This window comes from Mauremys reevesii, linkage group 12 (genome assembly GCF_016161935.1).
Source record: "Mauremys reevesii isolate NIE-2019 linkage group 12, ASM1616193v1, whole genome shotgun sequence".
NCBI classification, from domain to species: domain Eukaryota; kingdom Metazoa; phylum Chordata; order Testudines; family Geoemydidae; genus Mauremys; species Mauremys reevesii.
The window spans coordinates 23,668,021-23,735,650 of record NC_052634.1 but is presented as its reverse complement, the minus strand read 5'-3'; the positions used below and the strand labels follow the sequence as shown (position 1 = coordinate 23,735,650).

At 54.7% G+C, this 67,630-nt stretch overlaps 20 non-coding genes and 1 pseudogene across 20 annotated transcripts; 11 read left to right on the top strand and 10 right to left on the bottom strand.

The window, feature by feature from the left end:
• Positions 1-353: 353 nt before the first annotated feature.
• On the bottom strand, positions 354-519 carry LOC120376238. The gene has a single exon (XR_005587142.1). It is a non-coding gene; the product is annotated as a U1 spliceosomal RNA (small nuclear RNA).
• Positions 520-2,708: 2,189 nt separating this feature from the next.
• TRNAS-AGA lies at positions 2,709-2,790 on the top strand. Its single transcript has one exon. It is a non-coding gene; the product is annotated as a tRNA-Ser (tRNA).
• Positions 2,791-4,608: 1,818 nt separating this feature from the next.
• Positions 4,609-4,702, bottom strand: TRNAI-UAU. Its single transcript has 2 exons — positions 4,665-4,702; positions 4,609-4,644 (listed from the first exon to the last, which is right to left on the bottom strand). It is a non-coding gene; the product is annotated as a tRNA-Ile (tRNA).
• Positions 4,703-5,500: 798 nt separating this feature from the next.
• Positions 5,501-5,572, bottom strand: TRNAQ-CUG. The gene has a single exon. It is a non-coding gene; the product is annotated as a tRNA-Gln (tRNA).
• An 881-nt stretch (positions 5,573-6,453) lies between these two features.
• TRNAQ-UUG lies at positions 6,454-6,525 on the top strand. Its single transcript has one exon. It is a non-coding gene; the product is annotated as a tRNA-Gln (tRNA).
• Positions 6,526-7,778: 1,253 nt separating this feature from the next.
• On the top strand, positions 7,779-7,851 carry TRNAK-CUU. The gene has a single exon. It is a non-coding gene; the product is annotated as a tRNA-Lys (tRNA).
• A 5,250-nt stretch (positions 7,852-13,101) lies between these two features.
• Positions 13,102-13,175, top strand: TRNAT-AGU. The gene has a single exon. It is a non-coding gene; the product is annotated as a tRNA-Thr (tRNA).
• A 13,701-nt stretch (positions 13,176-26,876) lies between these two features.
• On the bottom strand, positions 26,877-27,061 carry LOC120376409. Its single transcript, XR_005587289.1, has one exon. It is a non-coding gene; the product is annotated as a U2 spliceosomal RNA (small nuclear RNA).
• A 6,453-nt stretch (positions 27,062-33,514) lies between these two features.
• On the bottom strand, positions 33,515-33,666 carry LOC120376515 (annotated as a pseudogene).
• Positions 33,667-34,446: 780 nt separating this feature from the next.
• Positions 34,447-34,640, bottom strand: LOC120376517. The gene has a single exon (XR_005587378.1). It is a non-coding gene; the product is annotated as a U2 spliceosomal RNA (small nuclear RNA).
• A 2,474-nt stretch (positions 34,641-37,114) lies between these two features.
• LOC120376463 lies at positions 37,115-37,300 on the bottom strand. Its single transcript, XR_005587341.1, has one exon. It is a non-coding gene; the product is annotated as a U2 spliceosomal RNA (small nuclear RNA).
• A 652-nt stretch (positions 37,301-37,952) lies between these two features.
• LOC120376163 lies at positions 37,953-38,116 on the top strand. The gene has a single exon (XR_005587071.1). It is a non-coding gene; the product is annotated as a U1 spliceosomal RNA (small nuclear RNA).
• A 1,923-nt stretch (positions 38,117-40,039) lies between these two features.
• On the bottom strand, positions 40,040-40,155 carry LOC120376050. The gene has a single exon (XR_005586974.1). It is a non-coding gene; the product is annotated as a U5 spliceosomal RNA (small nuclear RNA).
• A 3,698-nt stretch (positions 40,156-43,853) lies between these two features.
• LOC120376206 lies at positions 43,854-44,017 on the top strand. Its single transcript, XR_005587111.1, has one exon. It is a non-coding gene; the product is annotated as a U1 spliceosomal RNA (small nuclear RNA).
• A 1,930-nt stretch (positions 44,018-45,947) lies between these two features.
• On the bottom strand, positions 45,948-46,063 carry LOC120376051. Its single transcript, XR_005586975.1, has one exon. It is a non-coding gene; the product is annotated as a U5 spliceosomal RNA (small nuclear RNA).
• Positions 46,064-49,731: 3,668 nt separating this feature from the next.
• Positions 49,732-49,895, top strand: LOC120376203. Its single transcript, XR_005587109.1, has one exon. It is a non-coding gene; the product is annotated as a U1 spliceosomal RNA (small nuclear RNA).
• A 1,696-nt stretch (positions 49,896-51,591) lies between these two features.
• Positions 51,592-51,707, bottom strand: LOC120376034. The gene has a single exon (XR_005586959.1). It is a non-coding gene; the product is annotated as a U5 spliceosomal RNA (small nuclear RNA).
• A 1,521-nt stretch (positions 51,708-53,228) lies between these two features.
• TRNAC-GCA lies at positions 53,229-53,300 on the top strand. Its single transcript has one exon. It is a non-coding gene; the product is annotated as a tRNA-Cys (tRNA).
• Positions 53,301-61,287: 7,987 nt separating this feature from the next.
• On the top strand, positions 61,288-61,368 carry TRNAS-UGA. The gene has a single exon. It is a non-coding gene; the product is annotated as a tRNA-Ser (tRNA).
• A 2,741-nt stretch (positions 61,369-64,109) lies between these two features.
• TRNAK-CUU lies at positions 64,110-64,182 on the top strand. Its single transcript has one exon. It is a non-coding gene; the product is annotated as a tRNA-Lys (tRNA).
• Positions 64,183-67,138: 2,956 nt separating this feature from the next.
• Positions 67,139-67,232, top strand: TRNAI-UAU. Its single transcript has 2 exons — positions 67,139-67,176; positions 67,197-67,232. It is a non-coding gene; the product is annotated as a tRNA-Ile (tRNA).
• Positions 67,233-67,630: the final 398 nt, after the last annotated feature.

The following is a 67,630-nucleotide window of genomic DNA, read 5'->3' as shown; positions in this document are numbered from 1 at the left end:
GGGCCGGGCAAGAAGCTACAAGCAGACAAAGAAGCAGAGCAGGCAGGCAGCTCCCCTTAGAGCCAAAGAAGGCACCGGTCCAAGCCCGCCCCAAAAGCAGACTAGAGAGCAGACCAGCTGCAAAAGACCAGGGAAAGCCAAGAACACAAAGAGCCTTATAAGGCCCCAGTAAAGTTTCAGAGCTGAGCTTTGCTTACGAGGAATAACAATGAAGGTGCCCAAAAGTACAGGGCCTGTGGAAAAAGAGTACTCCCAAAGGTACAGAAAAATAACCTGCTTTCCTTAGAGTCTGCTTTGCAGTGCACTAAGCCTAAGCAGCCCACTTTTGGTTGTCTGTTGTTCCAACCAATTGCCAGGGGAGAGCGCGAACGCAGTCCCCAACTACCACAAATTATGCAGTCGAGTTTCCCGCATTTGGGGAAATCGCAGGGGTCAGCACACCTGCAGTACAATGGATAAAAGCCTCACCCTAGAAAAACCACCTTCGTGATCATGGTATCTCCCCTGCCAGGTAAGTATGAGTTCCTGCTGCCCGGCCGCCGCCCGCCCTCGCTCGCCCCACACTTATAACAAACGGGGTGGACCGACCGCCGGCCTCGCCCACACCGGCCCCCACTGCCAACAGCTGCCCCGACGCATCCCCCGGAGCCCCTCCCTTCTCCACACCGAGCTCCCGGCGCCAAAGTCGGGCCCTGCCTGGCAGCCTGCATCCGCTCCCACAATGCTGTGCTCGCACACAGATCTGCATACCCGCTCATGCGGCTCCGCCCCTCCGCTCGGGCCCCTCCCCCTGCCCGCCCGGGCCGCCGCTCTTGCCTGCCCTGTAGTGGTAGCCGGGTCCCGTCCCGGGAAGCCAGGCCATCAGAGAGACCACGTGGCCCACCTGCTGCTGGGGAAAGAGCGCAGCTTGCATTTCGCTTCTCTCTCTTGCTCTCTCTCTCACCCCACCGGAAGTTGGTCCAATACAAGAATGACCTCCCCTGCCTTGTCTCACGTCAGTTTCTCCTCAGGGCAGAAGGTCGGGCGTTGTCAGCCACTCTCCAGAAACTGGACGGCCACTCGATCCCTTTTGTTACCTGCCAAGTGAGGCTGAGTGCACTGGCAGGCAGCGCCGTTTGAAGAAGTGGAAGATTGGACAAATGACCAGGGAGGAGTATAAAAATATTGCTCAGGCACGCAGGAGTGAAATCAGGAAGGGCAACTCATGCTTGGAGTTGCAGCTAGCAAGAGATGTGAAGAGTAACAACAAGAAGGGTTTCTTCAGGGATGTTAGCAACAAGAAGAAAGTCAAGGAAAGTGTGGGCCCCTTACAGAATGAGGGAGGCGACCTAGTGACAGAGGATGTGGAAAAAGCTAATGTACTCAATGCTTCCCCCCCTCCCCCTTCCCCGTCTTCATGAACAAAATCAGCTCCCAGACTGCTGCACTGGGCAGCACAGCATGGGGAGGAGGTGACCAGCCCTCTGTGGAGAAAGAAGTGCTTCGGGACTATTTAGAAAGCTGGATGAGCACAAATCCATGGGGCCGGATGCGCTGCATCCGAGGGTGCTAAAGGAGTTGGCAGTGCTGCAGGCTCCTTTGGTCAGTTCCCATGCAACTGTGTTGGGGGAAGGGCAGTGACAGCCTGAATTGTTCCTTATCCCGGCAGAGCCAGAGGACTGAAAGCAGCAACATCAAACCCCTGTGTAGCTCACAGGAATGGACATAAACGCTCCCTGGTGTCTGAGGAGATGTTCAGCTTTGCCCTTGGTCAACTACAAGGCTAAAGGGAAAGGAGGTGGCGCCAGGTATAAAGAGTGAAACACGACACATCATAGTTATGCCCATGGTGGCTGCAAAATCTTTTGACGTACTTCTTCTTATCAGCAGTGTATTGTTTTCTCCAGAGCCTAGGCCTTGACCAAGAAATTTGTACTTTGCTAAAATAATCGACTGCCCCTCATGAAGACAATGGACTTGACACCCACTGGGGTGTCCCTACACAGGTACAAGTACTAACAACAGTGGCTGCCTTTTAGCCATAGATTTTAATTAGGGCAATAAATTGATACAAACTCCTGTTAAATCATTTCTCAGCCCGAGTCCTTCACCCACATTCCATAGAGCATTGGGCCACCATGTGGACGTTTCATTTCTGACCTCAGTTTCACACAGAGACAAAATTTCCTTTGCACAGATCCATGAACAGCAAAACCTCCCTGTGTCTCTGGTTTGAGACAGGGCATTCGATGCCAGTGAACCTTTTTCTCCTGCAATGGCGATGGTCAGACAGAGGGTCATGGCACCTGCATCCCTGCCAGGAGATATTGGCTCCGCTCTTTCTGCTGCTGTTGTTAGTCCATGAAACATCAAGGGTGGAATGCAAGGCTGAGTTCATGCGCCAGCCCTCTGAAAAATTTCAGTGCCCCAGAGAAATCCTGCCCCCTGCTATTGGAACGATGTGCTGGAGATTTGACTAGGAAAGGGACTGTCTGAATTGTCAGAGTGGGGAATGAACAACAATCTACAGCAATGTCGTTCACACAAACACACTCTCATGCTGCTCCAGCCGGAAGGGAAATGGGCAGGAATTCTCACTGTTCACCCAAGGACACACTTACACTGATGCGCAGCCGTGAGTGTGCTGGGGAAGCTGGTCTGAGCAAACAATTTGAAGTGACAATTCAGTGAGAACAATATCATCATGCAGTAAAATGGACATATGTCAAGTAGTTGTGGCCGAGTGGTTAAGGCGATGGACTAGAAATCCATTGGGGTCTCCCTGTGCAGGTTTGAATCCTGCCAACTACGCAAGTGCTGTGCTGCTGTTGTTGTTATTATTGTAGTCTTAGTGCCTGAGCATCCATAGTGCAAACTGGAGATAAATCTACTTTCACTCTGTCTACACTTAAAACGCTGCTGTGGCGCTGCTATAGCACTTTGGAGTAGACAGTGACTGGAGGGATTTTCCCATCCCTGTAATAGCTGCATGGACAGAACAATTCTTCCTTTTCTTTAGCACTATCTAACCCGGGCTTAGGTCACCTTAACTATATGGGTTTGTGGGGGGGGGTCACACCCTGTGAGACATCGCTTTGCCAGTTCAGTGCCCAGCGTACATCAGCCCTTAGGTCCCTCTGGGTATTTCAATGCAGGCACTGACCTGTGAGAGGAAAACATCAGCTCACAAACACAGAGACTGAATTTCCCACATTTAATCTAGCTGCACTTTCCAGAAAGTCACAAAATTCAATTCATTCTTGCTAGGACAGAGAAAAAATAAGTGATACTAAGTTTTTGGCTTGATTAAATAAAATTAAGTGTTTAATTGATATAGTAAAAATCTGTACTGATTCCTCTAACTAACACCATAGCGTGAAATAGGAACAGAGACAAATCTTGTCAGTGACGACTAATTTCACAAATGATCTTCCCATTATTAATTTCCACATTGCCCCTATTGGAGGTCTGGGCATTGCCAGTGTCATTGCTCTGCGTTCACCAGAATTGTTCTCGGACATTCGACTTCCTCTGCGGCATGGGGCTCGGGTCACTTGCTGGAGGATTCCCTGCACCTTGAGGTCTTTAAGCCACAATTTGAGGACGTCAATAACTCAGACATAGGTTAGGGGTTTGTTACAGGAGTGGGTGAGTGAGATTCTGTGGCCTGTATTGTGCAGGAGGTCAGACTAGATGATCATAATGGTCCCTTCTGACCTTAAGTCTATGAATCTATGAATCTAGTCCCAAATTTGGAAAACTGTGCAGTTCAGAATGTGAATAGTGACCCCGTCTCCTTCCTGCACCTGCTCTACATTGCTCCACAGCAGCTTCTCTACCTGCAGTCACCCCAGCACTGCAGTGCAGCCCAGGGTTCAGCAGGGGCCCCTGGCAAGGACAGTGGGTGCAGCTAACAGCCCAGTGTGCCTGGCCCTGAGGCAGCTGTAAAAAAACAACACTCCCCCCAGAAGTACAGAGACTGAATTCCTTAACTTTAACATCATGACCCCCTGTACAAAGCCACACGTGTCAATTGTATTTTCACAGGGAGATGCAAAAATCAAGTGACCAATTTTTAAGTTGAGTAAATAAAGTTGAGGAGATAGTTATTAACCTCACAAAAATATACTAAAGATCCCTCAACATAACACCTGAAGGTGAAATATGAACAGAGACAAACCTTGTCAGCAAAGGCTCATTTCCCAAACGATCCTCAAAATGTTACTAATTCCCACCCCTCCTCCACAGGAGCTCTGTGCAGTGTAACTGTTCTGCAGGCAGCTTCCCATTCAATGCTGTTGTGGGACATTCCCAGGCCTGGAAATGTACCAAGGACAGAATTTGAAGAGCAAACCTGGCTCCCCGCACCAGGCGGGATTTGAGTGTTTTGTCCCTGTCACTTAGTCTGTGTCAATAGTACAGACGCCAGGGGCAGGACTCCAGGCTCTGCTTGAGGGATCCTGGCACAGGGGCTGTGGGGGAGAAAGGATTGTAGATTCTGACCTGGAGAGGAGGTAATAAGTGAAGGGGGCATTTTTTATTAGCCCCCTCCTCAGGGTCCCCAGGGCTTGAATTCTACATTCCACAGGCCAAATGAGGGGGTGACACTACTTGGTTAACAAAAACCAGTGCTCCAGGTGAGGTTTGAACTCACAACCTCAGCATAGCTCCTCTCAGCACTGCCCTATAAGTACTGTGCGCTAACCAATTGCGCCACTGGAGCACCTGTTAATTAAGATTTTCTGAGACCCCTAGGCTGATAAAGCCAAGGAGTGACCCCCCCAAAACATTCTCAGTGGGGCTGAGAGCAGGTAGCAACAAGTGTTGTACTCGGTGGGGTGGATTCTTCTTAAGGCGTCCAGGCCCCATTTGACCCTTTTGTTCTTCCCTGTGTAATAACAGAGCTGGTTAAGACTCAATGGAGAGTCTTGCTGCAGACCAACAGATCTGAAATCACTGATAACCAGCTCTAAGCATTAGTCCTGCTTTGGGACAGTGTCTCTCATGCAAGAAACTGCCCAGTCTGTGCTAGCAGTGAGGCTCCCTCACTAACAGCTGAAATCAGGGAGAGCTGTATGAAGTGCAGGGACCCAGGAGGGCCTGAACAGGGGGGAACAACACCCCAGGTGCCCAGAGGAGGAGAGGTGTGTTGGGCTCCCGCCTGGGACTCTGCCTCCCTCCTGCCTTTCCCTGACTGTGAAGCCTGGCCCCGGCCCTCCTTCCTTTAAGTGCCATGTGGGCAAGAGGAAGAGTGTGACAGCTGCAGGGACCAAAGTTGTGGGCATCAGGTGAAGCAGCGAGAAACAACCATCCTGTCAACCCGCAGGACTCTATAGCCAAACTGTTAAGTTGTGGGACCCCAACCTAGAGCCGCCCATTGAACCAGCCAGACCAGAGACCTATCTCCAGTGGGCATCAGTCACCCAGCAGAAGAGAAAAACCTCACTCTAGTTGACCCTGAAAGAAGGTAGCCAAACACATTGAGCTCCAGGGCTTTGCAGCAAAGCAATGTATCGCCACGAGGTCCCACTGAGATTTGAACTCAGATTCCAGGATTCAGAGTCCTGAGTGCTGCCCATTACACCATGGGACCTGCTGCTGTTTCATTTTCTAGACCCCTGTGACTCTTGGCTGGTTTGCACTCTGCACTTATTGCTTCCCACCATCAGCTTCCTCTCGCGGGTCTCTCTCTCCTCCTCCAGTGACTGTGGGCCTGCACTACCGGATCCGTGGGTCCTGCCCTGAGTCCCTGCATCCCCCTGCTTTGTCTCCGTTCCATGCAGGCTGCAAAAATGTCAGGGGAGGCCGCCCCTCCCTTCCCTCGGTGCTCCCGCTCATATCAGCCAACTGCAGCCTCATCATCTGGAACAGTGAATGAAGCTGCAAAATAAATGATGTTTAAATGACCTCACTCTATTTTTTACAATTCGGTATTAAGAGGTAATAGATACATATGGACACGAGGCAGGGTCGTTTGGAGGATGAAGCCTTTATGCTTCCATCCCCCCACCACTGTCAAGTTTTAGCCAATTAGGACAAGTCAGCAAATAAGAACAACCTCAGGTCTCAGTAACTGCTGCAGGTAGCAAAGTCCTACAGGGAGCAGTTTCTGGCACTACACCTGCACAGCTCTGCTCCCCGGCTCTTCTTGGGCTCCTGCTCTCTCCTTAGCTCTGCCCCACTCTGGCCCAGGCAGTTCCAGCTCCCACGGAGGATGGGATCCCCTGGCCTGGTGACTCCCTCATTACACTGCCTGGCCTGTCAGTGCGGCTAACTTGGAGCTTTGGCCTCTCCCCATTGCCCCTGGGGACTGTCAGTCTCAGGGGCCTGATTTCCCATTGGCCCTTTCCCCTTCTACTGGGACTGGGAACTAGCCAACCAAAACCCCCACTAAGTTTTAGTAAGGGGCCAACAGGCCTTAACACAAGCCAGCCCCAAGAGAGTCACAAATGTGCAGAGAAGGCAACATGAGCTGGTCCCATGGTGTAATGGGCAGCACTCAGGACTTTGAATCCTGCAATCTGAGTTCAAATCTCAGTGGGACCTTGTGTTAGCTTGTGGTAAAGCCCTGGAGCTCCCAGTGCTCAACTTCCCTGTCTCTTGCTGTGCAAGAACAAGTCTTTCTCCTCCTGTTGGGTGACTCAGCCCTCTGGGTGGGACGGCTGCAGTGGGTTAGGGCTCTAGAACTGGCTACTGACACCTGAGGTTTGGGATTCTCAGGGCTTCACCTGCTGCTCGCAAGTTTGGCACTTGCCTCTGTGCTTTTCCTCTTGCCCACCTGGCACTTGAAGGAAGGAGGGCCAGGGCCAGACTTCATAGTCAGGGCTGGGCAGGATGGAGGAAGAGTCCCAGGCGGGAGCCCAGCACCTCTCCTCCTCCGGGCACCTGGAGCAGAGGCACCTGGTGCTGACAGCTCCAAGGGAAGGTTTAAAAGCCACAGAGCAATGGAAGGTGGGGCAAGAGGAGGGCAGGACCATACCTATGCGTGGCCAGCAGACGGCCACAAAAACACCTGGCCAGGCTGCTCCTGCCATGCCGAACACCCACTGAAGGCCACCCTCAGGCCAGCTGCTGATGCTCTGTGGCCAACATCAGAAGAAGGTAGGAAAGCAGGGCCAGGCCCCCTGATGGGGCGTCTGACCGTTCCCACTCAAGGTGCTCACTTTGGAAGTAGAGCTGCCCATTTTTTTGGCAAATCAGGAATGGCAAAGCCAAGACTGGAAGCACCTGGGACTCATGCCCCAGCCTTTGTGACACCCACCCCACAACTCTTTCCTGGGGCTCTAGCTGAAGCCAGAGCATTGGCCTGAGTGACCAAGAAGAGGTTCCAGACCTGAAGGGAGCAGGACTTGCAGCACAAAGTGAGCACAACCATGAGGGGACTCAAATCCTGAATCATCTGATCCACTGGGAGATGCCTTATCCTTTAGGCCACATGATGAGGGGGGTCTAAGCTCTTCTTTGGAAAAGCCGGACACTGTGTTTCTCAGGTCATCTACTGAGGGGGCTGAGACGCTCTGGGCACAAGAATCCGAGTTCCCAGCGACACGTGAGACTTAATTCTCTGGAGCCAGGTGCAGGGCTTTGGCAGGGAGGCTCAGGCATGGGGGATTGAGGTGCAGCAGATGGACCGGCTGTCTAGGTGCGGAGATTTAGTCGCACTGAGGCACAGGAGGGAGGAGGAGGAGGAATCCTGCTGACAGGCAGTGGCTGTGCAGAAAAAGAGGAGGGACTTTTTTTGCCTCTCTTTTGCCTGCCTGCTCACTCTTGTGGTGAGCAATGAACATGTTTTCCAACAAGCCCAGGTAGCTCAGTTGGTAGAGCATCAGGCTCTTAATCTGAGGGTCCAGGGTTCAAGCCCCTGTCTGGGTGCTCAGCTTTTAAGTTGCCTTGTGTGCCAGGAGCCAAATTCTGTTCACAGCCACATGCGGATTCCCAGAAGCTGTGGCCATTTCCTGGAAAGGTTCCTTTCCTTAGCAATCAGGAGAGAGGCCACATCCACAGGAGCAGGCCTAGAACACACAGTCTCTGGCTGGCAGGAAGCGCTGTGGGGCCAGGTGCTGAGAAAGCCCAGAGGGGGAGCAGCAGAGATGAGGGGAAGAGAGACAGAGAAGCAATGAGGACAGAGCACAAGTGTACAGGGGGCATCTGGTCTGGCTATTGTGGGGAACTTGCCTGGTTTATACATGACCCTGGTGGAATTGGCCAGGGGAAGGATCTGAGTCCCCACCCCCTTACCCAGAGGCTGCCTGACCTCGAGGACTGTTAGGATACAGATATTCAGGCCTGTCTGCAGAGGCCTGTACTTTATGAATTTAGGTGTATTTTTATCACTTAGCTAGTTATAAAGATATAAAAGTAAGAATAAAAAATCACTGTCTGTCTGTGTAATGGCCTTCTCTTACTGTGACAGTCTGAGGCCTGGTTCTTCGGCTAAGCAGCAAAGGCAGCCATAAGGTGGGAGGTGTATGGTCACATCCTCACATTCCCAACTAGTCACACTGAAATAAGGTGCGATTGGGCTGTTAGGAATACAATCCTGCCCTGATATTCCTATCACCTCCAGAGAAAGGGAAACGTAGTTTGGTAGCATCCTGTCTGGAAAGAACTCACTTATCAATAGACACAGCTGGAAAACCCTTATGTCTGTATAGATGTAGTTGTGAAATCCTCCCTTCTGTATTGTTTTGTATGTTTATTTGCATGGTCTCTGTCTGGGTCTGTGATTGTTTCTGTCTGCTGTATAATTAATTTTGTTGGGTGTAACCAGTGAAGGTGGTGGAATATAACCATGTTACAGTATATCAGGACTGGTTAGTCTAGAGAAGGAGTGAGGGTACCAGGCGGCGCGGCAGTCGGGGCCGCGTGGTGAGTGCCCCGCTGAAGCGCTGGCCGCCCCCCTTCTCTCTCCCCCCCGCTCCCTCCCCTTCCCCCTGCCCCCACTAGACCGGGCGCGCACTCTGCAGCACAGGGAGTCCACTGGCTCCGGCCACCCTGTGGATTTTTTTTGTTTGTTTTTCCCCTGCTTTGCCGGCCGTGCCGTTGTCTTTCCCCCATCCCCCTGCTTTGCTGCTCCAGCCCCACCGTTTTTGTGTTGTCCCCCACCCCCCACTTTGCTGCTCCAGCCACGTCGTGTCCCTCCCCTCAGCTGTGCTGCTCCAGCCCCACCGTTTTTGTGTTGTCCCCCGCCCCCCACTTTGCTGCTCCAGCTGTGCCGTGTCCCTGCCCCCCAGCTTTGCTGCTCCAGCCCCACCGTTTTTGTGTTGTCCCCCGCCCCCCACTTTGCTGCTCCAGCTGTGCCGTGTCCCTGCCCCCCAGCTTTGCTGCTCCAGCCCCACTGGTTTGTGTTGTCCTCCGCCCCTTTGCCCCTCCCGCCCCGTCGTGTCCCCGCTTTGCCGCTTCAGCCGCACCGTATCCCCCCACACACACCCGCTTTGCCGCTCCACCCGTGCCGTTTTTCCCACCCTGTTTTGTTGCTCTGGTGGCCCCACCCCATTTTTTTTTGCTTGGGGCGGCAAAAAAGCCAGAGCCGGCCCTGCCCACACCTGACTCCCTGCCATCTTTACAGGGGCCTGACAAGTTTTACTTGTGTTTGGATTCTGCAAAGCAGAGGAGCAGGTGAGGTTTTCCTTGCAAGCTGTGTGTGAGTCAATCTTTGGCCAGGTCTGCACTACAAAGTTGTTTCAGCAGAATTATATTGCTCAGGTGTGTGAAAAACACACAACGCTCCCTCGGTCGGCAGCTTGTGGCTGGCGCACACACTGCAATGCCACGTCTGGCAACAAAACTGCCCTGTTTTGGTGACAAAATAAAACGACTTTGATGAGAGGTCTAGAGCTTTTTTCAGCAAACTTAAAGTGACAGAGTAGACGCTGCTGTTCATTATATCACCATAACTGGCCTTCTCCAGTATCCCACAATGCCTGCCGTGAACTCGCCTGCCCTGCATTCCTGCTACAGAGCCATGGGAAGTTCTCACAGCTGAACCTGCTGCTGTGCTCCAGCAGCCAGGAGCAAATCACTGCCGTGGATGCTGCTCTCTCCCACCCTGCCAACACAGAGCAAGATGGCGGGAACTTCCTTACATTGTGGGAGGCACTGGCATCCGAACTGTGACGCCCCCATGACACCCCTTCCCTCGAGGAGGCTCTTACCTTCTAAACAGGGACGGCTGTTTTCTAGTAAAATCACTAAAAGGGAAGAAGAAAACTCGAAAGAGGTTCCTCCTGGCACTCACGTACGTGAACCCGAATACTCTCTCAGTCCTCAAAGAGAGACCTCGAGAAGCAAAGCCACGGGGGTCTCTGAGGTTTCCCTGGCCTCTCGCCCCTGTCCTGCCTGGCTGATGTCAGCATCTCTCTGTGAGGTCACCACCTCCCCACCACCTTTGACCAATAGTCTGAGGTCCTGCAAAAGGCCTTTGTGATGTCACTGCCACACCCCTCCCTTGCTGTGCCAATGTCCTGCCCCTGGCCAGGCACTGTGGAGGTTTGAGCTACTCCCTGTGGATCACCCCACTCAAGGAGCGTTCGTTCTAGGCAGAAAGCCGGCTAGACAGGAAAACATCAGATGCTGCTCCCAATGCCACACTCAGTTTTTCAGAAATTAGTTGACTTTATGGCCAGAAGAGACCATTAGAGCATCTAATCTGACCCCCTGCATATCACAGGCCTCCTGTATGACACAATAGCTACTTTTGGGGCAAACACATTCCAGAAAGGCAGCTAGTCTTCATTAAATGACATCAAGAGATGGAGAATCCACCACTTTCCTTGGTAGCTTGTTCCTGTGGTGAATCATCCTCGCTGTTGAATATTTGTGCCTTAGTTGTAATATGAATTTGTCTCTTTTCACCTTCCAGCCATTGGGTCTTGTTATGCCTTTCTCTACGAGATTAAAGAGCCCTTTCATGACAATCTTTTCTCTCCATTAAGGCCCTTCAACACTTCAATGAAGTCACTTTTCATTCATGAAGGACCCCCTGCCGCCGAATTGCCGCCGAAGACCCAGAGTGGAAGAATCTCTGGAGGCCCGGACCCCACGAGAGTTTTCCAGAGCTCCCGGAGTTAGTGAAGGGACCCCGCTCCAAGAGCCCCAAAAAACTCTTGTGGGGGCCCCTGCGGGGACCAGGGCAAATTGCCCCACTTACTCCACCATCTGGGCGGCCCTGATGGGACCTGGAGCTACTGTTATTTCAGGACTCCTGTGAGACCCTCAGCTGGTTGGTTTGCACTCTGCTCTTGGGACTCTCTCTCCTCCTCCCTCTCTGCTGCTCTCCTCCCCTAGACATTGAACCCAGCCCTTGCTGCTGCCAACACCAACTGGCAGAAGGGCCTATAAGTCCCCTGCCTGAGGGGAGGCCAATGCATGTGGTCGGCCATAAGCAATATGATATTTTCTGTCTTATTCTCTATCCCTTTCTTAATGATTCCCAAGATTCTCTTTGCTTTTTTGCCCGTCATTGCACACTGAGTGGATGTTTTCAGAGAACTATCCGCAGTGACTCCAAAATCCCTCACTTGAGTGGCAACAACTATTTTTGGCCTCGTCATTTTATATGTATAGTTGGGATTATGTTTTCCAATGTGCATCAGTTTGCATTTATCAACAAATCTGTCATTTTGTTGCCCTTTCACCCAGTTTTGTGAGATCTTTTTGTAACTCTTTGCGGACTGCTTTGGACTTAACTTTCCTGAGTAGTTTTGGATCATCTGCAAATTTAGCCACCTCGCTGTTTACCCCTTTTTCCAGATCATTTATGAATATGTTGAATAGCACTTATCCCAGACCCCCTGGGGGACACCACTATTGACCTCTCTGCATTTTGAAAACTGACCATTTATTCCTACCTTGTAACCAGTTATTTACCCATGAGAGGACCTTCCCTCTCATCCCATGAGAGTGTAATAGAGCAGAATAGGGCTTCCGTGGGAGGGGGAGTGAAATGAGAATATATCAGGGGGTTGTGCACATTTATTGTCCTGGTGAAAAAGTGTGTCTGATACTCAGCCTTTGCTGCTCCTGTCAGCTGTGACTGCTGAGGACATTTTCCTTCTCTGCTCCAGGGTCTCTCTCCTGCCAGATTCTCAAAAAGTCAGGCCCCCTGCAGACTATGGCAGAGCAGTTTGGTAATAGGCTGCAGGACTCAGCATGTAAGAATGTAGCTGCTGTAGCACCTTGACTGTCCATGGGCCAAATCCTGCAGCCCTGGATAACCTCCCACTGATGGTGATGGGAATTGAGCCTTTGTAACTAGCTGCTGGTACCTGAGGTCTCAGTTACGGATTAAACTGGTGGCAAACACAGCTTCAGCCAAAGAAGTGAAGGATGTAAGTGAAAGAGCAAAGCTGGCCATCTGGGGAGCTGCTGCAGTCCCGTCACCACAGCTGGAAGGGAGAAGAGGAAAAACTCCCTAAAGTGCTGGGAGCAGCCCCGAGAAAAGGAAATTTGTCAGTGAGATCAGTAGCAATAACTATGAAATGAAGGAGTGTTTTCTCCTCTGTGCCGACATGGTTGAATTGTGTTACTTTACTGTGAGATAAAGCTTTAAAATATCCTGCTCTAATTTCAGGATGGGTCTGTAACCATAACTGGACTCTGTGGGAAGTGGCCTCTGGATAGTGATCTTTGGGAAGAGCTGGATGAAGAGCCTTCCTACTCACCAGGATATCCTGGCTTGGCCAGCCAGTTCTTCCTTGCTGAACCTGGCTTGTCTGTCAGGCTCCTTTCTTTTATTTTATTTCTTCTCATGAAAAGAAAAGACCTCACTGCACAATCCCTGTAAGTGCTTGTTCAAGACACAGAGACCCTTCCTTGCAGCTAAGTCTTGGAAGGTGTTAAGTTGTAAATCTGGAGCTGATGGAAAGGTTACCATGACTCAGACTTGAGGTGAAGTTGCTGTGACTGGAACACAGAGCACTAATCAGTATCTGATCACAGCAGCTTGTGGGAGAAGCACATGTTAGAAGCCCTTTGTCAGCTCAGCTGTGGCTTTCTGTGCACTGAGCCAGCCTGCTCAAGGTCGGCAAGTCTTGATGGAAATGAGCAACATTTTTACTTTGGAATTTGAAGGTTTAGTCTTGGACCATCAAGTGGAGTGGTTGCAAATGTCTTCTTGGGGAAGGCACTATGGCTTAGTAGGCTAAAGCACCTGTCTAGTAAACAGGAGAGCCTGGGTTCAACTCCCAGTGGTGCCTTATTCTATAGCTTTTGTCTCCTCTGCTCACATTTTCCTGTGTCTTCCTAGGAAACAGAAGAGACCTCCCTTGACAATCCAAGTAATTGCTTGTGAAGGAAAAGGCTTCTTTCCAGCAGAGCATTGGAGAGAATCAAATCCTCAGTCTGGTGTTGATGAAAAGGCTATTGGCATTGGCAAGGAGGTTGCTTCCGCTGCAATTTGCTGTGACAGGAGACCCTGTGTTGTGCGGCCATGCGATTCGCTGGGGATATCTGTGCACAGAGCCCCTTCTAGAGGGTTCTCTGCAGGGCTTGCAGGAAATGGAGAATTACTGTCCTTTCACTTTTCATGTTATTGTTGATGAAAAATGGAGCAGTTAGGGCAGAGCTTGCCAAGAGAGCTGCTGGATAAAGAGCAGATTCAGGATCCAGCATCCAGTGCTGCCTTGCTGAACGTGCCTCCTCTTGTCCCCTTTTGGTCAATCTTTTTTGTTAATGGAGAAGCTCGACTCTGGCTAGCCATACAAATGCTTGCAAAAGAAATGGGTCTTTTTGCTGACAACTTTCAAAAGGAGGCTTTGGATAAACATGGAAACAAGGTCAAGGTCACTGTAAATCATCTTGCATGTGCAGCTGTTGAAGCTACAAGGCAGAGCACTAAGCACAGTATTACCACGGCTGGTCACAGCAGGATCTCTGTGTGGTGGGATCCACGGGGTACAATCCCAAACTGTGGAACTGCTCTGTCCTCTTATCTCTCCAGCCTGGGCTGTGTCTTACAATACTGCACTAGTGACAAGCAACAAAACCCCCTCCATGTGCTGTGATCACTCAGCCAACAACATGCAGCAATGCACCCAACTAAGTTGCATGAATGCTCTATAAGCCACTCCTCAATTATACATAGAGAGACACCAGCATATCTCCCCAGCCCTCAGTCTTGCACCTCAGAAATGTACTGTCTTACACTGCTCAAAACCTCTTGAAAAGTGCAAGCTCATTAATTAATTCGCCACTTCCTCAAAAAGAAAGTGAACATGCACCAGCCTTTTTAATCTGAGCAGCTTTCCCAAGCACTTTGGACAATTTCACAAGTCAGTGTAAAACATTAAAATAAGTTTATTAACTACAGAAAGATAGATTGTAAGTGATTATAAGTGTTAGGCAGAGAGGTCAACAACTGCTTCTCTGTATGTCACAGCCCCCATACCGTCGACCCCGGTGGTGATTTCCCCATGTTACAAAAGCTGGCTGGCCTGACACTTAACCCCTCTGTGAAGTGTGGCGGGGGCTGCAGCTCACCCACTGTGGGGCAGGAGGGCCCAGGTGTGGGGCACTGGGCTCCGATGCACCTGGAGAGCAGCTCAGGTGAGGCAGGGCAGGGCGTGTGGTGTCTGTTCTGTGTTGCCTGGTGCTGGGCCACTGCACAATCCCCAGCCACGCCGCACAGCGTGCCCCGAGAGTGCAGAGTGCAGGGGGAGTGCAGAGCAGGGGTGACACCCCAAAAACCTGCAGCAAAGGGATGGACAGGTGGGGTGGGTGGATAGAAGAGGCAGCAGGACTAAAATCTAAAAGGGGAGTGTGGGGTCTGGTGGTCAGAACGGGGGAGGGGAGTTGGTGGTCAGAATTCCTGGGTTCTATCTCCAGCCCTGGGAGGGGAGTGGGGTCCAGTGGTTAGAGTGTGTGTCAGGGGGGGGAGCCAGGACTCCTGGGTTCTCTCCCTGGCTCTGACTCTCTCTTGTGCAATCCCTCGGCAGTTACCCAACTCGCCAGTTTGTGGGAGCGAGGGGCTGGGGCCGGGTTGTGACACAGGCCAGAGTCCCGTACTGCCCCTTTGTTACCCAACCGGGGCAGGGTGGGGGAGGGCCTGGGAGACCCGCTAAGAAAGGCGCTTCTGGTGGGTCTGTGTGTGGGTCACGCTGCCCCCGGCTGGATAGACCCCTCTAGGTCAGAACCAGTCTCAGCCCGGGTCAGACCCTGGGAGCCCAGCCATCTCTGTCGCCATGGCCATGTCTATTGGTCTCCTGGAAAGGTCCATTCTCATGGGTAGCTGTCCAGTGGCAGTGAGTTCCTCAGGCCTCGGCACAGGCTGTGTGGGGCAGGAGGCCTTGTGTTGGGAGCAGTGGGAGTGAACTGTGTGCGGTCGTCTCTGAGCACAATTGCGAATATTCTGGTGTGTGTGTGTGTGATTGTGAGTGTGGCTGGGGGTGTGATTGTTTCTCTCTTTGGGGGTTGGGCTAGCATGCCCCTCTGGGTGTGTTGTGTGTGAGTGTTCTTGGGACTGAGAGTCCCTTTGTGCATCAATGTGTGTGTGTGTGTCACTTGCTGCAGGATACAAAATCCTGCAAAGCCACCACACACACACACACACACACACACACACTCACACGCAGAGCGGGGCTCAGCCACACCAGCAGGGGGCAGCAGGGACACACACGTCTCTCCTGGGCCAGCTTGAACAATTTCCCATCACGACCCGGCACAGTGCTGGTGCCCCCACACGGGGGTGGGCAGTGACAGGGCCGGGCAGGGGGGGCAGATGTGCTGGATTCAGAAGGAAGCACTTTGGGAAAATCAGTCACGGCCCTTAGCAGAGCTGGGACACAGACCCAGTGACCCCTGCACCACCCTGGGAGGGGAGTGGGGTCGAGTGGTCAGAGCAGGAGGGGGCTGGGCACCAGGACCCCTGGGTTCTCTCCTTGGCTCTGGGAGTGGAGGGGGTCTAGAGCAGGAGGACTGGGAGCCAGGACTCCTGGGTTCCATAGGGGAGACTGTTTTTTCCTGTGCTCCCCTCCCTAGAGATCCCAGCCCAGCCCCCTAGTGGAGAGTGAGTGGGAACAGGGGAAGTTGCTCTCCCACTTCAGAAACATGATTCAACCTCCCCTCCACCATGGGCTGTGACATCATGGACCTCCCCCAGACAGACAGTAGAAGCCCCGCCCACCAGAGAAGGGAGGGGGGGTCTAGTTGCACTCACAACAATCCCACTCATGGTTGCAAAGAACCCCCCCCACCCCCACAAACCACTGCTAGGACAGGATCTGCTGCTTTCCTTATCACCATGAGCTGCTCCCCGCCAGGCACCACACCCCATTCACACGCCTTTGGTCACTATGTAGCTCAGTGGCAATCACTGCCCCGAAGTGACTCCGGCGCAGGCACCCACAGCACGAACTCCGCACACCGGATTCTGGCCACACGCAGAGAATTCTCTCCGCCGGGCTCCTTCGGTTCCTCTCGCTGCTCCCCGTCCTGCCGCCAGACACTGCTCATCTGCATAGCCCCGCCCATGGACACGTGACACCTTCTGTCGTTTTGGTCTCAAGTGAATGAGTCGCCTGCAGAGAGTGAACACGTCAGCGTACGTCACAGCCGCCGGGCGGGGATTGTCTGTGAGCCCCGCGCTGGGGGCGGGGCTTCAGGGAGAGACCCAGCCCCATAGACAGCCTGGGGCAGGGAGCTATTGGGGGAAGGGATGAGGGGATGGGGGGAGAAGGGGGGAGGGAGAGACCCAGCCCCATAGACCCCTAGAGGCAGCGGGATATGGGGGGGCAGGAGAGGGGATGGCAGAGGAAAGGCCCATCTCCATAGACCCCACCAGAGGCAGGAAATGAGGGGAGAAGGGGGGAGGGAGAGACCCAGCCCCATAGACCCGTAGGGGCAGGGGATATTGGGGTCAGGAGGGGAGAAGGGGGATTAGCAGAGACCCAGCCTGGGGTGCAGGAGAACTGGGGTGGGGTGGAGGGAGACATGTCGGGTGGGGGTCGGGGGTGTGAAATGGTGGTCCAGGGAAACTGAGTCACTCCCAGGACATCATGTGCAGGGGGGAGCACAGGGGCAGGGAGAGAGCCCCAGCCCCACAGAGGCCCAGAGGGATATTGGGGGCAGGGGAGGGGATGGAGGGGAGAGAGACCCAGCCCCGTAGACCCCCTAGAGGCAGCGGGATATGGGGGGGTAGGAGAGGGGATGGCAGAGGAGACACCCATCTCCATAGACCCCCAGGGGCAGGAAATGAGGGGAGAAGGGGGGAGGGAGGGATCCCGCCCCATAGACCTGTAGGGGCAGGGAGATATTGGGGGCAGGAGGGGAGAAGGGGGGTTAGCAGAGACCCAGCCCGGGGTGCAGGGGAAATGGGGTGGTTTGGAGGGAACTGGGGAGGAGAAGAGACACAGGGCAGGACACATGTTGGGACAGGGAAACTGACTCACTCTGAATACATGTGGAGCAGGGCAGGGCAGAGGCAGATCATGCTGGTCCCAGGGTAATTTCGGGGGGTTCTGATTCCCCACTCAGCCGGGGGGCTCCCCTCTGGGCTGAGGAGCCCTGGGGTGGGGCGGGTGCAGGCAGTGGTGAGCTGCAGCCGGTTCGCACCGGATCGCGTGAACCGGTTGTTAAATTTAGAAGCCCCCTTTAGAACCGGTTGTTCCCTGTGGGACAAACTGGTTCTAAAAGGGCATTTAAATTTAACAAGCGCTCCGTCCCTGCTGCCCGGCCCCAGCTCACCTCAGCTCTGCCTCCACCTCCTGCCATGAAGCTCCTGCGTGCTTCTCCTCCCCCAGGGCTTCCCGCGAATCAGCTGTTCGCGCGGGAAGCCTGGGAGGGCTGAGAAGCAAGCAGGCTTCCCTGGCCCAGGAAGACGACGCTGAGGTAGGAAACTAGGGGGGGCCGTGTGCCCCGTCCGGTCCCCGGCCGCGGCCCGTCCCCGCCTCCCCAGCCGCGACCCTCCCTGGCCACCCGGCGCCGCGGCCCCCACCCCCCGGCCGCACCCCCTCCCGCGCCCCCGCCCGACCCTCCCGGCCACGGCCGCGTCCCAACCCCGCATTCCCGGCCACGACCCTGCCTGGCCACCCGGCCCCGCCCCACCCCATCCCCGGGTCCCCGCCCGGCCCCGACCCTCCCGGCCCCGGCCGCATCCCAACCCCGCATTCCCGGCCACGACCCTGCCTGGCCACCCGGCCCCGCCCCCCCCCCAGCCCCGGGTCCCCGCCCGGCCCCGACCCTCCCCGGCCCCGGCCGCGTCCCCCCCCCCGCCCCCGCCTTCCCGGCCGCGACCCTGCCTGGCCACCCCGTCCCGGTCCCTGCCCGTCCCGGCCCCGCAACGACCCTCCCGGCCCGGCTGCGTCCCGCCCCGCGTTCGGCCGCCACCCTGCCCGGCCACCCGGCCCCGTCCACGGGTCCCCGCCCGACCCTCACCGGCCACGGCAAGGCCCCGCGTCCCCGTCCCGGCCGCGACCCTCCCGACCCCGGCTGCCCGGCTCGGCCGCACCCCCGGCCCTGCCGTGCCCCCACCTACCGGGATGCCCGGCTCTGACACGGCCCCCACCTCCGGCCCGGCCTGGCTCTGTGGCTCCAGCCGCCCCTGCTGTTTTGCCAGGGGCCGGGCCCGGCAGCGCGGGTCTGGCGTGGCGGCGGCGGCCCCGGCTGCCCGGCTCCAGCTCTGGCCGCAGCCCTCCTGGCTCCACCCGGCCAGCCACCTGGCTCCGGTCGCCGGGCTCCCCCCGCATCCTCCGGCGCCGGCCGCGCGACTCCGGTCCCGGCCCAGCCAGGTCCAGGCAGCGCGGGAAGGGGCAGGGAGGGGTGTTGGGGAGAGGGTAGGGAGTTTGGGAGTGGGGGGGTCAGAGGGCAGGGAACAGGGGGATTGAACGGGGGCCAGGGTCCTGGGGGGCAGTCAGAAAGGAGCAGGGGTTGGATGGGGCGGTGGGAGGCAGTCAGGGGCAAGGGTTCCAGGGGCAGTCAGGGGACAGAGAGAAGGGGGGGTTGGATGGGGCAGGGGTCCTGGGGGTCCATCAGGAATGAGAGGAGGGGTTGGATGGGGCAGCAGAGGGTACTCAGGGTACAGGGAAGGGGGGTGGATGGGGCAGGGGTCCCTGGGGGCATCAAGGAACGGGGGTTGGTTGGGGCAGGAGTGGGCGGGGGGGCATGATTCCTCCTGGGGTGAGGAGGGAACCGGTTGTTATGACTTTGGTAGCTCATCACTGGGTGCAGGGGCTGGGTGTGTGTGTCAGGCTGGGGGAGCTGCCTGGGCAGAGGGGCTGGAACCAGGGGTGGCTCCAGGCACCAGCACACCCAGCGCGTGGGTGGGGGGCAAGCTGCAGGGGGGGGGGGCTCTGCTGGTAACCAAGGGGGCAGCAGGCAGCCCAGCCCCTCCCCCACTCTACCCTCTAGTCCCACTCCCCTCCCAGAGCTGGGGGAGAACCCAGGAGTCCTGGCTCCCAGCCCTGCCCCTCCCCCTATTTCCACATGGCTCCATCCAACAGCCCCCGTCCCCGGGGGGGAGAGACGAGGCCAAGGGAGACGCCGGCGGGGGGGGGGGCGCTGGGGGCGCTGCGCTGCGGGGGGGGAGGGGCAGGCCCGGGCCAAGACCCCGGGACACGCGAGTCGCCTCAGGAGCCGGAGGGGGGCGGGGCTCCCTGGGGGCGGGGCGGGGCGGGGATGAGGAGTTGCCTTGGCGGGAGGTGTCAGGTTGACCCAGGGACCCGCCCTCACCTGGGCTGGAGAGGACGGAGGCGCCCCGGGGCAGGCTGGGAGTTGTAGTTCCTGGCTCGTCCCAGAGCGGAAGTGACGAGCCGGTTGCTCAGACAACGCGCCCCCTCCCGGTGCACTCTGGGAAGCGTAGTTCTCTCTCTCTCTCACACGTGGCCTCTATTGGAGGAGGGGCCGTAGCTCGTCACTTCGCAGCGCCCCTCCCCGCTCCCTGATTGGCGGAGAGAGCGCGGGACAGAGACTCGGCGCGTGGGGGGAGGCCCCGGTTCCCTCGCCCCGAGGCTGCGCTGCCCCCCCCCCACCCCGGGCGCCGCTGCGGCCGTTGGGATTCGAATCCCGCGTGAGCCCCCCTGGCTCCAGGCAGGGACGTCCCGTTACCTGGGTGTGGGTTTCTGGACTAGCTGTGGCTTCAAGGGAGATGATGTTGCCATTTGCGGGGGCTGATCATCTCTCTGGCCAGGAGTGGTGTGTGCTCCCTAGCAGAAGGTTGGATCCATGAGGGTGACACCCTGTTCTGAGTTTCTTTCTTCCTCTGAGGTTTCTCTCTCTGTGTTGGCCAACTTACACTCAAACTCTCTCTCTCTCCTTTCATGGACACCTGTCATGTTCAGTTGCCTGCATCCTCTTCCTCTGCTCCTCCTCCCCCAGTCTCCTGTGGGCTCAGCTGGGTCTATCTGCCCACGGGCAAGGTCTCTGCCATACTGGGAAGGATGTGTCCTGCCTGCCAGGATAAGGGGGTTGCTCCTCCCACCCCCTATCTTCAGGGAGACCTCATTGCTGTCACTGGGTCACAGCGTGAGTGGCCAGTCATGTCTTTGGGGCTGTGGGGTCTGAGACTGAGAGGGGTGGGCTCGCAGTCATGGCTTTGGGCACAGGATTAGAGATGCCCAGAACCCCCCTTATCACCCGCTAGCTCCATTACTGCATCACCCAAAAGCCTCGCTCAGGGCCCACTATGCCTCCTTGTGCTGGGCACTGCAGGGCCAATCAGAGGGACAGCAGGATGCATGAGGAAATAGATGAGTGTGTGAGGCAGATGGTGAAGGGGGGTGTGTGGCATACATTGGGGACGGATGGGGGGTTGAGGGTTGGACGGACAGCGGGACAGATGGAGAGCTGCAGGGACGGATGGTGACGTCACAGGCTGGACTTGTGATGGGTTCAGCTCATGGCCGCTGGCCCTGTCATCTCCTGCCCCCATCTGCCCGTCTGACTCTGCCCCTGTCTTTCGCAGGCAGCACTCAGCAGAGTCTGGCCCTGTCGTTACCCTGGTGCCTACATCCAGTGCACACCTGTGTGTTATGTGCTCCTGGAGAGCTCAGGCAGGGACAAGCGTGCGGCTCACGGCTGCTGAACCAGCAACTCCAAAGCCTGCCACAGATCTCCCCCTCCTTGGGCAGCAAGACCCTGGCCGGGGGGTTCCCTGTCCCTCCTCGCTGCCTGCTCAGCACAGAGACCGAGGTCACCTGACTTTGCCCAGCCTCTAGCTGGAGCTGCCCCAGCCCCGAATTGCTGGTATCCAGCCTGGCCGGAGCTGGTGCGATGTCCTAGCGGAGTCCGTTCTTTCTCCCCTGTAGATGATGATTTTCCCCACTGCAGTTAGTTGCTCTTTCTCTGCTTCCCCATAGCCCCTCCCCAGTGATAGTGACCCCTGCTGGCCAGGCACGGGAGTGTCCTGTAGGTGCCTTCTTGTAGGAGCAATGACTCCTGGTGGCGAGGGGCAGCAATGCCTGGCACGTATCCCCCCAGCATTGCTGCAGCGACCCCTGGTGGCCACTGAGGGCAGTTGCATATGTGACCCCCACCATTGCCATTGCGCCTGTGAGCGCTGGTGGGTGGGTGAGGCAGGGCCCTGTATGTATATCAGCCATTGGGGCAGTGCCCTCTGCGTATCCCACTCTCATCTCGGTGACTCATGTTGCCCAGGTGGGGCAGTCCCCTATGTGTATTTACTCCCCCCAACCCCTGCATTGGGCCAGTGAGCACTGGTAGCCAGAGGAGTCAGTGCCTGAGGTGTGTTCTTCACCTCCCCCAAGGTGGCAGGGTGCCTGGGTGGCCGTGTCAGGCAGTGCCCTGGGTATCTTCCAACCCCTTTGTGGCAGTGATCCCTGCTCCTGGTGTGTGTCACTCCCCCACTAGGGATGTGCACTGGTGGCCAAGTATGGCAGTGCCCTGTGTGTAGCCGCCTCCCTCTCCCCCCCCCCAGGGTGACCAGATAGAAAGTGTGAAGAATCGGGACAGGGTGGAGGGTAATAGGCACCTACATAAGAAAAAGCCCCGAATATTGGGACTGTCCCTATAAAATCAGGACATCTGGTCACTCTATCCCCTCTACCCCTGTGCCAGGTATGGCAGACACTGATCCCTGGCATCCCCATGGGGCAATACCCTCTGTATATCCCCCAATTGGGGCAGTGACCCCTGCTGGTCAGGTGGGGCAGTGCCCTGTGTGTGTGTCCCCTATTTAGGTAGTGACCCTTGGTGGCTAAGTGAGGCAGTGGCCTTTGATTTCCTCTTCTCTCCCCAGCCCCCTCTCTCTCTGGGGTAGGGCCCCCAGTTGGGGCACTACCTGATGTGTATCTCTACTAATTGGAGCAGTGACCTCCTCGTGGTGCCCTGGTGTGGCAGTGCCCTATTGGTATCTCCCTCCCCCTCTCCCCACACCATTGTGGTAGTGGCCAGTTTATCATCCCCCCACACCACCACCACCACCACCACCACCATTGCAGCAGTGCCCCCTGGTGGCCATGTGCAGCAGTTCCCTGCATGTATCCCCCCCAACCATTGCTGCAGTGACCCCAGGTGCCCAGTTTGAGTAGTAGCCTGTGTGTACCTCACCTCTTGGGGCAGTAACGTGTGGGGCCAGCTAAGACAGTGCACAGTCTGTGACGTCTGGGGGCCACGTAGGGCAGTGGCCTGTATGTACCATCTCCTCTGGAGCAGTGACCACTGGTGTCTTGGTGCTAAGATGCAGCCACCTCTGGGTACATGGTGGGGCTGTTTACAGGACAATGGGGACAGGCCCCCTCTTCCAGGAAGTAGGGGAATGTCTGGTGTTCGGGGCAGAGCGTTCCACCTTCTATTGAACTGTGATGCTCTGAGCACCTTTCCCCTGCATGAAGAAGACCTTTTGTGGCTCCAAAGCTGGTCCAGTAACAGGTATCACCTCCCCTGCCTTGTCTCCCTGGTATTCTGGCCAGTGTCCAACTTCCCCTTCGCTGTTGGTCCTCAAACCTCCTCCAAGCAACCCCCCCCCAGTCCCTTAAGCTGCCAAACTTCCCCTGGAGCCCAACCCGTGGGGGGAGGGCACCCCACCTGAAAATCCTACGGCACCATGGGAGTGGTCGTGTCTCCTGCTTCCATTTCCTGACAGCCGCTGCCAGGCCCGGCCCAGACTTCCCATTTCTGGTGCGAGTCCGGAAGCAGATGCTGCCATGAGGCGGTGCTGGGAAGGGTGGTGCTGGTGTCAGGAGAAAGCAGGAGGAGCAGGTGGGGTCTGTGCTCCTGCGGGGAGGTGCTGCCCTTGCTGTGAAAAGGCCCCACCCTTAGGGGAGATGTCATCTCCCTGCCCTGCCACGCTCTCCACCAGCCCCTGCTTGTCACGGGAGCAGGGCTGGCACTAGTGTAGCAAGCAGGCGCTTGGAGCAGCCAATTCAAAGGGGCGGCCCGTCCAGTATCGGGGCAGCACGGCTGGGTCTTTGGTTTGGCGGCGGGTCCCTCATTCCCTGTCTTAGTCTTTGAGCTGCCGCCGAGTTGCTGCCAAAGAGGAAGGGGGGGGAGGACTTGCCGCCGAACTGCCACAGAAGCAGCAGTGTGGTTGAGCTGCCGCCGAAGAGCCACAGCTTGTCCTTTTCCCCCCTCCTGCTTGGGGCGGCAGAAAAGCTGGAGCTGGCCCTGCACAGGAGGAGCAGGCTCCAGTCTGCGGAGCTGCAGCAGGGAACCCCGCAGCCCAACACCTGTCAGGCACCCCCGTTCTCCATGCCCCTAATCCCTGCTGCCCCCCCCCACCCATCAGTTATAGAACAGGAGGCAACTTAACTTCTGCTCACTGTTCCTGGTGGGGCTCTAACAGAGCGCAAACCGGAGCCACTTAACTTCCACTCGCTGTTCCCTTTATAGACGCACAGTCAGAGCTCTCACAGGCTGGGCAGCAAGGAGCTGATGCCGTTTCTCACCCCAGTGGATATTGCAGCCCTTAGTATAGAGGTTTGTTCTTTAAACATGGGGTCAGTCTCCTGTGGGGTTGGGCCACAGGAGAGCCCCATGCCCCTTCCTGTGCTTCTCACCCTGCACTGTTCACCCTGCGTCCTCCCCCAAACCCCTAACCCTGTGCACCCCTCTGGCACCCCTAACCTCTGCACCCCTAACCCTGTGCTCCCCCCTGCACTCCTAACCCCTACATCCCCAACCTCTGGCACCCAAACCTCTGCACCGCTAACCCTGTGCTCCCCCTGCACTCCCTCCAGCACCCCTAACCCCTACATCCCCAACCTCTGGTGCCCCTAACCCTGCACCTCCTCCAGAACCCTTACATCCCTCACCCCTAACCCTGTGCCCCCCTCAAACCCGAAACCTGTGACCTCTGGCACCCCCACAACCCCCTCCTGCACCCCCCTCCTGCACCCGTCACCCTGCCTCCTAACCTCTGCACCCCTAACCCCTGTGCCCCCTCCTGTCCCCCTAACCCCTGCGCTCCCCCTCTGGCACCCAACCACTGAACCCCTAACACTGCACCCCCTCTGGTGCCCACAACCCCTGCACCCCTAACCCCTGCCTTCTCCTGCAGCTGTAATCCCTGCACTGTGCCCCCTATTCCCCTAACCCCCTGCACCCCCTCCTGTGCCCACTTGGGGAAACTGACCTGGATGCACGGAGTAGCTGGCATTGCTGTTCCTATGCCGGGAGGGAGCAGGGAGAAATCTGGGCACCACCCCAAGCAGCACTCCCCTGCCAGCCGGGAGCAGTTTCTGACTTTACACCTGCAGCACACACCTCTCTGCTACCGTACAGCACCGCCCTTGACCATGGTACCCCTGGGCAATGCCCTGGTGGCACCCACCCCTAAGGCTGGTCCTGGCTATGGGCTTCAGAGGGAGTGAGCAGACCAGGTGGCCATGGAGAGCTCCAGCCCCTGTTCTCCCCTCCCAGCTTCTAGCAATCAGAGGCCAGGGACATGCTTCCATGCTGATGACAGGTACTGCTCAGTAATGAGCCAAAGTACATTCATATTCCTCATCTGAGTCAGATGCCACCCACCGAAGATTGATTTTCCTGTCTAGTGGTTGAGGTTCTTCAGTGTCTGCATCAGAGTGTTGCTCTTTGAGGACTTCTGACAACATGTTTCACACCTCGTCCCTCTTGGATTTTGGAAGGCTCTTCAGATTCTTAAACCTTGGCTCGAGCGCTGTAGCTATCTCTAGAAATCTCACATTATACCTTCTTTGTGTTTTGTCAAATTTGCAGTGAAAGTGTTCTTAAAGTGAACATGTGCTGGGTCATCACCCAAGACTGCCATAAAACGAAATATATGGCAGAATGCGGATAGAACCATGGAGTAGGAGACATACAGTTCTTCATCAAGGTCTTCAGTCACAAATTAATGCATTATTTTTTTAACGAGCGTTTTCAGCATGGAGCATGTCCTCTGGAATGGTGGTTGAAGTATGAAGGCATATGGATGTTAGCATATCTGGCATGTTAATACCTTGCAATGCTGGCTGCAAAAGTGCCACGAGAGAGCCTGTTCTCACTTTTAGGTGACGTATACAAGACATGGGCAGCATTATTCTAGTAAATGTAAACAAACCTGTTTGTCTCAGCAATTGGCTGAACAAGAAGTAGGACTGACTGGACTTGAAGTTTTACATTGTTTTCTTTTTGAGTGCACTTATGCAACAACAAAAAATCTACCTATGCAAGTTGCACTTTAATGATAAAGAGATTGCACTACAGCACTTTATATTTTACAGTGTAAATATTTGTAATAAAACTATATATAGTGAGCACTGTACACTTCGTATTCTGTGTTGTAATTGAAATCAATATATTTGAAAATGTAGAAAATCAAAAAATATAATAAATTTAAATTGATATTCCATTGTTTAACGGTGTGATTAAAACTGAGATTAATCATGATATTTTTAAAGTTAACTGTGTAAGTTAACTGCGATTAATTGACAGCCCTACATTTGAATTTTTCTGTCCCATGCAGGACAAGCTGGAATATCTGTGTGCAGGGAAAGAGCCTGGGGGGAATTGTGCTGGGAAATTATTTCCTGTTCTGACATGTCCCCAATTGCCCTTTTTGCCCTAACAGGCTGCAGCGCAACATCCATGTTTTGCTCCAGCTCATTCCGTCCTCCCAGGGGCCGGGGAAGGGAAATGGCTGCAGTGGAGCCAGTTGAGGGAGGGATTAGCAGGGAGTTGCTGGCAGGTTCCCTTTGCGGGGAGAAAGGGCAGTAAATACATAGGGGGTGGGAACTTCCAGGGAGGTTGGTCTGGGTGGGAGAGGGCAGGAAATCCCCAGGGTGGGGGACAGGGTGTGACAAACCTGCTGGGATTTGTTTACTTTGAGGCTCCAGCATTTCTCAAATGTGGCCACCAGGGGCTTTTATTGTGGCCACAGCCTCCTGGGCTGTAATTGAGGGGGAGTCGGGGGCAGCAAAGCAGCGGCTCTTCCCCCGGGCTGCCTGCAGGGGCTGGTCCCTACCCCCTTCCGGAGTCATAAACACTGCAGGAGCAGGCAACCAGCGGGAGTTCCCCACCTTCCCACGTGCGGTGGGGCTCAGGCTTCAGGCTTCTGCTCTGGGATGGTGGGCGACAGGCTCAGTCAAGATACATGGAACGTAGGCTGGGTGGGGAGAAGTCTGTGTAACTCATCCAGTTAGTGATATACATGTGACCTCAAATATTACCAATCTGTGTCCCTCCCCCACCCGTCCCCAACCAACCATCTCCCAAACAGACCCTCAGTCTGGAAAGCATTCATCCCTCATGTTGTTGAAAAAACTCACAGCAAACAGAAGAATCCCAGCTTTTAAAACAATTTTCCAGCAAGACAAAAACTCACAGCTGTAGACTCAGAAAACACTCCCAAGGAATTTTAACAATATGTTCTTACGAAGAACCTAAGTGCTAAAGAGACCTGATTATCCAACTATTTAAAAAAAAATCTTCTCAAATCAGCATCTTTAGAGTGAATCTTATTCTGCTTTTTTAACCACACAATTCTCCCCAGAAGGAGAGGCACTGGTCCTGGAGACACTGCAATACCAGGTCAATGCATGGGGTGGTCAGAGCAAGCTCCTATTCCATCCCCTTGTTTCAAAAATCAATTTAACATACAGTCCTTAAATAAAGGACTTATCAGATATTAAACTGATAAGAACAGATTTAAATTTTATTAGAGAATATTTAAAATAAACGATACAAAGTGTTTGAAGCGTCAGTTATTGTGTCATTGGGGGTAACATACAGGTTGTGGGGGGATGTTAACATTTTGGTGTTAGGCAGCATATACATATACACAGTCTGTCATGTCCCCAATGCGGGGTATACGGTGGGAGAGTTCAAGGTACAGCCAGCAAGCAGTGAGGGCACATCACTCATACAAACAGGTTACGGATAGTCGTGGGCGTGAGTAAATGAGCGGACTGGGTAATGATGATAGGATGACCCTCACAGGGCAGAGTTCAGTTTGGTTGGTTCAGGGCTCAGGGGATAAAGTCCAACAGAGGAAGATTACAGGTCTCTTCCCCCTTGCGGGTGCGTGGAGTCACGCCGGCTCACTCTTGGTATTGACGGTGGCCGGTGACGTGCTCTGTGTAAATGTCTCTGGACCACCGAATAGCGTCCGAGACCATTAGGCATCTCATGAGCCGCGCGTAGCGACGGCTCACCCCACAGGTCCGCAGCACGCGCTCGTTAAGGGGGTCCCAGGCGCCCAAGGCCCCAACGATCAGAGCGTCGGTGTAGACCTCGTAGCCCTTTGCTCGCAGGGTGTCGGCCAGGGGAGCGTACTTTTCGAGTTTGCGGGCTCGGGCTTGGCGGAAGGCCGTGGTCCTATTCTCGAACGGGATCATCACGTCGACGAGGATGATCTTTTTCCGGTCCTCATCCGTGATGAGGATGTCCGGGCGCAGCAGGCTGTCGGTGCCGGGGATGGCGCGATTGACAGCGATCTCTCCCAGGTGCGGGGCAATGGCCTTCACCAAGCGGTCCTGGACGGCGTTGTGGCGCAGCTGCCAGGCTCTGCCGTGGGGTCTTCAGCTGCACAGGACGTGGGGCAAGGTCTCCATGGCGTACCCGCACCTCCGGCAGCGTTTGTCCGGGTTCCCGTGGCGGATGGCTCCGTTGAGGGGGACACAGTTCAGCCGGGCGCGGTGTATGAACCGCCAGTCGGCGAAACGGATGAAGCTGCCTGAGGGGAGGAAGTGGTTGCTGGAGTCCCACTTGCTGGTGACCTCGAAAACCTTGCCCTGGTCCGGCTTTTTCTTCAGGGTGTCCACGTAGAGCGCGTGGACGGCGGCCTTCAGGGTCTTCTCTAGCATGCCTCTGGCTCCAGGGCTGACGATGGTGTTGTCTTCCGTCCCGATCCGTGGTACCAGGACTCCTGGCTCTCGCCGATCTTCGCTCCATACCCAGCGGCAGCCCAGTCGCTTTCCCAGTCGGCGGGTGGCATTGCGGGCGTGGGTCCACAGCGAGGCGACGTCGTCCCTGAACCGGCCGAATTCTCCATCCAGGGAGCCGTTCAGGAAGGCGGCCACGTCTTGGTCGGAGGGGGATCCGCCGATTCGCTTCGCGGTGGCGGAGCGCAGGGCGGCCGTCGCGATGTTCTTGACCGTGGCGTCCGGGCACGTCAGGAGGCGAAAGGTGTGCGTGACGACCGCGATGTCGCAGAGGTCTCCCATGCGGGGGACGTTGGCGCCCCCGTGACGGTGAGCAATGTATACGAGCTCGTTGCTGGCGTTCCGGGGTAGGGACAGCCACTTCTTCACCAGCTGCCGGATGGTGTTGTCCGCCTTGTTGAGGGGCACCTTCGCCACGGTGGATCCTCTCAGGACGAAGGCGATGCGGGGGATCAGGAAGGTGTTGAGGGCATTGATTTTCTGCCACGGCGCCAGCAGGGATGCGTCGATCTTGGCGGCGTCCTGCAGGATCTCCCGGATGGTGTCCTCGGGGGTCTGCCGGACGCAGAAGCCCGTCGGCGTGCCAAGGTGCTGGTATACCTGCCCCTCCGCCAGGGGAACGACGGACTCATTCTGGATAAGGAACTCCGTCGTCAGCACTGAGTCCCTCTTGTTCCCATCGACGTGGAGGGACGCGCACTTCTTGGCGTTGAAGCGGAGTCCCGTCCAGTCTGCGGCTCTCCCAATGGTGTCGAGCATGCCCTGGAGTCTCTCGGGGTCGTCCGCGATCAGGACCAGGTCGTCCGCGTAGGCCAAGACGCTCACTCTCTCGCCATGTAGGTCGAAGCCGTCAGTGCCGTCGGAGATCGCCCGCAGGAGCGGCTCCATGGCGAGGTTGAAGACGATGGGGCTGAGGGGGCAGCCCTGCTTCACGCCGCTGCGTATAGGAATCTCAGCGGTCTCTCCTTCAACCGAGCGGATGGTGGTGCTGCAGCCCTCATAGAGTTCCCGGATCAGGCGAAGGAAGGTCTCCGGCATCCCGAACTCCCGTAGCGTGCTGAAGATGTGGTGGTGGGGGATGGACCCGAAGGCGTTGGCCAGGTCGAGCCACGCTACCGTGCACTGCTTCCGCTCCCTCCTGGTCAACTGGAGGACGGTCTGGAGCAGGAAGTTGTGCTCGTAGCACCCCTCCGACGGCATGAAGCCCTTCTGGGCCGGGCTGATGGCTCCCCCGGTCGTCGCCCACTCCGTGATCCTGGCTGCCAAGCAGCTGGCGTACAGTTTGTACATCGTGGAGCAGAGGGAGATGGGTCTCCAGTTGCTGGGGTCGTCTCGCTTGCCCTTTTTGTGGATCAGGACGGTCATGGCCTTCTTCCAGGAGGTGGGCGACCGGCCGAAGCGCCGACACAGGTTAAAGATGCCAGAGAGCACGAGGCAGCCGGGGTCTCGCTTCTTGAGGAGGCCGTAGGGGATGCCATCTTTTCCGGGCGCGGTGTTTTTGGTTCTGGAGAGCCGCGCCGACACCTCTTTGGGCGTGAAGTCGGCCTCTAGACCGTCTGCATTGGTGACGCGGGGCAGCGGACGGAGGCACTCCGGGCGCTGCGCGTCGTTCCTGGGCGTGCCGCCGAATACTCCGAGGAAGTAGCGGTAGAGGCGCTCGGGCGGGATCGTGCAGTATGACGGGGGACCATCGAGGACCTCTCTTACGGCCTTGAGGAGGTTTGATCTGTACAGCTTCTGGATCCTTGAAGCTGCTGCCGGGTCGTAGCGGTGGCTGGCATTCCTTCTTCCGGTTCCTCTGGAGGAGGTGGCGCGACTCGGGGCGGGTCGTCTGAAAGCAGGCCGGGTGGTCTCCTGGTTAGGCGTCCTCTTGGGGGCAGTCTCTGCCGCCAGCTCCTGGGTGAGCCTGTTGACGAGCAGATCGAATTCCTCAAAGGAGGCTGCTGCCTGGAGCTTCTCGATCCAGGTGGTCTGCCAGGGTGTGGCTGGCCTAGTCGTCGACCGCCGGTCCTCGTGTTCCTCGGCCTGTGTGGGTAGTGTGTCTGCAGTTTGGTTGATAAGTGGCCTCGTTTGTGGCTCGGGGGACCTCTCGGTTGGCCCCTGAGGTGTAGACGCCGGTGGGGTAGTAGCATTGCTGGTTGACGGTGTGACTTGGTTCGGATCGGTGCGAGTAGGGGCGGTGCCCGGGCTTCCGCGTGCGGCCATCGTCCGAGGGGTTGTTGTGGGGGCGTGCGACCGTCTGGTGGTCGGGGTTGGCCTGGCGTCTCTTGGGGCCGTGCCGGTCTGACTGGCGATGGGGGTCTGGTGCTGTGGTCTGGTCGTAGCGGCGGGGCCTCCAGTGGTAGCAGTGTGTGGGGCGGTCTGAGGAGTGGTCCCCACTCCTCCGGTGGGTGAGGTTCGCAGGGCAGGCTGGGGAGTTGCGTTGGTGACCCTTGTGGCTGGTGCCTGCAGGGTGTGCCGGGAGCTGGCATTTGTGCCGCCAGCGGCAGGGTCTCATGTGGCCACTCGTGGTGGAGCGCTGACCCTTCTTGGGGCGGGGTCACATTGGTTGGCGGGGGCACTGAGACGCCTTAGTTCAGAGAGCTTCCGGGCGACTTGGGTGGATGTGAAGGGGTTCCAGTTGGTAGGGGCTCGGTCAGTGTTTCTCGCTGTGGTAGTTGTTGTTTTGGTGGCAGTGCCCTGGTCCACCAGCTTGGGGGCTGGAGTGGGTTCCCGGGCGGCGGTCGGCGGGGTCGCTCTGGCTCTTTGTGGCGCGGGAGCAGTGGGCTGGGGCACAGGGGGGCTGGGGCACAGGGTGGCGGGGGACCGGGGTTCCAGTTGTGCGGGCCTTCTTGCAGCTTGTCTGGTGCGTCTTGCATTTCTTCTGGGACTCGAAGGGCAGGCTGCAGAGGGCACAGCTGAAGGCGGTGGAAAGGCCGTGGCATCTCCTCAGGTGTCTGGTGAGCCCTCCGAGGTGAGGAAAGCGTCGAGGCAGCGGGCAGATGGGGCAGATGAGCGCGTCTGCAGTGAGGGGGTATTGGAGGTAGACAGTGTCTGGTGTGGAGCAGCCATTTTGTGGAGCGTTAGGGCCCTCTTGGTCATCCTCCGTCGCACGGCTGGTGGGGGGGGGGCATCCTCCAGCAGTAGCTGTGTCCCTTGAGTATTTGGGGTTTCTCCCAGTGGCTGGAGTTCCTGGGAGGCGTGGGTGTCCTGCAGGGGGTTGCCCCTCAGCGGCAGGGATTGTTGGGGTGCAGGAGGTGTGTCTGGCCATCGCAGGAAAACAGGGGAGTCGTCTCGCGGCGGCTGGGGCTCCTGGGTTGCGGGGGGTGTGGTTGATGGGCGCAGGAGGACAGGAGAGGCATCTCTTGGCAGTTGGAGCGATCGGCGGTCGGCGGTCAGGTCTCGCGGGGTCTGGAGTGGCGCGTTCGTGGGGGGGCAGACTCCCGGTTGCTGCAAAACATCAAGAGGCTCCCCAGGCGCCGCAAGTGGCGGCGCCTGGGGCTCCCGACAGGAGTCTCCCGACGGGCCGGGCGGCAGCAGCCCAGGCACGTCGCGAGGCTCTCCGGGCCGCTCCGGAAGCGGCAGCCAGGGCAGGGGGCAGGGATCCCCCGGCCAGAGGGGCGGCAGCAGGAACGTGCGGCAGAGCCCCTCGGGCAGCAGTATATGGGGCGCGGGGCAGGGATCCCCCAGCTGCTCCGGCCAGAGCATGTAGCAGGGCTCCCCAGGCTGTGCGGGTGGCTGGGGCGCGGGGCAGGGACACCTCAGGCCGCCAGGGCGGCGGTGGTAGCCAGGACAAGGGGCGGCAGTCCCCCAGCGGCTCGGGCAGCGGCCGCCGGGGCACGGAACAGGGGTCCCTGGGCAGCCCAAGTAGCGGGGGCAACTGGGACTCGGTGCTGGGACAGGGGTCCCCCGGCGGCTCAGGCAGCGGGAGCACGCCGAAGGGCTCCCCGGACTGCCCAGGCGGCGGCAGCCGGGGCGCGTGGCTGGGATCCCCGGGCGGCTTGGGCAGCGGCCGCCGGGGCGTGGGGCGGGGATCCCTGGGCAGCGGCGGCGGAGGCACGCCGAGGGGTTCCCCGGGGATTGGCGATCGGGCCGCGGGGCAGGAGTCCCCCGGCGGCCCCAGCGCCGGCGGCACGTGGGCGCCGCGGGACCCCCCGGGGAGCGGCAGACGGGCCGCGGGCCGGGAGTCCCCAGCGGCTCAGGCAGCGGCAGCGGGAGCACGCCGCAGGGCTCCCGGGCCGCCCAGGCGGGGCAGCCGGGCGCTCAGCTGGGGTCCCGGGCGGCTCCGGCAGTGGCCGCCGGGCGTGGGGCTGGGATCCCGGCCGGCTCGGGCAGCGGCCGCCAGGGCGCCGAGCAGGAGTCCCGATCAGCGGCAGCGGAGGCACGCCGAGGGCTCCCATGGCGATCAGCGGCGACCGCCGGGTCCGGGCTGAGATCCCGGGCAGCGGCGGCAGAGGCGCGGAGGGCTCCCGGGCCGATCAGGTGGCGGCAGCCTGGGCGTGGGGCTGAGATCCCGGGGCAGCGGCAGCGGAGGTACGCCATGGGGCTCCCCGGGCTGATCAGGCAGCCACCGGGGCACGGGACAGGAGTCCCCCAGCAGATCGGGATCGGCGATCGGGCTGCGTGGCAGCCGGGGCGTGGGGCTGGGATCCCCGGGCAGCAGCAGCTGGGACACGTGGCGGGGCTTGGGGCAGGGACTCTTCCGCGTCTCTGGCAGTGGCCGGAGCATGCGGTGGGGCTCCTCAGGCAGCCCCTGCAGCAGCAGCGCAGTGCAGGTAGCTCCTGATAGCGGGGCTGTGGGGGGGTCCCCCGCGGGGGCCAGGGCTGGGGTGCAGTGGGGCACTTACCCATGGGGAGTAGCGGTTGGTCAGTGGGCATCTCCTCCGGTAGTTGGGGCGGGCGGGAACGGGCTCCAGCTGGTGTTAGCGATGGTGAGGCTGTAGGTTCCTCCTGCGGTGGGGGGTGGCACTCGGCAGTCAGGTTGGCTCCTTGCAGCTGCTGGTCATCAGGGAGAGGTTTCTCGGGCTGTGGGTGTTGCTGAGTATCCAGGAGTTTGTCTGGCGGCAGGCGGATAGCAGGGTGGTCCACTGGTGGCTGGGGAGCATTACGCCTGCTCCCCGTGTGGTGGGGTCTCGTTCTGTTGGTCTTGGGATACGGGAGCTGATTGCTGCAGCACCTTGGTCTCCGGACTTCCTGGTTCGGCATGTCCCTGGAACCCTAGGGGCTACTATAGCCGGGAGCCTGTACAGGGCAGCAGAGTGCTGCTGGACAGGGGTTAGCTCCCTGGGCTGTGCTGCAGGAGCCACAGGGTCTGTCTTATGGGACATTATCAGGTCCCTCAGTATGTATCTCATAATATAGAGATTAAACTGATAAGAACAGACACTGCGCTTGATCTTAGCTCAAAGAGCCGAGAAGCGATGCTCGGGCTTTGCGGCACGCGCACACCCCCTGCCCCCACCGCTTTCTACCTCGCCGGGGCGAGCACTCAGCCACGCAACGAACACCGTAGCGAGGTAACTCTAAGTGAGGCTCACTTCCCTAAAATGACTCCAGTGGAAGAATTCAAAGCAAGAACCCTTGACACACAATTCTGTTAAAAAAAAAAAGAAAGAAAGAAAGAGACAGTTCCCTGTACGCTCCTCCTTTCCACAAAAACCCACCCACTGACCTGCTGCCCCCGAGCCGCTCGCGCACCCCCCCCACACACACTTTTTTTTTCTTTAATTATTTTCTTTGAGTCACGCTAGGAATGTGACTCAAAGGATCACAACCTTCCTCCTCTTCTGCTCCTATGAACTAGCCCTCGTCTGGGCAAAACATTTACAGAGACTGTTTCCTAGGTTAAGAGGGTGGCATTTTCCCAATGGGAAAAGGGATGGAAATTTTCTCTTCTGTGGGGAGACGAGGGAAAGAACGAGCCAAACCATGCCATTAATTCTGGAAGGTATACCAAAGAGAGCAGTTTAAGAACCTACACAGAATAGACTAAGAAAGCAGCTGTTTAACTGACCTACAAACAATGACAAAGTAAAATCTGCAAGAGCAGCCTTTCAACTCAGAGGCTTAATCATAAGATGTAACTAATAACTGATGAAAGAGTCACAGATGACTCGAAACCATACTCTTAGTACAAACCAAATGGTAACACAGACAACACGACTTTTCTTCGCTGCTCTTCAACCACGATATTCTCCCCATAGGGAGGCCCACCGTTCCTGGAGGTTCAGTGCCGCAATAACGGGGCGCTGTGTGCAGTGGATGGAGGAAGCTGCTATTCCGTCTCCCTATTCCAAAAAATCAGTGTAATAGCTAGTCCTGAGATAGAGGAAGTATCAGTTATTAAAGTGATAAGAACAGATTTAAAACTGTGATTCCAGCGAATGTTAAAATGATCTAAACTACAGGTTAATAAAAGTATTTCTAGTCCTCTGCACAGAACGCTTAAATTATCCCCAAATCGCAAGTTTGGGTTTAAAAAGTCATAAAAGGCACATCATCCAGTATCTGACACTTGGTGAAATCTAAGTCTAGAACGTACAACCATTTTGGGGGTTGTGCCCTGCTTCTCAACAGTCTGCCCTGAGGTTGCCACTCACAGTCACGAGCTACTCCAGACGGCTCAAGCCCCTCCCTCTCATGGATCAGTAACTGGTTAGCAGATAGGAAAGAAAGGGTAGGAATCAAGAGTCAGTTTTTACAACTGAAAGGGGTAAATAGCAGGCTTCCAAAGTATGAGACGAGACTACAGACATTAGGGCTTGTCAGCTTAGACAAGAGATGACTAAGATCCCTATAGGATACAGCACCGGTTCTCAACCAGGCGTCTGCCAAAGGAAACCTGGGCTCGACCCACCTCCGCGGGCCACCAAGCCTGCCTGCCTGGTTTGCAGCAGGGGAGGGGCACAACAAAAAATTGCAGCATCACTGCAGAACACAAGAGAGAGCTGTCCCCCTGCCATCATCGGTAAGGGTTGCCTCCCAGCCACAAACAGGCAGCAGCTAGTCAAGGAAACACACACCACCGCTCTGTTCAAGGTGCAAAAGTCCGACCCCCATTCTGCTTTCTTCCCACGACATGAGATAACAATCTCACAAAACTGGGGTGGAAACGCATAACGGTTACTCTCCAGGAAAAGCTGTGCTTGTGCTTGTGCTTTTGCTTTTCGGGAGCAGGGAAGCAGAGGGAGACAAAAGATTTATACCATCTGAAGAGAAACCAGAACAACCTGCAGAGGCACTGCCAGGGGAAAGGCGCCTTCCGCTCAACTCGGAGTAACTACACCGACAGCCCCACTAAACCTCTCCCTTTTAGAGGAAATTTAATTGAACCGATTTAAATGCCAAATTGGCTCATGGGAACCGGGGACATTGGGAGCAAAACCAGCCCCTTGAGCAGCGACTCGCTTCGCTGCACGCAATGCACCGTGGGTATCGTGGGTATGGAAATGACAGTTCCCCGCCGGCCTCCAGCGCTCAAAGGAGTCTTTTCTCAGGGCTGCGTTCCCCAGCTGGGCGGAGATTGGGATGCGGGGGAGGGGGAAAGCTGCTCTCCTGAGACAGGTATCAGAGGGGTAGCTGTGTTAGTCTGGATCTGTAAAAGTAACAAAGAATCCTGTGGCACCTTATAGACTAACAGACGTTCTGCAGCATGAGCTTTCGTGGGTGAATACCCACTTCTTCAGATGCAAGTGGTCTCCTGAGACAGTCCCGCTGATGCCCAGGCGCATGGCGGAGGGAGCCGGGCGGGAAGCCAGAGGGCAATCGGGCCCCCGCTGGGTTAGCAGGCTTAAAACCCAGGAGCAGACGCACACACCTTGCAAAGGAGCAGGAGCCGGGATCGCGAGCAAGTGTCAACGTAGGGGGGAGGGGTAGCTCGGGGGCTTGAGCATTAGCCTGCTAAACCCAGGGTTGCAAGCTCAACCCCGGAGGGGGGCCCTTTAGTGGGGGATCGGTCCTGCAGTGAGCAGCGGGTTGAACCTCCTAGCAGCCTCTGATTTTACTAAGATGATGGGTTTTTTTTTTCATTTGTTTGTTTGTTTGTTTTTAAAAGTGTAGGCCACAGAGTTTAGGCGTAGAAGTTTCTGGTGGTCAGGGAATAACGTACAGATTGTTGAGGGGGTGCAAAATTCAGTTTAAGATCAGGTGGCGTAAGGAATACATCATCTGCCATAGCCCCGATTGGGAGTAAAAGGTTAACAGGTCAACGTACAGACACTGAGATAGGAGGGTAGGTTGTTCATATGACGGCTATGTTCAGGTGTGGAGTATAACGAGTGGATACGATGATGGGGCTGGGTTGACCCTCATTTGGTGAGATTTAACATTCAGTGAGTTTACGGTTCGAGTTCATACGGTCCAACGGAAAACGTCTCTCAGTCATTGAGATTGTATCTGCCAGCCGGGGTGCGACCCGGCATTGTACCTGCTGCTTGGTCTGCCTCTGCTACAAAGTAGCTTACCTGAGATCCTTGGGGTTCGGTGAGCTGCAGCTAACCTGACCTGATGCACGGGAGCAGCTTTAAACAGCGCCGTCTCTGCCTGTGCGTGCAAACAAAACAACCAACCAACCAACCATCTCCCCAACAGCCCGGAAAGCCTTCATCCCTCATACTAACGGTTGAAAAGACTCGCCACAGAAAAAAAGGATCCCAGCTCCTTAAACAATCCTCTAGCAAGACAAAGAACCTCACATATCTATCGACAGCCTCACAAAACATTAGACCCCAAGAAAACATAACAATATTTTATTGTAAAGAAAACAAGGGTTTCCAATCTGTTTTCAACAACTCGAACAAATCTGCTCTAAAGGGGCATCATTACAGTAAAATTCTTTCTGCTTTTCTAACCAGAAGATTCTCCCCAGAAGGAGAGGCACCACCGGTCCTGGAGGCACTGCAATACCAGGTCAATGCATGGGGTGGACAGAGCAAGCTCCTATTCCAGCCCCCTGTTTCAAAAATCAGTTTAATATACCGTCCTCAAATAAAGGACATATCAGATATTCAACTGATAAGAACAGATTTAAAGTTTATTAGAGAATATTTGAAAATGAACGATACAAAGTGTTTGAAGCGTCAGTTATCGTGTCATTGGTGGTAACATACAGGTTGTAGGGAGATATTAGCGTTTTGGTATTGGACAGCATAGATTTAAATGTTTATTAGAAAATGTTTAAGAATAGATGATACAGAAAGTTTGTAACATCAGTTACTGGTCATCAGGGGTGACATACAGAGTATAGGGGGATGCTAGTACTTTGGTATTGGACAGCACATAACTTATACAGTGTGCAATGTCCCCAATGTGGGGTATACTGTGGGTGAGTTCAAGATACAGTCAGCAAGCAGTGAGGGTACATCACGCATACAACAGTTAAAGACAGTCGTAGGTATAAATAAGCAAGCCAGGTAATGGGGCTAGAATGACCCTCACATGGCAAAGTTAAGGTCTATCGCACTCGATCTGAGCACTACACCCCATCTGAGCTCAAAGAGCTGAGCACGCAAGAGCGGCGGCCCGGGCGGGCAGGGGGAGGGGCCCGAGCGGAGGGGCGGGGAAGGGACGGTCTCCGGGGGCCACGTCGGGGCAGCTGTCGGCAGTGGGGGCCGGTGTGGGCGAGGCCGGCGGTGGGGGCACGGCGGTCCGCCCCGTGTGTTATAAGTGCGGGGCGAGCGAGGGCGGGCGGCGGCCGGGCAGCAGGAACTCATACTTACCTGGCAGGGGAAATACCATGATCACAAAGGTGGTTTTCCCAGGGTGAGGCTCATTCATTGTACTGCGGGTGTGCTGACCCCTGCGATTTCCCCAAATGCGGGAAACTCGACTGCATAATTTGTGGTAGTGGGGGACTGCGTTCGCGCTCTCCCCTGGTGATTGGTTTGAACAACAGACAACCGATAGTGGGCTGTTTAGGCTTAGTGCACTGCAAAGCAGATTTTCAGGAAAACAGCTGTTATTCTGGGCCTTTGGGAGTGCTCTTTTCCACAGGCCCTGTACTTCTAGGTATCTTTATCACACGTTCCTTCTTGTAAGCAAAGCTCAGCTCTGAAACTTTACTTGGGTTTCTCTGTGTTCTTGGCTTTCCCTAGTCTTTTGCAGCTGATCTGCTCTCTAGTCTGCTTTTGGGGGGCTTGGACCAGTGCCTTCCTTGGCTCTAAGGGGAGCTGCCTGCCTGCTCTGCTTCTTTCCCTGCTTGTAGCTTCTTGCCTGGCCCTTCTTCTCGGGCTCTTCCTCTTTTGATGGGAGGACGGCCTGTCCAAAACGCCTGTCCCACCCGGTCTCCTCGTCCAACAGGCAGCCTCGCCCCCTGCCCTGGGGCCGCTTTGGCTTTCGCTGTCTGTTCCTGTCTCTTGGTGGCCACCCTGTCTGTGCTACGGAGACTAGGCTGTCACAACCCCATGCTGGAGGAGGGCTTTCCGTTGCTTGAGGCCCACCCACCGCCTCCCCGAATGCCCTTTAGCTACGCTGCGGGTTAGGGCGGCGTGGCCGTGTCGCCCAGCAGCGGGTTTTCCCTTTTGCACACCTCTGACGGACGGAGCTGTTTTGACTTAACTGTTCAGCACGCACCGACCCTCGGGCCTGGGCTGCACGGGGAACGTCGTCGGCGGCTACATCAGTCCGCGCCTTGGTCGGAAGAATTCTTCCGTCGACCTAGCTCCGCCTTTCGGGAGGTGGATGGCCGGCACCAACGAGGAAAACCCTCTCCAGGACCCTTCTCCGGGAACAGTGCCCTTCCGTTTGGGGAGATTATGCTGCTTTAAAAAAGAGAAATTGTTTAACTGCCTTTCTCTGAGGCAAGGCTGACTTTGTATTGCTTCCCTCGTGGCTCCTTATAGCAGTTGTGTTCTGAAATCTTTAGGGTTTGACTTCATTTATGATGAAATCTTGCTGTAACTTTATTCTAATTTTCAATGAGTAACTAGACCTGAGCTGTTTGGTGTGTTAGTGGAGGATTGTTTAAAAACCTGGGATTCCACTTTCGGCTGCCTTTCCATTACATTTCCTCTGAAAGCCCACCGTAAGCCTCCACTTCCTACATAACTCTCTCAAACCTGCAGCCATCAGGCATACAGAAGATGCTTACAGTTTCACTCCATACGAGTCCAGTTCCTTGCTGTTTCCTGTCTAACCACTGCACACATATGGTATCCCCTCCCTACCCGGAGCTGCTTCCTGGCTTTTGCGCTCAGGACAGGAAAACGAGAATGGAGAGGTAAGCTGTGCAGGGAACTCTTCCTCAGCTCACTCCACCCCCAAGGGCCTTTCGAGGTCTTCTACGGACTTCAGGTTTCATTTGATTTCCAAGGTTTATGGGCTCATTAATTAGCCATCTCTCCTAATGCAGGGATCCTACGGGTCAGACCAAAGATGGATGGCCCAAAAGTGCTAAGAAACAGAAATAAAGGTGAGAGCTAGGCGTTACATTCAGATGAGCATCCAGAAGCTGACTGTGCCCTGGCATGTTCAACGCTGCCGAAAAGAAGGAGCTCGTCAGGTCCCTCTGCTAGCACCCAAATCTGGTGGCTAGTCGGTCTGCTGGGAAATAAGGAAAAGGAAAAGAATTAAAGGAGTCAGGCAATAACAAGGAAATGAAAAGGTTTGTCGAACGGGTTCTGTCTGATTGACCGTCTTCCCAGCTACCCATCCAAGTTAAAGACCTAGCCCAGTATCCTGTCTGCTGACAGCGGCCAATGCCAGGTGCCCCCTACTATACTTTTTTCATACTATAGAAAAGCTTCAGCCAGTGACACCAGCTCAGGGAGCACTCTTCTGTTTTTCTTACAGCAGGCAACAGCCTTGCCAAAGCAAAGCCTTAAAAAATTGGGTACAAACTCATCAACATTCCTCTCCACGGAAATCTTTAGTAAAAGGCGAAAGATTTATATGAACTGAAGAAAAAGCAGAGTATGTAGAATACGTGGCAGAGGCGCTGCCGGGGCAACCACCTACGCTCCCAAAAGTCAGGGTGACTACTCTCCCAGCCCGCTACACCGCTAGCTTTCAGAGGAAATGGAATTGAACCGATTGGCAGCCCGAGTTGGATCATCGAAACCGGGGACACAGGGAGCAAAACCAGCCCCTCGACCAGGGACTCGCTTCGCTGCACGCAATGCACTGTGGCTATGCAAATAAGATGCTCCGGCCATCTCCGGCGCTCAAAGGAGTCTTTTCTCCGGGCTGCCTCTGCTCTTTCCCCGGCTGGGCGGAGATTGGGCTGGGGCAGCTGCTCTCCTAAGACAGTCCCGCTGATGCCCAGGCGCATGGAGGACGGAGCCCGGACGAGAAGCCAGAGGGCATTTGGCCCACAGCTAAAACCCGGAGCAAACGCACACACTTTGCAAAGTAACAGGAGCCGGGATCTCACACATGAGATTCTATCTGCCGGCCCGGGTGCGACCCCGCGTTGTACCTGCTGCTTGGTCTGCCTCTGCTGCAAAGTAGCTCGCCTCGCTCAGATCCTTGGGGTTCGCTGAGCTGCAGCTCACCTTGATACACGGGAACAGCTTCAAATCATGGAATATCAGGGTTGGAAGGGACCTCAGGAGGTCATCTAGTCCAACCCAATCCCCAACTAAATCATCCCAGCCAGGGCTTTGTCAAGGCGACCTTAAAAACCTCTCAGGAAGGAGATTCCACCACCTCCCTAGGGAACCCATTCCAGTGCTTCACCACCCTCCTAGTGGAAAAGGGTTTTCCTAAGATCCAACCTAAACCTTCCCCACTGCAACTTGGGACCATTGCTCCTCGTTCTGTCATCTGGTGCCACTGAGAACAGTCTAGATCCATCCTCTTTGGAACCCCCTTTCAGGTAGTTGAAAGCAGCGATCAACTCCCCCCTCATTCTTCTCTTCTGCAGACTAAACAATCCCAGTTCCCTCAGCCTCTCCTCATAAATCATGTCTTCCAGCCCCCTAATCACTTTTGTTGCCCTATGCTGGACTCTTTTCAGTTTTCCACATCCTTCTTGCAGTGTGGGGCCCAAAACCGGACACGGTACTCCAGATGAGGCCTCACCAACGTCGAAGAGAAGGGAACGACCACATCCTCGATCTGCTGGCAATGCCCCTACGTATACAGTCCAAAATGCCGTTAGCCTTCTTGGCAACAAGGGCACGCTGTCGACTCCTATCCAGCTTCTCGTCCACTGTAACCCCTAGGTCCTTTTCTGCAGAACTGCTGCCTAGCCATTCGGTCCCTAGTCTGGAGCAGTGCACGGGATTCTTCCGTCCTAAGTGCAGGACTTGGCACTTGTCCTTGTTGAACCTCATCAGGTTTCTTTCGGCCCAATCCTCCAATTTGTCTAGGTCCTCTGTAGCCTAGCCGTACCCTCCAGCGTATCGACCGCTCCTCCCAGTTTAGCGTCATCTGCAAACTTGCTGAGAGTGCAGTCCACGCCATCCTCCAGATCCTTAACGAAGATATTGTACACAACCGGCCCCAGGACCGAGCCTTGGGGCACGCCGCTTGAGACCGGCTGCCAATTAGACGTGGAGCCATTGATCACTACCCGTTGAGCCCGAGGACCTAGCCAGCTTATAGTCCACCTTATAGTCCATTCATCCAGCCCAAACTTCTTGAACTTGCCGACAAGAATACTGTGGGAGACCGTATCAAAAACTTTGCTAAAGTCAAGGAAGAACACATCCATTGCTTTTCCCTCATCCACAGACCCAGTTCTCTCCTCACAGAAGGCAATTAGGTTAGTCAGGCGTGACTTGCCCTTGCTGAATCCATGCTGACCGCTCCTGATCACTTGCCTCTCCTCTAAGTGCTTCAGAATTGATTCCTTGAGGACCTGCTCCATGATTTTTCCAGGGACTGAGGTGAGGCTGACTGGCCTGTAGTTCCCGGATCCTCCTTCTTTCTTCCCTCTTTTAAAGATGGGCACTACATTAGCCTTTTCCCAGTCATTTGGGACCTCCCCCAATGGCCATGAATTTTCAAAGATAATGACCAGTGGCTCTGCAATCACACCCGCCAACTCCTTTAGCACCCTCGGATGCAGCGCATCCAGCCCCATGGATTTGTGCTCATCCAGCTTTTCTAAATAGTCCTGAAGCACTTCTTTCTCCACAGAGGGCTGGTCACCTCCTCTCCATGCTGTGCTGCCCAGAGCAGCAGTCTGGGAGCTGATTTTGTTCGTGAAGACAAAATCACGAAGGGGGAGGGTGGGGAAGCATTGAGTACATTAGCTTTTTCCACATCCTCTGTCACTAGGTCGCCTCCCTCATTCTGTAAGGGGCCCACACTTTCCTTGACTTTCTTCTTGTTGCTAACCTCCCTGAAGAAACCCTTCTTGTTGTTACTCTTAATATCTCTTGCTAGCTGCAACTCCAAGCGTGAGTTGCCCTTCCTGATTTCACTCCTGCGTGCCTGAGCAATATTTTTATACTCCTCCCTGGTCATTTGTCCAATCTTCCACTTCTTCAAATGGCGCTGCCTGCCAGTGCACTCAGCCTCACTTGGCAGGTAACAAAAGGGATCGAGTGGCCGTCCAGTTTCTGGAGAGTGGCTGACAACACCCGACCTTCTGCCCTGAGGAGAAACTGACGTGAGACAAGGCAGGGGAGGTCATTCTTGTATTGGACCAACTTCCAGTGGGGAGAGAGCGAGAGAGAAGCGAAATGCAAGCTGCACTCTTTCCCCAGCAGCAGGTGGGCCACGTCGTCTCTGATGGCCTGGCTTCCGGGACGGGACCGCTACAACTTAGATAATTTTTACCTCAAGGTTCCCAAGACACAGACAAGGTTTTCATCTCGAGGCCAAAAGACCAAAAACATCAAGACACTTGATCACGGCCAAGCACTTGGATAGGCCAAGATTTAAAAGTTTATTAGAAAATATTTGAAAATGAACGATACAGAGAGTTGAAATGTCAGATATTGGTCATCGGGGGTGACATACAGAGTATAGGGCAATTTTAGTTTTAAATGTTTATTAGAAAATGTTTAAGAATAGATACAATTTAGATAATGCTTTCCCAGTAATACAGAGAGTTTGTAACATCAGTTACTGGTCATCAGGGGTGACATACAGAGTATAGGGGGATGCTAGTACTTTGGTATTGGACAGCACATAACTTATACAGTGTGCAATGTCCCCAATGTGGGGTATACTGTGGGTGAGTTCAAGATACAGTCAGCAAGCAGTGAGGGTACATCACGCATACAACAGTTAAAGACAGTCGTAGGTATAAATAAGCAAGCCAGGTAATGGGGCTAGAATGACCCTCACATGGCAAAGTTAAGGTCTGTCGCACTCGATCTGAGCACTACACCCCATCTGAGCTCAAAGAGCTGAGCACGCAAGAGCGGCGGCCCGGGCGGGCAGGGAGGGCCCGAGCGGAGGCGGAGCCGCGTGAGCAGGTATGCAGATCTGTGTGCGAGCAGAGCATCGTGGGAGCGGACGCAGGCTGCCAGGCAGGGCCCGACTTTGGCACCGGGAGCTCGGCGTGGGGAAGGGACGGTTTCCGGGGGCCAGGTCGGGGCAGCTGTCGGCAGTGGGGGCCGGTGGGGGCGAGGCCGGCGGTGGGGGCGCGGCGGTCCGCCCCGTGTGTTATAAGTGCGGGGCGAGCGAGGGCGGGCGGCGGCCGGGCAGCAGGAACTCATACTTACCTGGCAGGGGAGATACCATGATCATGAAGGTGGTTTTCCCAGGGTGAGGCTCATCCATTGCACTGCGGGTGTGCTGACCCCTGCGATTTCCCCAAATGCGGGAAACTCAACTGCATAATTTGTGGTAGTGGGGGACTGTGTTCGTGCTCTTCCCTGGTGATTGGTTTGAACAACAGACAACCGATAGTGGGCTGTTTAGGCTTAGTGCACTGCAAAGCAGATTTTCAGGAAAACAGCTGTTTTTCTGGGTCTTTGGGAGTGCTCTTTTCCACAGGCCCTGTACTTCTAGGTATCTTTATCACACGTTCCTTCTTGTAAGCAAAGCTCAGCTCTGAATCTTTACTTGGGTCTCTCTGTGTTCTTGGTTTTCCCTAGTCTTTTGCAGCTGATCTGCTCTCTAGTCTGCTTTTGGGGGGCTTGGACCGGTGCCTTCCTTGGCTCTATGGGGACCTGCCTGCCTGCTCTGCTTCTTTCCCTGCTTGTAGCTTCTTGCCTGGCCCTTCTTCTCGGGCTCTTCCTCTTTTGACGGGAGGACGACCTGTCCAAAACGCCTGTCCCACCGGTCTCCTCGTCCAACAGGCAGCCTCGCCCCCTGCCCTGGGGCCGCTTTGGCTTTCGCTGTCTGTTCCTGTCTCTTGGTGGCCACCCTGTCTGTGCTACGGAGACTAGGCTGTCACAACCCCATACTGGAGGAGGGCTTTCCCTCGCTTGAGGCCCACCCACCGCCTCCCCGAATGCCCTTTAGCTACGCTGCGGGTTAGAGCGGCGTGGCCGTGTCGCCCAGCAGCGGGTTTTCCCTTTTGCACACCTCTGACGGACGGAGCTGTTTTGACTTAACTGTTCAGCACGCACCGACCCTCGGGCCTGGGCTGCACGGGGAACGTAAATCGGCGCGGCTACATCAGTCCGCGCCTTGGTCGGAAGAATTCTTCCGTCGACCTAGCTCCCGCCTTTCGGGGAGGTGGATGGCCGGCACCAACGAGGAAAACCCTCTCCAGGACCCTTCTACGGGAACAGTGCCCTTCCGTTTGGGGAGATTATGCTGCTTTAAAAAAGAGAAATTGTTTAACTGCCTTTCTCTGAGGCAAGGTTGACTTTGTATTGCTTCCCTCGTGGCTCCTTATAGCAGTTGTGTTCTGAAATCTTTAGGGTTTGACTTCATTTATGATGAAATCTTGCTGTAACTTTATTCTAATTTTCAATGAGTAACTAGACCTGAGCTGTTTGGTGTGTTAGTGGAGGATTGTTTAAAAACCTGGGATTCCACTTTCGGCTGCCTTTCCATTACATTTCCTCTGAAAGCCCACCGAAAGCCTCCACTTCCCACATAACTCTCTCAAACCTGCAGTCATCAGGCATACAGAAGATGCTTACAGTTTCACTCCATACGAGTCCAGTTCCTTGCTGTTTCCTGTCTAACCACTGCACACATATGGTATCCCCTCCCTACCCGGAGCTGCTTCCTGGCTTTTGCGCTCAGGACAGGAAAACGAGAATGGAGAGGTAAGCTGTGCAGGGAACTCTTCCTCAGCTCGCACTCCACCCCCCAAGGGCCTTTCGAGGTCTTCTACGGACTTCAGGTTTCATTTGATTTCCAAGGTTTATGGGCTCATTAATTAGCCATCTCTCCTAATGCAGGGATCCTACGGGTCAGACCAAAGATGGATGGCCCAAAAGTGCTAAGAAACAGAAATAAAGGTGAGAGCTAGGCGTTACATTCAGATGAGCATCCAGAAGCTGACTGTGCCCTGGCATGTTCAACGCTGCCGAAAAGAAGGAGCTCGTCAGGTCCCTCTGCTAGCACCCAAATCTGGTGGCTAGTCGGTCTGCTGGGAAATAAGGAAAAGGAAAAGAATTAAAGGAGTCAGGCAATAACAAGGAAATGAAAAGGTTTGTCGAACGGGTTCTGTCTGATTGACCGTCTTCCCAGCTACCCATCCAAGTTAAAGACCTAGCCCAGTATCCTGTCTGCTGACAGCGGCCAATGCCAGGTGCCCCCTACTATACTTTTTTCATACTATAGAAAAGCTTCAGCCAGTGACACCAGCTCAGGGAGCACTCTTCTGTTTTTCTTACAGCAGGCAACAGCCTTGCCAAAGCAAAGCCTTAAAAAATTGGGTACAAACTCATCAACATTCCTCTCCACGGAAATCTTTAGTAAAAGGCAAAAGATTTATATGAACTGAAGAAAAAGCAGAGTATGTAGAATACGTGGCAGAGGCGCTGCCGGGGCAACCACCTACGCTCCCAAAAGTCAGGGTGACTACTCTCCCAGCCCGCTACACCGCTAGCTTTCAGAGGAAATGGAATTGAACCGATTGGCAGCCCGAGTTGGATCATCGAAACCGGGGACACAGGGAGCAAAACCAGCCCCTCGACCAGGGACTCGCTTCGCTGCACGCAATGCACTGTGGCTATGCAAATAAGATGCTCCGGCCATCTCCGGCGCTCAAAGGAGTCTTTTCTCCGGGCTGCCTCTGCTCTTTCCCCGGCTGGGCGGAGATTGGGCTGGGGCAGCTGCTCTCCTAAGACAGTCCCGCTGATGCCCAGGCGCATGGAGGACGGAGCCCGGACGAGAAGCCAGAGGGCATTTGGCCCACAGCTAAAACCCGGAGCAAACGCACACACTTTGCAAAGTAACAGGAGCCGGGATCTCACACATGAGATTCTATCTGCCGGCCGGTGCGACCCGCGTTGTACCTGCTGCTTGGTCTGCCTCTGCTGCAAAGTAGCTCGCCTCGCTCAGATCCTTGGGGTTCGCTGAGCTGCAGCTCACCTTGATACACGGGAACAGCTTCAAATCATGGAATATCAGGGTTGGAAGGGACCTCAGGAGGTCATCTAGTCCAACCCAATCCCCAACTAAATCATCCCAGCCAGGGCTTTGTCAAGGCTGACCTTAAAAACCTCTCAGGAAGGAGATTCCACCACCTCCCTAGGGAACCCATTCCAGTGCTTCACCACCCTCCTAGTGGAAAAGGGTTTTCCTAAGATCCAACCTAAACCTTCCCCACTGCAACTTGGGACCATTGCTCCTCGTTCTGTCATCTGGTGCCACTGAGAACAGTCTAGATCCATCCTCTTTGGAACCCCCTTTCAGGTAGTTGAAAGCAGCGATCAACTCCCCCCTCATTCTTCTCTTCTGCAGACTAAACAATCCCAGTTCCCTCAGCCTCTCCTCATAAATCATGTCTTCCAGCCCCCTAATCACTTTTGTTGCCCTATGCTGGACTCTTTTCAGTTTTCCACATCCTTCTTGCAGTGTGGGGCCCAAAACCGGACACGGTACTCCAGATGAGGCCTCACCAACGTCGAAGAGAGGAACGACCACATCCTCGATCTGCTGGCAATGCCCCTACGTATACAGTCCAAAATGCCGTTAGCCTTCTTGGCAACAAGGGCACGCTGTCGACTCCTATCCAGCTTCTCGTCCACTGTAACCCCTAGGTCCTTTTCTGCAGAACTGCTGCCTAGCCATTCGGTCCCTAGTCTGGAGCAGTGCACGGGATTATTCCGTCCTAAGTGCAGGACTGGGCACTTGTCCTTGTTGAACCTCATCAGGTTTCTTTCGGCCCAATCCTCCAATTTGTCTAGGTCCCTCTGTAGCCTAGCCGTACCCTCCAGCGTATCGACCGCTCCTCCCAGTTTAGCGTCATCTGCAAACTTGCTGAGAGTGCAGTCCACGCCATCCTCCAGATCCTTAACGAAGATATTGTACACAACCGGCCCCAGGACCGAGCCTTGGGGCACGCCGCTTGAGACCGGCTGCCAATTAGACGTGGAGCCATTGATCACTACCCGTTGAGCCCGAGGACCTAGCCAGCTTATAGTCCACCTTATAGTCCATTCATCCAGCCCAAACTTCTTGAACTTGCCGACAAGAATACTGTGGAGACCGTATCAAAAACTTTGCTAAAGTCAAGGAAGAACACATCCATTGCTTTTCCCTCATCCACAGACCCAGTTCTCTCCTCACAGAAGGCAATTAGGTTAGTCAGGCGTGACTTGCCCTTGCTGAATCCATGCTGACCGCTCCTGATCACTTGCCTCTCCTCTAAGTGCTTCAGAATTGATTCCTTGAGGACCTGCTCCATGATTTTTCCAGGGACTGAGGTGAGGCTGACTGGCCTGTAGTTCCCCGGATCCTCCTTCTTTCTTCCCTCTTTTAAAGATGGGCACTACATTAGCCTTTTCCCAGTCATTTGGGACCTCCCCCAATGGCCATGAATTTTCAAAGATAATGACCAGTGGCTCTGCAATCACACCCGCCAACTCCTTTAGCACCCTCGGATGCAGCGCATCCGGCCCCATGGATTTGTGCTCATCCAGCTTTTCTAAATAGTCCCGAAGCACTTCTTTCTCCACAGAGGGCTGGTCACCTCCTCTCCATGCTGTGCTGCCCAGAGCAGCAGTCTGGGAGCTGATTTTGTTCGTGAAGACAAAATCACGAAGGGGGAGGGTGGGGAAGCATTGAGTACATTAGCTTTTCCACATCCTCTGTCACTAGGTCGCCTCCCTCATTCTGTAAAGGGGCCCACACTTTCCTTGACTTTCTTCTTGTTGCTAACCTCCTGAAGAAACCCTTCTTGTTGTTACTCTTAACATCTCTTGCTAGCTGCAACTCCAAGCGTGAGTTGCCCTTCCTGATTTCACTCCTGCGTGCCTGAGCAATATTTTTATACTCCTCCTGGTCATTTGTCCAATCTTCCACTTCTTCAAACGGCGCTGCCTGCCAGTGCACTCAGCCTCACTTGGCAGGTAACAAAGGGATCGAGTGGCCGTCCAGTTTCTGGAGAGTGGCTGACAACACCCGACCTTCTGCCCTGAGGAGAAACTGACGTGAGACAAGGCAGGGAGGTCATTCTTGTATTGGACCAACTTCCGGTGGGGAGAGCGAGAGAGAAGCGAAATGCAAGCTGCACTCTTTCCCCAGCAGCAGGTGGGCCACGTCGTCTCTCCGATGGCCTGGCTTCCCGGGACGGGACCCGCTACAACTTAGATAATTTTTTACCTCAAGGTTCCCAAGACACAGACAAGGTTTTCATCTCGAGGCCAAAAGACCAAAAACATCAAGACACTTGATCACGGCCTTGGATAGGCCAAGATTTAAAAGTTTATTAGAAAATATTTGAAAATGAACGATACAGAGAGTTGAAATGTCAGATATTGGTCATCGGGGGTTACATACAGAGTATAGGGCAATTTTAGTTTTAAATGTTTATTAGAAAATGTTTAAGAATAGATAATACAGAGAGTTTGTAACATCAGTTACTGGTCATCAGGGGTGACATACAGAGTATAGGGGGATGCTAGTACTTTGGTATTGGACAGCACATAACTTATACAGTGTGCAATGTCCCCAATGTGGGGTATACTGTGGGTGAGTTCAAGATACAGTCAGCAAGCAGTGAGGGTACATCACGCATACAACAGTTAAAGACAGTCGTAGGTATAAATAAGCAAGCCAGGTAATGGGGATAGAATGACCCTCACATGGCAAAGTTAAGGTCTGTCGCACTCGATCTGAGCACTACACCCCATCTGAGCTCAAAGAGCTGAGCCCGCAAGAGCGGCGGCCCGGGCGGGCAGGGGGAGGGGCCCGAGCGGAGGGGCGGAGCCGCGTGAGCAGGTATGCAGATCTGTGTGCGAGCAGAGCATCGTGGGAGCGGACGCAGGCTGCCAGGCAGGGCCCGACTTTGGCACCGGGAGCTCGGCGTGGGGAAGGGACGGTCTCCGGGGGCCACGTCGGGGCAGCTGTCGGCAGAGGGGGCCGGTGTGGGCGAGGCCGGCGGTGGGGGCGCGGCGGTCCGCCCCGTGTGTTATAAGTGCAGGGCGAGCGAGGGCGGGCGGCGGCCGGGCAGCAGGAACTCATACTTACCTGGCAGGGGAGATACCATGATCATGAAGGTGGTTTTCCCAGGGTGAGGCTCATCCATTGCATTACGGGTGTGCTGACCCCTGCGATTTCCCCAAATGCAGGAAACTCAACTGCATAATTTGTGGTAGTGGGGGACTGCGTTCGCGCTCTCCCCTGGTGATTGGTTTGAACGACAGACAACCGATAGTGAGCTGTTTAGGCTTAGTGCACTGCAAAGCAGATTTTCAGGAAAACAGCTGTTATTCTGGGCCTTTGGGAGTGCTCTTTTCTACAGGCCCTGTACTTCTAGGTATCTTTGTCACACGTTCCTCCTTGTAAGCAAAACTCAGCTCTGAAACTTTACTTGGGTCTCTCTGTGTTCTTGGTTTTCCCTAGTCTTTTGCAGCTGATCTGCTCTCTAGTCTGCTTTTGGGGGGCTTGGACCGGTGCCTTCCTTGGCTCTAAGGGGAGCTGCCTGCCTGCCTGCCTGCTCTGCTTCTTTCCCTGCTTGTAGCTTCTTGCCTGGCCCTTCTTCTCGGGCTCTTCCTCTTTTGACGGGAGGACGGCCTGTCCAAAACGTTTTCCCTTTTGCACACCTCTGACGGACGGAGCTGTTTTGACTTAACTGTTCAGCACGCACCGACCCTCGGGCCTGGGCTGCACAGGGAACGTAAATAGGCGCGGCTACATCAGTCCGCGCCTTGGTCGGAAGAATTCTTCCGTCGACCTAGCTCCCGCCTTTCGGGGAGGTGGATGGCCGGCACCAACGAGGAAAACCCTCTCCAGGACCCTTCTCCGGGAACAGTGCCCTTCGGTTGGGGAGATTATGCTGCTTTAAAAAAGAGAAATTGTTTAACTGCCTTTCTCTGAGGCAAGGTTGACTTTGTATTGCTTCCCTCATGGCTCTTTATAGCAGTTGTGTTCTGAAATCTTTAGGGTTTGACTTCATTTATGATGAAATCTTGCTGTAACTTTATTCTAATTTTCAATGAGTAACTAGACCTGAGCTGTTTGGTGTGTTAGTGGAGGATTGTTTAAAAACCTGGGATTCCACTTTCGGCTGCCTTTCCATTACATTTCCTCTGAAAGCCCACCGAAAGCCTCCACTTCCCACATAACTCTCTCAAACCTGCAGCAATCAGGCATACAGAACATGCTTACAGTTTCACTCCATACGAGTCCAGTTCCTTGCTGTTTCCTGTCTAACCTCTGCACACATATGGTATCCCCTCCCTACCCGGAGCTGCTTCCTGGCTTTTGCGCTCAGGACAGGAAAACGAGAATGGAGAGGTAAGCTGTGCAGGGAACTCTTCCTCAGCTCGCACTCCACCCCCCAAGGGCCTTTCGAGGTCTTCTACGGACTTCAGGTTTCATTTGATTTCCAAGGTTTATGGGCTCATTAATTAGCCATCTCTCCTAATGCAGGGATCCTACGGGTCAGACCAAAGATGGATGGCCCAAAAGAGCTAAGAAACAGAAATAAAGGTGAGAGCTAGACGTTACATTCAGATGAGCATCCAGAATCTGACTGTGCCCTGGCATGTTCAACGCTGCCGAAAAGAAGGAGCTCGTCAGGTCCCTCTGCTAGCACCCAAATCTGGTGGCTAGTCGGTCTGCTGGGAAATAAGGAAAAGGAAAAGAATTAAAGGAGTCAGGCAATAACAAGGAAATGAAAAAGTTTGTTGAACGGGTTCTGTCTGATTGACTGTCTTCCCAGCTACCCGTCCAAGTTAAAGACCTAGCCCAGTATCCTGTCTGCTAACAGCAGCCAATGCCAGGTGCTTTCTATTATACTTTTTTCATACTATAGAAAAGCTTCAACCAGTGACACCAGCTCAGGGAGCACTCTTCTGTTTTTCTCACAGCAGGCAACAGCCTTGCCAAAGCAAAGCCTTAAAAAATTGGGTACAAACTCATCAACATTCCTCTCCACGGAAATCTTTAGTAAAAGACAAAAGATTTATACGAACTGAAGAGAAAGCAGAGTATGTAGAACTTGTGGCAGAGGCGCTGCCGGGGCAACCGCCTACGCTCCCAAAAGTCAGGGTGACTACTCTCCCTACCCGCTACACCGCCAGCTTTCAGAGTAAATTGAATTGAACCGATTGGCAGCCCGAGTTGGATCATCGAAACCGGGGACACAGGGAGCAAAACCAGCCCCTCGACCAGGGACTCGCTTCGCTGCACGCAATGCACTGTGGCTATGCAAATAAGATGCTCCGGCCGTCTCCGGCGCTCAAAGGAGTCTTTTCTCCGGGCTGCCTCTGCTCCTTCCCCGGCTGGGCGGAGATTGGGATGGGGCAGCTGCTCTCCTGAGACAGTCCCGCTGATGCCCAGGCGCATGGAGGACGGAGCCCGGACGAGAAGCCAGAGGGCACTTGGCCCACAGCTAAAACCCGGAGCAAACGCACACACTTTGCAAAGTAACAGGAGCTGGGATCTCGCACATGAGATTCTATCTGCCGGCCGGGGTGCGACCCCGCGTTGTACCTGCTGCTTGGTCTGCCTCTGCTGCAAAGTAGCTCGCCTCACTCAGATCCTTGGGGTTCGCTGAGCTGCAGCTCACCTTGATACACGGGAACAGCTTCAAATCATGGAATATCAGGGTTAGAAGGGACCTCAGGAGGTCATCTAGTCCAACCCAATCCCCAACTAAATCAACCCAGCCAGGGCTTTGTCAAGGCTGACCTTAAAAACCTCTCAGGAAGGAGATTCCACCACCTCCCTAGGAACCCATTCCAGTGCTTCACCACCCTCCTAGTGAAAAAGGGTTTTCCTAAGATCCAACCTAAACCTTCCCCACAACTTGGGACCATTGCTCCTCGTTCTGTCATCTGGTGCCCCTGAGAACAGTCTAGATCCATCCTCTTTGGAACCCCCTTTCAGGTAGTTGAAAGCAGCGATCAACTCCCGCCTCATTCTTCTCTTCTGCAGACTAAACAATCCCAGTTCCCTCAGCCTCTCCTCATAAATCATGTCTTCCAGCCCCCTAATCACTTTTGTTGCCCTCCCCCAGACTCTCTCCAATTTGTTTCTGTAGTGGGGGCGGGGGGTGAAAACTGGACGCAGTGCTCCAGATGTGGCCTCACCAGTGCTGACTAGAGGGGAATAATCACTTCCCTCCATCTGCTGGCAACGCTCCTACTAATCCAGCCCAATATGACCAGTTACCCATATTGAATGCAGACACAGCAATATTTGATACATTGGTTGCTGTCCATTCAGGAGGTTCTTTCCCACCTGTTCATAAATAATGAAGCTGCTCTAAGCGGAGGGAGAGAGCTGTCCTGTCCGTGCAGTTAACCCATCTCCCCGAGAGGTGGTAGCTATGACAGTGGGGGGAAGCTATGTTGGTGGGTGTGCAAGCTGTGGTGTCTACATGTGTATATAAAGTTTAATCAAACCCCATTTTTTAAACCCCTGTGGTCTGGGAATAGAAAAGGAGCTCTCAGAGGCAGAGCCCGTCCTTCAAAATCCTTAAGGTCACTGACTTGCCTATGCAAATGTCATGGGGGTATAGCTCAGTGGTAGAGTGTTTGACTGCAGATCAAGTGGTCTTTGGTTCAAATCCAAGTACCCTCTCACAAACCTGTTCCTTCAGTAAAAATAATTCTATTTCCAGGAGCTCCACTAAATGGGGATCCCTGAAATGAATGGACACACTCAATGTTTTCCTGTGCAAATGCCTTAAAACCTAGCAAACATGTCCCCCAGCTGAAATCACTTCCAATCCTCTAAGTGTCTAGGTTTGTTTTCATCAATTGAACAAATTCACATGAAGACACATTTGCAGGTCCTTGGCCTCCATGGGCTACAATGTGCAGAAGAACAAGAACCACATCCACTTGGGAGGCATGGACTAGTCTGTATTACATTTGGTAAGTAAGTTGCCATTGGGACTGAAAACTCTACTGGGGGTGGACAGGAGCCTGTTACAAAACTAAAATAACCAGGATTTACCAAACTCCCTGTTACACATTCAATCCTCTCTTTGTGCACACGGCGTCAACTGGGGCTCTAATAAATGGCAGCCTTCCTTTAACACAGATCGTTGTTCCTTGTAACTTTCAGATACATTTGAATGACAGCTGTTCAGAGGTCATGTGCTGCTAGTTCATGAGCAGCAGCAGAGTCTCTGTACATTTACCAACGGTAGAGCTGGGTGTGTCTGCATCCAAGTAACTGCAGAGTCAGTGTCGTCCCAGACAGTTAATTGCACAGTCTCACTTTCTGGTCTCATTGATCATTTGGGTAGATACAGCAACGGTTTGGTGGGTTTTGGTTTTTTTTCCCCTTCATTTTCTCCTAAGGAATGTGTGATCTTGAGCATGTTAGTTTAAGTTCCCTGTGGGTCAGGAAAATTCCATCTCCTTGAAATACCTGGGGAAGTGACCTGCTTGTATAACCTAGAATAAAGGAGCTTTTAAAGAAGAGACTGCTTTACAAATATGCTGGGATAAAAACAGTAAATTTCACAGCCAGACACCAGGCCAGGATCAATGGATGGGGCCAGGGTCAATTAATTTCAGAAGAAACAAACTCTTGGGAAGTAGCTGTAATTTGTCCCCAAACCTTTCCTTGTTCTCATATGCTATCAGGGATTCTCTTCCCTGATAGCAGGGCAGAGTTAAGGTTATCTAGGCATGTATTCTCACTCTGTATTCCCTGTTTTTCCAGAGTTTGAGTTTTACTGATCTCGATGTTCTGGAAGGTAAGAGATATTCACTGTCAAAGTTAACTCTGTGTTAACAAAGGTTTTGTTAGTGGCAAAAAATGTGACTAATCCCTCACTGCGGTAATTCCACTGACTTCAGTGTACTCTTTCCCCATTTCTAGTTCCAAAAAAATAAGCAAATTAAAACAACCTTGAGACCTAAAATGCTGTGAGAAAATGGAAATTTTAGTAGCTCAAATAATTCAGTTTCTTCTGTGTCTTGTGTGTGTGTAAATGGCACAACACATTAATTTATAAGCACATCTTTCTTAACTTCTTTAAATATTCTGTAGTACATTGACTAGATCAGGTGGGTTGTTCAATGCAGTGAGGTTTTCATGCATTGCCCAATACATATTTTTCATATTATGTAACTGAACACAACTCATTGAACACAAAATTGTGTATTTCATGCTGTGAACTGTGTTGGTAGCTCAAATTAATAGGTTTATTTTCTCTCTCTCTCTCTCTGTGAGGCACAACAAAATAATTTAGTGATGCTGAAAACGTTCCCTTCTCCTCCAGAACTGCCTTGGAATCACCTTCCCTTTGTAGATTAATCTGCCCCTGTGTCTCTACAAGGAAAATATAGTTTCTATGAAAAAAACACAATTTTTTAATTAAAGGGGCTGAGACAGAATAGCCACATGATGGTGACACATCAGGAATGCAAAGCAACAGGTTTGTTGCCGGCTCAAAGGGCCCGAGGCGGAGCAACAGCAGGGTTCGTTGCCCGGTGTGCGTCGCACTAATTAACACACCAGGGTGGAGAAGCAAACCACGTTTATTTGAGCTAAAAAAAATGTGCCAGGGAGAAAAAGCATCTCAAATCCTGCACACCCACGCGCTTATACCCCCCTTGTTTGTGTAAGCCTTTTGTTTGGTTTTCCCCCTCACCCCTCCCTTCCCAACAGCAGTTACTTTAAACATTACATCTCAGCGTGTTAGAAAAGTTCCCATTTGCATATTTATCTATGGCCTTCACAGCACAGACGCATGCAGATTTTCCTCCCCCTCCCCCTCCTCCCCGCCGCTTTTTGCTGTTTCAAACTGTCCTGCAGCTGCAAGCTGAGACCGCTGACAGTTACACATTTTGCTTGCTGTTTTGTTAGCATCTTAGGCTTTGGCTACACTTACACTTCAAAGCGCGGCCGTGGCAGCGCTGCCGCGGCAGCACTTTGAAGCGCTAAGTGTAGTCAAAGCGCCACCGCTGGGAGAAAGCTCTCCCAGCGCTGTCCGTACTCAACCTCCCTGTGGGGAATAACGTACAGCGCTGGGAGCCACGCTCCCAGCGCTGGGGCTTTGACCACACTGGCGCTTTGCAGAGCCGCAATTTGCAGCGCTGGAGAGGGTGTGTTTTCACACCCTGCTGCAGCGCTGCAAATTTGCAAGTGTAGCCAAGCCTTTAGGCTGGTTAAAGTTCACAGCATGGAAGAACTTGGGTTCACTCAGGCCCAAATTCACAACTTTGGTTTACTTAGGCCTAGTGACACCAACAGGTTCCTGGTTTGCACATTGATGGTGACAAGGGATTGAACTCGACTCCCCTCTTTCTACAGACACATTTGTTTTATTCTCTGAGGTCAAACATAAGTTTAAATGTTGTACTTAGTCCTCTGCCTTGTAGCTTCAACAGCCGCAGATGCAAGATGAGTTACTGCAGAGCAAAGAAAGGTTGGTTCGGTCACTAGGTCTGTGTTTCTATTGCTTGTTTGCTCTCTCCCCTTCCCTGATAAGGAGCAACAGTAAGAGAAGAAGAGGTTAAAACATGTGCGAGGTGGTGGCTGGGTTTGGATGACAAATTTAAAACCATCTCAGCGCCCTCTAGTGTGACACTGACACCATCAGATTCTCACCTTTCACTCACACTTCATTAATAACAGTTTCCCTGAACTATTTTGCTGTGATTATTTCAATGGCTCCTACACCGATACCTGCTGTCCCTTCTGGCTGGTTAATTGCACTATTTGGAACCTGCTCCTAAAATTACGCCCTTCCTGGGAGCAAGATTCAGAAGTGCCCAAGGAAACCCCATTGGGTTTCAAGTGCAGCCCAGGCAGGGTGGCAAGGGGACAGCACAGGGGTCTCAGAGCTTCTTCTTCCGCCTCACAGAGAGAAGGTTAAGGGGGGGCCACTAGTTATGACTCCTGGGTTTTAGTCCTGGCTGTGGGAGGAAAGGGGTGTTTAGTGGATTAGAGTTGGGGGCTTAGGAATCAAAGAGGAAACATCTCCCTTTTCAGCTTCAATGCACATTGAACAAGAACATGCCTTGTCATCTCTTCAGTTTCAGAGGAGCAGCCGTGTTAGTCTGTATCCTCAAAAAGAACAGGAGTACGTGTGGCACCTTAGAGACTAACAAATTTCTTAGGTTCTGTTGCCATCGTGTGGCCATTTCATTTCACTTCTTATTGTTAAAAGGTTTGGGTACTTCAATGAGGCTAATCATCTAGTGGAACAAGCTCCGCGAGGGACATGGTTAAGTCCCCATCACTGCCCTGTGTAAATGAAGACCGCAGCTCTTGCTGCAAGACACCTGGTGTGTGGGTGTCTCTGTTCCCCCTTCAGAACCCTGGTACATGATGCTTCCCTCCTCCCAGTTCAAGATCCCCATCATGTGGGTGCTCCCATCCAGGATCTCTGGTGGGTGTCTCTGTCCCCTACCCCATGAACTAGCTCCCGTGTGTGGTTTCCCCTGCCTGCCCCCATCCGGGATCTGTGGGTGTCTCTGTTCCCCTTTTCAAGATCCGTGTTGCTTGGGTGCACCCCTCCCCCAAAGTCAGAATCCCCAGCGTGTGGGTGCTCCCATCCCCCCCTCCAGGCTCTGCGGGGGGTGTCTGTGTAAAAAGAGACCGTGTCTCACTGTCTTGCCCAGGCTACGCTGCAGGGGCTATTCACAGGTGTGACCCCACTACTGATCAGCACAGGAGTTTTGACCTGCTCTGTTCCCAACCTGGGCCGGTTCACCCCCCCTTAGGCAACCTGGGGACCCCAAGCTTCCCTGGGATCACCATATTGATGCTGAACTTAGGGCGGACACCTGATCGGCAGAGCCCCCTACAGCCCAAAACTCCTGAGCTCAAGCGATCCGCTGGCCTCAGCCTCCCCAGGAGCTGGGATCACAGGCACCGGCCATGGGGCCCAGCTTATTTTGCAGCCTGGCAGCTGGAGCTTTAAACTCTGCTTGTGAGCTCTGTGCCTTGGCCAGACGGGGACAGCCTGGAACTGGGAAATGCTCCTGCTTCCCCCGCCCCCATCTCACGTCGAGCTGCAGGTGCCGCTGTCCTCCCAGGTAAGATCCTGGATGTTTCGGTGCCTCCTTCCCCCGCCCAGGTGTCCGGGTACCTCTGCCCCCCCTACAGAATCCTGGATGTGTGGGTGTCCGTCCCTCTGCAGAGGATACCGGAGTGTGGATGCCCTTGTCCCCCCCTACAACATCCTGGGTGTGTGGGTGCCACTCTCCCCCCGCCCGTAGATCTCTGGTGGGTGGGTCCCCAGGGTGTGAGTGCTCCCATCCCCCGATACAGGCTGGGGGGGGGGGTATAACTGGCTCTCCCTGTCCTGCCCAGGCGGTGCTACAGCAGCTGTTCACAGGGGCAGCGACCCCACTGTCACACTGCAGCTTTAACCTGCTCCAGGGGTGACCTGCTTCACCCTCCTTTGGGAGCCCGGGGACCCCGAACTGCCCAGAGTCACCTGATTGATGCCGAGCTTAGCACAGACACCGGCTCAGCACGGCAGGGAGCTGCCCTGAGCCCTGACAATCAGCTTCCCTCCGCCTCCTGCTGCACAGCGAGGATCCCACTCGAGAAGCTTCGTGCCCAGTTTGTTCAGGAGAGTCCCAGGCTCCAGCTGTAAACGCTGCTGCTCAGTTCTAATCTTTGGCCACACGGGGGCAGCACTAACGGTCCCATCTAAACGCTGTTTGCTTCGACCTTTCGGATCGCAGATTGTAACCCGCGGGCAGATCTCTGAGTGCAGCCAAATCCCTCCCCAAACTGAACATTGAAGCAGCAGCTCCCATTGGAAAGATCAGGATTTTTGCCTTTAAAAACAAGGGAAATGTCTCCAGTGAGAGACTGAAGAAGCTCAATTGATTTCATTGATTCCATGAATGTTCCTCTGTGTCCCCCTAGGAGTCATGCCCCACATTTTGGGGACCACTGAACCCTACTCGCTAAGCAGGGGCTAGTGATGCCAAAGCCCAGGGAAAGGGAGAACAAGTGCGGGGCCCCCAGCACTGGAGCCATGTGAAGGGGCTGCAGGAGAGGGGCAATGGCTGGTGGCCCAGGGAGTTAAGGGCAAAGGGGGCACAGCAGGGGCAGGAGTTAGGGGTGAAGGAGGTGCAAGGGCTGGGAGTGCAGGAGCTAGCGGTAAAGGGGGAGTGGGGATCGTCCAGGGGCAATGGGGAAGTGCCAAAGTACAAGCTTTGCCCAGGGCACCATTTCCCCTAATGCTGGTCTGAGCAAAAAATTGGAAATGACCCTTCAGTGAGACCAGAACCACAGTGTAGAAAAGCCCCTTTGTTAAGTGGTGGTGGCTGAGGGCTTAGGGAGATGGGTTAGAAAACAACAGTCACTTGTCTGTGGAGGTTTGATTCTTGCCTGCTAGGCCAGGTGGGGTGTGGTGTCTCCATGGCTGTACTTTCAGTGTCTGATCTGCCACAGAGAGCCAAGTCTAGACATACTCAGTGGCTCTATGCCAGGGTTTCTCAAACTTCCTTTAACTGCAACCCCTTTTTGCCAAAAAACTTACTACATGACCCTAGAAAGACACACCAAGCCCCTCTACACTGAGCAGAGGCAGAGGAGACAAAGCCTGAGCCCTGCCCCAGTTGGGGGAGGGCAAATCCAGAGCTTGAGGGATTCAGCCCTGGGTGGTGGGGCTCAGATTTTGGTTTCAGCCCCAGGCACCAACAAGTCTAATGCCAGCCCTTGCGACCCCATTAAAACAGGGTTATGACCCACTTTGGGGTCTTGCCCCACAGTTTGAGAACCACTGCTCTAAGCTGATGGGAGAGAGTTTTCCTGGGGGTGTAGTTAATCCACTTCCCAAGAGGTGGCAGCTATGTCAGTGGGAGAAGCTATATCGGTGGGTGTGCAAGCTGTGGTGGTTACCACATTTAAGAAGTTTAATCAAACCCCATTTTGAAAACCACCTGTGGTCTGGGAATGGCAAAGGAGCTCGATGAATCAGGGTTTGTCCTTCAAAGTCCTGGACATCACGATTCCATACTCCTGTTGTCATTGGGGATATTGCTCAGTGTTAGAGTGCTTAACTGCAGTTTTCACGTAGTCCTCAGTTCAAACCCCTGTGTTCTCTTATAACCTTCTTTCTTTTTTTTTTAAAAGTTAAACATTTTCATTTCCATTCTCCATTATGTTCAGGGGCTCCTCTATACAGGAGTGCTTGATATTAATATAAACACTCAACATTTTGCTGTCCAAATGCATAAAAACCTAGCAAAGCTGTCCATCACAAAGGCCTTTTGCAGGACCTCAGAGTATTGGTCTAAGGTGGTGGGGAGGTGGTGACCTCACAGAGGGATGCTGACATCAGCCAGGCAGGACGGGGGTGAGGGGCCAGGGAAACCTCAGAGACCCCTGTGGCTTTGCTTCAGCAAGTCTCCTTCTCCAGGTCTCTCTTTGAGGACTGAGAGAGTATTCGGGTTCACGGACGTGAGTGCCAGGAGGAAGCTTCTTCGAGTTTTCTCCTTCCCTTTTCCTGATTTTACTAGAAAACAGCCGTCCCTGTTTAGAAGGTTGAAGCCTCCTCGAGGTTTGAAACCTGTTCAGTCTGATCCATCTGGTGACAGTTGAATTCTAGGCATGGAAAACACGAACTTAAGGAGGCAGAATTTTATTCCGCACCTGGGATTTTGTCCCTTAGAATCACTGGGGTCATTAGGGTTTGTCCTTTCTGTTTCACCTTTTCCTCCATCCATCCATCCCTCCCTCCTTTCTCTTTGTCTCTTGCTTCTTTTGTCCTTTCACCTGTTCCCCTCCCATCACCAGGAGCGGTGTGTGTGTGTGTATGTGTGTGTTGCGGGGGAGTGCTCTGCAGCTCCCACTGTGGGAGGTCCACCCAAAAATGTGGGGCTGAAATAGTGCTCGGGCAGTGATCCCCACCAGTGACCTGGGCCATCCTTTGGGCTCTCTGGTGAGAACCCTCAGCCTCCCGTCCTCAGTCTCTACCCTGATTGGCTGAGCAGGGGGTTATTGACAGGGAGGAGATTCAGGTCCTTGTTGTTCTCTTTTAAGACCAAGGAAATAAGTCATAACCACTTATATGTTTGACAAATTTTGCTGCTTTGCTGCATTAATGGTCTCTGAGCAGTTCATGATTCTCTCTAACATTGCAGTTCTCCTCAAATACTTGCTGAATAATTACTGTGAACTGTTGTTGGTGCGGAGCTCATCTGAGAGCACTTTATTCAGGTCATTCAGTGTTTGAAATTCACGATCTGATGGTTAGTTTCAAAATCAGGGCTCTTGGGTCCTATTCCCAACTCTGCCACTGGCTGACTGTGTGACCTAAGACAAGTCAATTCTCCTTTCTCAGCCTCAGCTTCTCCCTCTCTCAAGTAGGGATAATGATGATCCGCTCCTACCTAGCTCAAGGTGGGTGGAGGATGGGGATCCACTGGAGAGTGTCACTAGGAGTATCAGAGGGGCCGTGTTAGTCTGGATTTGTAAAAGCAGCAAAGACTCCTGTGGCACCTGGCTAAGCACACAGAACAAACCCCAAATCCCCCCTGTGCTTTGGGAGCCAGGTTTGCTGTGGGAATCCTGTAGTTCAGATGACTTCACGCCTGGGCATTGGGATTATTTACCAGTTTCTCTGGCATTGGGGCAGTTTTGTGCTTATGGCTGAGTGGTTAAGGCGTTGGACTTGAAATCCAATAGGGTTCCCCTGCGCAGGCTCAAATCCTGCTCACAGTGAGGCCTGCATTTTAGCCAGTCTCTCACCCGGGCAATACCTCTGTACAACCCCCTGAGACACTCTCAATTCTCTCCCCACCCCAAGTAAATCCTGTTCTGCTCCTTCCATAGAGATCCCTGGGACACCCCCTCACACTGTGTTGTTGAGGGGTCGGGCAAACTCTCAGCACCTGAAGCCTCTGCCACTCACCTGGTGCCCCATAGATCAGCCATAGCCCTGGTTCTGCTCCTCTCTCTAGCATGTGAAAGGAGCTGAGTCAGTGATTCCATGGGAGCTACGGGGCTGCAGAACCAACAGAGAGAAAAAAAGGTGCTCAGCACCCACTGGCAGCCAGCTCCCCCCCACCCACTACAGGCCTTGCTGACAAGCTCCTCACACTTGCCAGTGATCAGCTGTTCAGTGGGGTGCAGGAGGCGCTGGGGGAGGAGCAGGGAGAGTGGGAGAGGGAAAGGAATGGGGCAGGAAGGTGCAGGGTGGGAAGAGGTGGGAGAGGGGTGGGGGCTTGGGGGAAGGGATGGAGTGGGGGGCAGGGCCTGGGAAGGAAAGGGGGGATTTGTCCCATACCCTGGATCCCTCTAGGGCCGGCCCTGAAGGGAAGCACCGACTATCACAGTGACAATAGAAGTGACCAGCATTGCGGGGGAGGCTGAGGGAGATCCGCACTCACCAGGTCCCTTCTCTCCCCCACGGTGAGCCAGACACTGCTCTCTCCTGGCTCTCACTCTAGCAGCTGGATGCCAAGGAGCCATTTCCCCACAGGAAGTGCATCGAGTGCCCCTGTGGTGCTGGGGGGGCTGGTGCTGCTGCTGCCTGTGGGGCTGGCAGGGGGGCTGATGTCTGCACAGACTCTCAGCTGCCAGGCCGGAGGGGGCACTTGGGACCTTACCAGACTGGCTCAGTGAAGACGGGGGGTTGACAGAGCAATACAGACGCTCTCCAGAGCAGGGAGCAGCAGCCGCCCATGCAGCCAGGCAATGAGCATTTCCCACAGCCTGGCAATGAGCATTTCCCACAGCCTGGAGCCGAGGGGGAGGCGGCAGCTGCTGTTCCAGCTCCCTGGGGACAGGCCCTGTCAGCCAACAGCCACTTCTTACTCCCCACAGCTAAGGGCGTTGGGTTCCTCCGGTGGGGGTGTGGAGCAGCCGTTCATTTTCCTGTCCTTTTTGTGTGCAACTGCTGACAAAAACATCCCAGACAGAGAAGCAACAGGCCAAACTACTATTCTGCAGCTACCAAAGTAGCTCAGTTGGGCGAGCGTTAGACTGAAGATTTAAAAGTCCCTGGTTCAATCCCGGGCTTTGGCAGACCCTGTCATCTCTCTTTGGGCAGGGGTGGCTTGTTTTCTGGGAGCACAGCGGTCCCTGCACCCAAGGTGAGTCCCTGAGCTTGGGCTCTGCAGTAGGAAAACATAGAATGGGCTTCTGCTCCTAGTTGGCCCACCTGACCTTTAACAAGGCAAGATGAGAGCTGCCTTTCCCAACATGGCAGGGAGAGAGCAAGGCAGGGTGACCCTCAGGAATGGTGCCAGAGGGCTGCTGGGCAGTGACAGGCAGGGATTGGGGATGGAAGCTCCTCTGCGCAGCTGAGCAAGGGCAGTACCAGGGAAGGGGCATCTGTAAAAGTGACCCAGCAACACCTCTCCTCCTCTGGGCACCTAGAGCAGAGGCAGCTGGTTCTGACAGCTCCAAGGGAAGGCTTAAAAGCCACAGAGCAACTGAGGTCAGGGCCAGAGGAGGGCAGGACCATGCCTATGTGTGGCCTTCAGACAGGCACAAAGACACCCAGCCAGGCTGCTCCCTGCCATGCCAAACACCCACTGAAGGTCACCAGCATGCGAGGCGGCTGCTGATGCTCTGTGGCCAACATCAGAAGATGGTAGGAAAGCAGGGCCAGCCCCCCTGGTGGGGCCTCTGACCGTTCCCACTCACGGTGCTCACTTTTGCAGTGGGGCAGGAGATTTTCCTCCAAGAGGCTTTCCACAGCTGGCGAGAAGCAGAGAAACACCCAGGCTCCGAAGATGCTATGTAGCAAGTACTCTCCAGCACAGGGACAGGTGCACACTTGGAAGAGGGAAACTGCTCCACACTCTAGCCCGGGCAGCCGCCCATTTTCTTTGGCAAGTCAGGAAGGGCAAAGGCGAGACTGGAAGCACCTGGGGCTCATGCCCCAGCCTCTGTGACGCCCAACCCCCAACTCCTTCCCGGGGCTCTAGCTGAAGCCAGAGCATTGGCCTGAGCAGCCAAGAAGAGGTTCCAGCCATGCAAGGAGCAGGACGTTCAGCACAAAGGTAAAACTGCAGAAAAACAACCACCAAGGGACTCGAATCCTCAGTCTTCTGATCCACACGCAGATGCCTTATCCATTAGGCCACATGATAAAAAGCTACTCCAAGGACTTCTTTGGAAAAGGGGGACATTGTTCTTCTCAGGTCATCTGCTGAGGGGGGCCAAGACTCTCTGGGCACAAGAAGTCGAGTTCCCAGCGACATGTGAGACTTAATTCTCTGGAGCCAGGTGCAGGGTTTTGGCTCAGGCATGGGGGACTGGGGTGCGGCGGATGGACCTGCTGTCTAGGTGCAGAGATTTAGTCGCACTGAGGCACAGGAGGGAGGAGGAGGAGGAATCCTGCTGACAGGCAGTGGCTGTGCAGAAAAAGAAGAGGGGTTCTGGGGACTTTTTTTGCCTCTCATTTGCCGGCCTGCTCGCTCTTGTGCTGAACAGTGAAGATGATCTCAACGAGCCCAGGTAGCTCAGTTGGTAGAGCATCAGGCTCTTAATCTGAGAGTCCAGGGTTCAAGCCCCTGTCTGGGTGCTCAGCTTTTAAGTTGCCTTGTGTGCCAGGAGCCAAATGATTCCTGGTGCTGTCCACCAGCCACATGCGGATTCCCAGAAGCTGTGGCCATTTCCTGGAAAGTTTCCTTTCCTTAGCAATCAGGAGAAAGGCCACATCTGCAGGTGCAGATAGCGCAGTCTCTGGCTGGCAGGAAGTGCTGTGGGGCCAGGTGCTGAGAAAGCCCAGAGGGGGAGCAGCAGAGATGAGGGGAAGAGAGACGGAGAAGCAATGAGGACAGAGCACAAGTGTACACGGGGTTCAGGTCTGGCTATTGTGGGGAACTTCCCTGGTTTATACATGACCCTGGTGCAATTGGCTGGAGAAAGGATCTGAGTCCCCTCCCCCTTACCCAGAGGCTGCCTGACCCCAAGGACGCTCTTTCTACTCTCCTGTGTGGCAGAGACCTCGTAACCCCAACAAGGCTGGGCCCAGGAATCCTGGGGGGTTTGATGACCCCCAATCTTGTCATGATCACTTGAACAGGGCTACAGTGTCTCCACTCTGGGCACTTCCCTGACCCACTCCTCATTGCATGTGCTTCAAGCAAACACCATTTATTACCCAGCAATCAATGTAAAACACAAGGAAAGATGGGAAAGGAAAACACGTCACCCTGTTCTGTGGTGCAGGGAGATCACAACCAGCATCTCTGGAGGGTCAGGGCAGGTCACAGTCTCTCCCTCACATGTCCCAGGCCTCCTCCCCAGGCCCTGGCTGTGCTGCAGGGACACCACGGGCTGGACACTTGCTCTGGCAGTGGCCACATGCTCTAGGTGACAGGACCCTTGTTCCCAGTGTCAGCCCCCATGTAGGGGATATGATCCCCCCACCCCCAAAAGTCTGGCCTGCAAGGTCTCTTGACGGGTGGCATCTCCTTGCACTGGGCCTTCTGCCCAGGGTCCCCCTCGCTCTCCCACGCTGCTCACTGCACCCACCTCCAGCCCCAGTGCTGCTGCGGCTCTGCCTCCAGCTCCCTGGGCTGCTCCTCTGGCTCCGCTTGCTGCAGCTCTTCTCCCAGCACAGATCTGCTCCCTGGGCAGCTTCTACGGCTCGTGCTGCTGCGGCTCGGCTCCCAGCACAGATCTGCTCTGGTTCTCCCTGGCTGGTGCAGCTCTGCTCCCCAGCTCTTCTCCGGGCTCCTGCTCTCTCCTTAGCTCTGCCCCACTCTGGCCCGGGCAGTTCCAGCTCCCACGCAGGAGGAACCCCCTGGCCTGGTGACTCCCTCATTACACTGCCTGGCCTGTCAGTGCGGCTAACTTGGAGCTTTGGCCTCTCCCCATTGCCCCTGGGGACTGTCAGTCTCAGGGTCCTGATTTCCCATTGGCCCTTCCCCCTTCTACTGGGACTGGGAACTAGCCAACCAACCCCCCCCCCCCCCACACACACACACACTAAGTTTTAGTAAGGGGCCAACAGTCCCTTACACAAGCCAGCCCCGTGAGGGTCACTGATGTGCAGAGAAGGAAATATGAGCTGGTCCCATGGTGTAAGGGGCAGCACTCAGGCCTCTGAATCCTGCAATCTGAGTTCAAATCTCAGTGGGACCTTGTGGTAAAGCCCTGGAGCTCCCAGTGCTCAACTTTCCTGTCTCCAGCTGTGCAAGAGCCACTCTCCCCCCTCCAGCTGGGTGACTCACCCACTGGAGCCAGGTCTTGGGTTGTGATGGCCACAATGGGTTGGGGATCTAGAACGTGTTACCCTGATGCCTGTGGTTTGACCAGGTGGTTGGGATTCTTGCTGCTTCACATGAGGCCCACAAGTTTGGCCATTTCACTTGCAGCGAACGTTACCTCTTGCCCACATGGCATTTAAAGGAAGGAGGGCCAGGGCCAGGCTTCATAGTCAAGGCTAGGCAGGAGGGAGGCAGAGTCCCAGGCTGGAGCCCAGCACCTCTCCTCCTCTGGGCACCTGGAGCAGAGGCAGCTGGTGCTGACAGCTCCAAGGGAAGGCTTAAAAGCCACAGAGCAACCGAGGGCAGGGCCAGAGGAGGGCAGGACCATGCCTATGTGTGGCCAGCCTGCTCCCTGGCATGCCGAACCCCCACTGAAGGCCACCCACAGAGCAGCATTCGTTCAGCGGCCAGCATCACAAAGCTCTGTGGATGTGCCCCTCCCTTCACTGCACCTCACCCACAGCTGCTGCCCTGGGTCAGTGAAAACCCAGAGTTCACCTCTCACCTCCTGGGGGGAAAGCCCCTTTCTCCCTCCACTGTCTGGCCACATTGCCGGCCCCTTGCCGTTCCCCCCTGTCACCGCTCTGCTGACCACCCTCTCTGCTCTGGAACGTCTTGTGGTCCCACCAGGAGCGGAACAGGCTTCCTAAAAGTAGTGGCCACCAGACCCCGAACAGTAGCCCCATCCCTTCCACTCAACGCCACACCCCTGCCCCACCCCTCTCCCCAACGCTCCCCTCCTACGCTGCCTCTTACCCCCAGACCACGCCTCCCGCTCACTGCTCTCCACCCCCTCCCCACCCTCACTCGCCCTTACGGTCATTACAAAGTGGCAAGGCAGAGCCCTCCCATTTTTAAAAGCCCTGGGGTGTTGTTCCCCCCTGTTCAGGCACCCCTGGGGCCCTGCACTTCACACAGCTCTCCCTGATTTCAGCTGTTAATGAGGGAGCCTCACTGCTAGCGCAGATTGGGTAGTTCGTTGCATGAGAGACACTGTCCCAAAGCAGGACTAATGCTTAGAGCTGGTTATCAGCGATTTCAGATCTGTTGGTCTGCAGCAAGACTCTCCATTGAGTCTTAACCAGCTCTGTTATTACACAGGGAAGAACAAAAGGGTCAAATGGGGCCTGGAAGCCTTAAGAAGAATCCACCCCACCAAGTACAACACTTGTCGCTACCTGCTCTCAGCCCCACTGACAATGTTTTGGGGTCACTCCTTGCCTGTATCAACCTAGGGGTCTCAGAGAATCCTAATTGACAGGTGCTCCAGTGGCGCAATTGGTTAGTGCACAGTACTTATAGGGCAGTGCTGCGAGGAGCTATGCTGAGGTTGTGAGTTCAAACCTCACCTGGAGCACTGGTTTTCATTAACCAAGTGGTGTCACCCCCTCATTTGGCCTGTGGAATGTAGAATTCAAGCCCTGGGTACCCTCAGGAGGGGGCTAATAAAAAATGCCCCCTTCACTTATTACCTCCTCTCCAGGTCAGAATCTACCATCCTTTCTCCCCCCCCAGCCCCTGTGCCAGGATCCCTCAAGCAGAGCCTGGAGTCCTGCCCCTGGCGTCTGTACTATTGACAAAGACTAAGTGACAGGGACAAAACACTCAAATCCCGCCTGGTGTGGGGAGCCAGGTTTGCTCTTCAAATTCTGTCGTTGGTACATTTCCAGGCCTGGGAATGTCCCACAACAGCATTGAATGGGAAGCTGCCTGCAGAACAGTGACACTGCACAGAGCTCCTGCGGAGGAGGGGTG